Source organism: Micromesistius poutassou (genome assembly GCF_964030765.1).
Source record: "Micromesistius poutassou genome assembly, chromosome: 16".
NCBI lineage: Eukaryota > Metazoa > Chordata > Actinopteri > Gadiformes > Gadidae > Micromesistius > Micromesistius poutassou.
The window spans coordinates 2,092,997-2,164,336 of record NC_140286.1 but is presented as its reverse complement, the minus strand read 5'-3'; the positions used below and the strand labels follow the sequence as shown (position 1 = coordinate 2,164,336).

At 47.2% G+C, this 71,340-nt stretch overlaps 4 protein-coding genes across 6 annotated transcripts in view; 3 read left to right on the top strand and 1 right to left on the bottom strand.

Moving 5' to 3' along the window:
• The window catches only part of cables1 (Cdk5 and Abl enzyme substrate 1), a 17,560-nt gene extending 8,827 nt beyond the window's left edge, over window positions 1-8,733 (top strand). For both annotated transcript variants that reach the window (XM_084481179.1, XM_084481178.1), the window contains 6 exons: window positions 1,181-1,286; window positions 1,399-1,555; window positions 2,896-2,999; window positions 4,704-4,810; window positions 5,234-5,441; window positions 5,782-8,733. In XM_084481179.1, the coding sequence (XP_084337305.1) occupies window positions 1,181-1,286; window positions 1,399-1,555; window positions 2,896-2,999; window positions 4,704-4,810; window positions 5,234-5,441; window positions 5,782-5,922 (823 nt within the window). In that variant the 3' untranslated portion in view covers window positions 5,923-8,733. The remainder of the gene's footprint in view (window positions 1-1,180; window positions 1,287-1,398; window positions 1,556-2,895; window positions 3,000-4,703; window positions 4,811-5,233; window positions 5,442-5,781) is intronic.
• Window positions 8,734-30,598: 21,865 nt separating this feature from the next.
• Window positions 30,599-35,890, top strand: LOC311360413 (ras-related protein Rab-11B). Of its 2 annotated transcripts, none has more exons than XM_084480486.1 (5): window positions 30,599-30,742; window positions 32,516-32,711; window positions 33,243-33,436; window positions 34,135-34,215; window positions 34,951-35,890. In XM_084480486.1, exons 1-5 carry the CDS (start codon window positions 30,703-30,705, stop codon window positions 35,094-35,096), a joined length of 657 nt encoding a protein of 218 aa, XP_084336612.1. In that variant the 5' UTR covers window positions 30,599-30,702; the 3' UTR covers window positions 35,097-35,890. The 2 variants fall into 2 exon arrangements, with proteins under 2 accessions (XP_084336612.1, XP_084336613.1); XM_084480487.1 differs by having other exon boundaries at window positions 34,505-35,058.
• Window positions 35,891-37,449: 1,559 nt separating this feature from the next.
• LOC311360465 (E3 ubiquitin-protein ligase MARCHF2-like) lies at window positions 37,450-45,103 on the bottom strand. Its single transcript, XM_084480542.1, has 5 exons — window positions 44,810-45,103; window positions 43,125-43,340; window positions 42,011-42,206; window positions 39,839-40,048; window positions 37,450-38,812 (listed from the first exon to the last, which is right to left on the bottom strand). The coding sequence occupies exons 2-5, from the start codon at window positions 43,334-43,336 to the stop codon at window positions 38,657-38,659; spliced, it is 774 nt and encodes a 257-aa protein (XP_084336668.1). The 5' UTR covers window positions 43,337-43,340; window positions 44,810-45,103; the 3' UTR covers window positions 37,450-38,656.
• Window positions 45,104-48,685: 3,582 nt separating this feature from the next.
• Window positions 48,686-69,607, top strand: LOC311360890 (solute carrier family 25 member 36-A). The gene is made up of 7 exons (XM_084480987.1): window positions 48,686-49,147; window positions 50,852-51,016; window positions 54,862-54,939; window positions 58,274-58,374; window positions 63,711-63,777; window positions 65,139-65,428; window positions 66,395-69,607. Exons 1-7 carry the CDS (start codon window positions 49,107-49,109, stop codon window positions 66,586-66,588), a joined length of 936 nt encoding a protein of 311 aa, XP_084337113.1. The 5' UTR covers window positions 48,686-49,106; the 3' UTR covers window positions 66,589-69,607.
• Window positions 69,608-71,340: the final 1,733 nt, after the last annotated feature.

Genomic DNA, 71,340 nt, shown 5'->3' with positions numbered 1-71,340 from the left:
GACAATAAATATATATATATATAAATGTATACATAACATAATGATTTAAATACGATCTATATAATAAAACAGCAGAGCCTTTGAGCTCTTGGGTTGAACCGTCGGTGAATGAGCGCCGTTCTTGGACGGTAGCACTAAGACTAACACGGGAATGTGTGAAGCCAGCGGTTGTTTGTTCTGCATGCAGCCGGGCCTCCCCCCCCCCCCTCCCCCCTCCCCCCCCATCTCTCCGTCCCACAGGCTGATGGCTGAATGTTTATGTATGTTTCTGGCCGGACTTTAAAAGGGGTCGACCAAAAAAAAACGACGGAGCTTTTAGCCTCCCTTTCATTTCCTTTTTTTTTTTTTTTGTGGTTCCTTTTTTTAGATCTCCTCTTTCATGTCTCTGTCTTTCATGGACGGTGTTTTTTTTATGTGCTGATGGGTCTGCCGCCCGGGGATGTCCCCGTCTGTAGTGCGACCGCCAACAACGCGGGCCCCCGTGTCCCGGCTGAGGGCCCCCGTCTCACAGATAACACTGTTCCCATCGCAGAAGAACGGGGCCCGAATGCCACAACCACACACGCACATCGTTTTTTTTTGTTTTTTGTTTATGAATAAGCTTTAAAGAAATGTCAACACATAGAAGTAAAGTATTAAATAGACCAGTCGGCTGAACACAGAAGAGTAGTACACACAAGTCTGTGACAAAGCCCTGCTAACTCTAGGGGAAGATAAGGTCCTTGACCTCCGTTCCCTTACATCCCATGTCTGGCCCACAGAGACTTTACTCAAACAAGGCCCTGCCAGCTGTTGCTCCAGCAGCGCTGTTGATGCACTCAATGGTAACCGCGTGAAAACCTCCCATGCTAGCATGGCATTTCATGCACTGTCGTCAAGCTGCAGGAGAGCTCAGCCCGAAGCCATGATCTCCTCCTAGCATCTCCTCCACCCCCCCCCCCTTCCCTGCATGAACTGGGCCAAAGGAAGTGTGTGGGTGTGTGTGTGTGTGTGTGTGTGTGTGTGGTCTTCCATTTGGAGGGTGAGACGACTCGCAAAGCCTCGCAAAGGGACATGATCTGTAACACCCGAGGGTGCTGTGGGGTCCTGGGGAGCTCTAAAGGGTGCTGTGGGGTCCTGGGGAGCTCTAAAGGGTGCTGTGGGGTCCTGGGGGAGCTCTAAAGGGTGCTGTGCCCGACAGGGACGTGAAGCTGGAGGGCGGGCGGCAGCGGCACCCGTCGGGGGGGGTCAGCGCCAAGGAGATGGTGATCGGGCTGGAGGGGGTGGAGCTAGGAGCCGACGGGAAGGTGAGGAGCCCGCCATCAATCCGGCAATGACCTCGCCTCTTTAAATCTCCTCGGTGCCTCTAGTCCCCTCTGGCTCCCTTGTGACTCTAACTCCATGCCCCCCCGCCCACAGACGGTGTCCTACACGCAGTTCATGTACCCCACCAACGTCCTGGGCGGCCGCAGGAACACCATCGACTCCACCTCGTCCTTCTCCCAGTCCCGCAACGCCAGCCACCGCAGCCTGAGCCTGGCCCGCGCCAACAGCAACCAGAGCAGCCTGGACACGGGTGAGCTGCACGGGCTGGTCTGCGGGGGTTAGACTACAGGGGTTAGTCTATAGGGGTTGGTCTGGTGTATAGGGGTTGGTCTGGTGTATAGGGGTTGGTCTAGTCTATGGTGGTCTATGGGGGTTAGTCTTAACTCTAAGAGTTGGTCTACAGGGGGGTGAGTCTTCTCTATAGGGGGTAGTCTAACTCTAAGGGTTCTATAGGTGTAAGTCAGTAGATTCTACAGGGGCTAAGTCTAGTCCACAGGGAGTTAGTTGACTCTATAGGGGTTAGTGTCTAGGGTAGTATATTGGGATTAGTCTACAGGGTTAGCCCTCCGAAGGCTCTTCTTGGTCCTGTTTTTAATTTAACCCATTAATCTCCAGGAGTAGAATGTACTTTATCAAGACAAAATTAGAACAATTGGAACGTGCTCATTTTTTATTCCATTTTTTTTTTATTGTATTCACTGGGATGTTGATTTTTTTTGAGCCCACTGCTTATTCTCCAGACACATTTGAATATTGTTATTGCACAGCAGATGATCGCTCCAGTAAGGTTTTGTTTGTTTTTGACCTTGAATGTTTGGTTTGTGTTATGCAAGCTCTAAGCGAGGCTGGCTCACCAACTTTATTTTCCTCCTTGCTTCAAACACTTCGAGTTAGTTTTTCTTCAGCTGTTGAAATCATCAGAATTCAAGACTACATAAACATAACAAGATGGCCGTACATAAATGTTATCATGATGAAGGCTACAATATATATTTTGTCTTCATTTATATTGTCTGAATCATATTACAAATCATGCAATGCAACCTCAGGAGTCCATCAGTGCTTCAACCCAAAAGTCCCAGAATAGACTTAAATTGTTTTTCCAAAATAATATCCATAACAACGTAGCTAAAATAAACAAAGATGGCTTGGCACTGGGCTTGCCAGCATGTGACTATTACAAATAGCGGAACACACAGACGCAATGCTTACTGCGTTTATTCAACACAGTACTCCCATTTACACGGTAGGGATCCGTTTCAAAATGTTGATTCAATGTGTCACAGCCGCTTCAGTTTAGCTTTTTTCATCCTTTTTCATAAATATTCTTAGCCTTGCGCGGCACAACTGGTTCTGCTTTTCAAGAACATTGCAAGAGGGCCGTTTGACACCCAGCTTGGGGGGGGGGGGGGGGCAGCCAGGCTTAGAAATGTACACGCACTGTATTGGAGAAAAGTACCATACACAGTATTGACCGGCCTTTACTAGCTTTGTATAGAACAAATCGCGCCCGCTGAATGGGATCGTTGGTCTGATCTGTTGTGTTGTGCTGTGTTGTGTTGTGTTGTGTTGTGTGCGATCCCCATGCAGGCAACGACATGGGGGACCTCAGAGAGTACGACCCCAACCTGCTGGACGACCCCCAGTGGCCCTGTGGGAAGCACAAGCGAGTCCTCATCTTCCCCTCCTACATGGTGAGAACACTCTCGCCGCCAGCACACAAAACACCATCAGGACGAATAACAAAAACAGCCGCACACTGCAGCCACCCCCGCCGCCCCCGCCACCACCCCCGCCGCCCCCGCCCCTCCGGGAGGAGAACTGGAACGTTGTTTTGGTCGCAAACATTGTTTTTCAGCTCCAGATAAACGACCATATGTTGTGTGAATCCTAGTAGTTTTGGTTAGAGTTTTCCGCTGCTCCCATTCGGTCCCGACTGAATACAAGGTTGAGGAGGGAGGGGGTACCAACCCCCCCCCCCCCCCCCCCCCCCCTCTCTACACTGTGTGAAACGGCCTCCTGGGCCAGATCTACTGTTGGAGCACAGCCAGAACAGTCTGTCACACTACTTAAATCAATGAAGTCATTGGCCTCAGATATCTCTGTGTGTGTGTGTGTGTGTGTGTGTGTGTGTGTGTGTGTGTGTGTGTGTGTGTGTGTGTGTGTGTGTGTGTGTGTGTGTGTGTGTGTGTGTGTGTGTGTGTGTGTGTGTGTGTGTGTGTGTGTCACTCTCGCTGTCTGTCTGTCTGTCTCTGTCAGCTCCCACTTATTGTGCCATATGCCATGCATCACCTTGTTCCCTGACCTACCAGCTGCTGAGGCCTGTTAGCGGTGCCTCATTCTTCAGCCGTGACTGGAAGTATACTCCTTTTTTTCCGAGTTGAATAAATCTTTTTTTTTTTTCCGAAAAGAATGTTCGTTGTGGCTTTGTTTTGCTTTTGGTGAGCGGGAAGGGAGGTTTACAGACGACAGACTCATTCTTTGCCCGGCAGTGTTGTTCTTACGGAGACTGGCAGAGTACACACACAGAGAGGTACAGAGCAGGGCCGCGCTTGGCCCATTCAAGGCCAGACTGTGTTTTCCTTCCCTGCCCCCGTATGGAGTCCCAGCATCCACAGCGCTGCTGCCGGGACAATAGCTTTTGTGTTCCCGCTACAGGAATGCTACAAGTCCTTTTTTGAACGCTTCACTCCAGGGGAGCGATTCAAAACACAGAGTTGTTATTGAAACGCGTGTCGTGCCAAAGTTGTGCAAGCTAAATATTTGGCGTTTTCTCCCCTCCGCACTCTGCATGCCAGGCAGACAATAGACGGGGTCATCTGTTGACTCCATGTACGGCGCGGTTCCCTCTGAACGCCGGCCTCACAGTCTGTGTGCAGAAAGGGCGGCGCGTGTTACTTTTTATTAAATATTCGTTTGATGTTTTATAACGCATGCAAATACACGAGCAAATATTTGGGAGATGGTTTTCATCAGCTTATTTGTGGGATTTTGAAGCACCCATTGATACTAATAAGTCCTAGGTCATACTTTATGACCAAAAGCCTGTTGTGCAGAATAGACCCAAAGTCCCAATCAATTGATGTTAAATCCTCACAAACTCCCAATCCCAGATGTCCACCAAACTGAACAAAAACAATAGCCCAACAACACCGTGAGGCCCCATTCTCCGTAGACAGAACAACACCCGATCACAGCTATTGGGTGTCCCCGGGTACATTTCCAGCCTCCCAGTTTCCTCCTGCCTCCTATTGGTCAGTGTGAGGGCGGAACGTATCCCCGGAACGCAGCGTCCATCTTCTCACCCTATCACGAGTGGGGAGGGGTGAAAGAGGAGGGCCCCCCCCCCCTTGTGACCCCTGACCCCCCCGTGTCTCGTGTTCCCCTCTCTCCTCCAGACCACGGTGATCGAGTACGTGAAACCCTCGGACCTCAAGAAGGACATGAACGAGACCTTCAAGGAGAAGTTCCCTCACATCCGGCTGACGCTCAGCAAAATCCGGAGGTAAAGAAATAAACCCGGAGGCGTGGTGCGACCCGAGTGCTGTCGTACTACCTGTCGTACTACCTGTCGTACTACCCGCATGGCCCGCATCGCTGGCTGTTTGTTTGGTTGATTGGATGCATAAAGCACTGTTGCATAACCACCACCCCGCCACCCCCCCCCCCCCCGCCGCCCCCGTCCCCCGACATGCTAGTTGGGGACAGGTCGGTTGATTGGACATGTAAAGCCATGCTATTCGTCTCATATTGCCTGCTCCCAGCAAGCTGCAGCAGGTTCACTGGTTGTGAAGTGGAGTGGTTGTGTTGGCCTGCATGTGCAAGGCAATACCTGTCTTGCCAGTAGATAGAAAAATCAGTTATATGTCATTTATTCCTGAGAATGTCCACATCATCACGTGTCGTCTCCCCCCGCTCCTCCATGCAGTCTGAAGCGGGAGATCAGGAAGCTGGCGCAGGACGAGTGTGGCTACGGCGAGCCCACGGTGGCCATGGCGTTCGTCTACTTTGAGAAGCTGGTGCTGCAGGGGAAGCTCAACAAGCAGAACCGCAAGCTGTGCGCCGGCGCCTGCCTCCTGCTGGCCGCCAAGATCGGCGGCGACCTCAAGAAGCACGAGGTCAAGCACCTGATCGACGTGAGTCTCCCGTCCGCCGGAGGGCCTCTGTTCAGCGGGCCTCTGTTAAGCAGAAACGTTGTTCCTTGGTGGTATTTCCAAATCGAAATTCCGATTCCAATTCCAAATTGAAGGGGCCCTATTTAGGATGTTGATTATCCATTAGAATTCATTTTAAATCCTATGACATCACATGGTCCACTATTAGGGGGCGGAGTCTGAAATGTCTTGTACTGGCTGATCAACAGGATTATGCAGGCCCTTTAATGGTTATAGAGCGATCACAATGAATGTGTTGCTGCAACTCTTTGATGATGTTTAATTAATAATCATACTAATGATATGTTCCAACTTCTTTCAGAAACTGGAAGAGAAGTTCAGGGTGAACCGCCGGGAGCTGATAGCCTTTGAGTTCCCGGTGCTGGTGGCCCTGGAGTTCAACCTGCACCTGCCGGAGCACGAGGTCATGCCTCACTTCAGACGCCTCGTCCAGACGTCCTAACGCTGGCGTGCCGTCGGGACGGGGGGGGCGGGGCGGCCGGCTAGGCTCTCCTCCTCCTCCTGATCTCCACTCCAATCATCTCACATCATCTCAGATCATTCACGCCACGCTGGCCTTTCCTCTCCGAGACCTGAAATCTGCCAAAGTGACTCACTCTTAAATTGTTTTTCGGGGACGTCCTTTCGACATTTTATTCTGTGTTTCCTGCACGAGTCGTGCACAGTCCTCGAAGTTTGAAGGCTTCGACCGGTTGATTTTTTTTATTTTTCTTCATTGTGATTTTTTTTCTAGTTTGTGGTTTTTGGATCGCAGCTCTCACATTTTTCAGCCACTAAGAGGTCTCTTAGCGATGCTTTGGCAAAGGGTTGTCAAAGGAAAAACTTTCCGATGTAACATTTCTTCATATTTTTTCACTAGTGTCCTGTTCATGAATGTCATGATCATTGCCTTTTGACGAGCATGACTTTATGACCGCAGCAGCCTCTTTAGCAATTGGTTTTGGCTGGATTTGTACTATCTACTCTTGTACTATCTCTATAGAACATTCTCTATAGAAAATGTGTCGCTCAACCACACCCCCCCCTCCCCAATCACTACAAGTGCACTCCTGGAAGATTATGGGGACAGGGAAGAGGGGATACGTTTTCATCCTCTTATTTTTGGAACCAATCTGGAAAAAATGAGTCATGTGACCATACTTTGTATGATTTATTATTTTCTATCGCCCCCCCTTCTTTTTTCTTTACAGACCACTATCTGCATGGGATCTGACTTTTGAAAGTACTTGTGAACTTGATGGGTGGGGGGGGTGGGGAGATTGTTGTTGTATCTACAACATACAAAGTATTGGATTTGTTTTCTAATTGTAAAATGTTTTGCTTTGGAACTCTACTAACCAGAAAGTTGTACTTTAAGCGTGCTATTTCCCATGCTCTATGTTAGAGTGTATTCCCAGCACTGGAACAGTGCATCGTTGGGGGTCAGAACAGAAAAGTACGAAAGATGTATTAACCAATGATCACTAATTGGTTTTCGGTGTGACGTCGGTGGATTGGTGCCGCCGATCAAGGCTCTACCAACATGTCTCCGCTGCACGCGGGTGTGGTTCACACAAAGCACTCTGGCCCCACCTGTAGCAGGGGTGAAAGGGAACGAAGGCATCTCCCCACATTGTATGAATATAGTGTCATACTTTGGAACCTAACTTGAATTTGTTATTTCATACATAAAGCTCGGGAAGGCAACTTTTTTTTTTTTTTTTTTAAACCAGCCAGAGTACATACGATTTCTAAAGTATTCAAGCAAAAACATCCCAACCCTCCTTTCAGGCCTCAAGCCAAAGCCCCTCCCCCAAAACACAGAAGGTGTACTACCTACTATGACCAGTGGTCAGCTGGAGGACGGGTCTACGAGGGAGCGCTGGGGAGCGCAGAGCATCGTTGTCATCACTAACTATATTGCTAGCCGACTAGCTTGCTAGCTTTAGCAATAGGTCTGCCTAGCCTTGTGGAAGGCTCTGGTCATGAGCAATGAGTGCATGGGCAGAGTGTGCGCAGGTCGCTAAGTATTTACAGACTGACAGGTAGGCCGCCCAGTCATGTCATTTGGGACAAATTAAGTGATTGGACGGGCTTATTACAGACGTGTGACAGCCACACTTTTCTTTTTCTCTTAGTCAGAATTTGATTCATTGATTGAAAAAGAAAGAAATGTTTCTAAAATACATGGCCTACCCTTGCTTTAAAGGTCCCCTTGATTACCACCAGGTGTGATGTTGATTGGCCGATTAGTACGTCCACCCTTTTGTGACATCACCGGTGGTAAAATAGGGGTCATTTAAAGGTGCAGTGTGTTGAATTAAGTGGGATCTTACTGGATGGCCTTGGCAGAAATGGAATATAATGTTCATAAGTATGTCTTTATTAGTGTTTGAGCGTTTGAATTATGAATCAATTTGTCCTGACCTTAAAATGAGCCTAAATAGGGAGTGGGTCCTATTCCAATTCCATGTGGCACCGCCATGTTTCTACAGTGGCTCAGGACGGACAAACATGGTAAACGTTATCACTAAAGCCGTACCACAACGTGGACGGTTAACAATAATAATCAAATATTAAAATAACTATGCATACGATTTACAATTCTATCAAGGAATCTCATCACCTGACACTCAGCTACTTGATGCTATTGTAGATGACATCATTTTATAAGTCTCTACTGGCCCTTTTAAGACCAGTAATCCACGTTAGCCCCGCCCACGTCGTTATAAAGGGAGGGGTGGTGGGGGATTCAGTTGGTTGTACTCTGCTACCTCACCGCTGGGTGCCACTAAATCATTCTCACTGCACCTTTTAAGAGAAGGAAAGAAATGCAACGTGACCAAAAATAATATGATTGATTGATTAATTGTTGCCTTTTTGGGGCTCTTTTTGTGGCATGATTTGTGGATGACGGCAGCTTGATTGAAAATGCTATTTGGTCTGAATCATGTAGCGTCTCAGAGAGAACCACTGAGTATTATGAGGCCTCTAGATCAGGAAAGATGGCCTACTTGAAATTGAAAATGATAACGTATTCATGATGGTGTATTTAAACATGAGCCAATGGGCTTCACTAAATTCAGATTCAAATTAGAATAGATTGCCAAGATTAAGGAGAATTATGGATGGCAAACTCAAAGATAACACTAATCACACACACACACACACACTTAAATTCTTCACTAGACAGCTCATGGACAACAACTCATGAGCTCATGTGTACGTTTGTAAATAATCTGCATTGCTTGTTCAATTAAAACAAAAGAGTCTTACGAAATATATGTTCAGTGTCTGTATGAATACACACGCACAAATGACCTAACCGCCCTGGCAGCTGCAGCGGGCAGTACAGTACACTCCCTGCTCTGTTAGGCCCTCTTCCCTCCATCAGCTGGAGCCCTCCAGGCCTGGTCATGATGTAAATGAGCTCAGTGCACGTGGCTCTGATGCAATCCGATATGGGTTGTTTCTCTCTGGGAGAGAGAGCGAGAGGGGGGGGGGGGGGGGGGAGAGAGAGAGGGACCTCTGCCTGACACGTAGCCAATGTAAACAAGGCCCACAGTCACGCCAGTCTCGTGCTGCCATCAAAACAAACCAGGCTGGTATAAGCGCGGGTTTTTTTTTTAGAGGCATACGTGGATGCTGAGCCCCCCCTTCCATTGACAGCCTAATTCCCCCCCCTTGACGCCTCATAAAGGGGCTTATTGATAGCCGGCACGCCCATCGATTGGAGCCCTCATTGTGAAAGTATGTGTGGCCTACCGTCCTATCATGCATTTAAAACAACATTCAGCTGAGATGGCAGTTTGCCTCTTACACACACACACACACATTCCCTTGCCCGCATGATACAGTGACTAAGGGCTGGTCACGTGGTCTGACCCAGCCCTCTCCTCTCCCGCTGTCTCTAGTCTCTCCTTCCATGGGGGTGTGTAAACAAACTCAGTGGTATAAGGTGGCCTGTGTGGCGTTTTAACGGCCAGGGCCGACGGTTCACCGCCAGTGCGTTTAGCACCAACGCACACTGCAGTAATGAGACATAATAAAAGGGAGTGGACCGTGCTCGTAGTTTAATATCAGCAGGAGCACAGAGAGAAGCTCTAATATAAACAGGAGTGAGTCGGAATCTGATAGGCACTTTAGAGTTCAGCCATTAGCGCACACTGTGTGTGTGTGTGTGTGTGTGTGTGTGTGTGTGTGTGTGTGTGTGTGTGTGTGTGTGTGTGTGTGTGTGTGTGTGTGTGTGTGTGTGTGAGTGTGAGAGAGAGTGAATGTGCTCGTGTGTGTGCGTTTCCATGGAAACCTCAATCCGGTGAGTGTTACATGTAACACCAGTGTTGCTAGTGAGGAGTTGACCCTTCGGGTGAACTCCAAAAAAATCGGATCCGGGCGCCATGTTTTCAGATGGTTATCCAATCCCTTTGTTCCATGCTAAGAGGCGATTTTGGAAGACAACCGACCCCGATGTAACAGAAAGCCAGTGACGCAGGACCTGACATTAAATGCCCTGTTAGCTTATTCATTGAAGGATCCTGTTGAATGGAAAAACGTTTCTACAGCTAAAGTAGTTTAGCTGTGTTTGCATACAGCATAGGCCTACAGAATATACAGTCATTCATTTATAACCCTAACTCTGGAAAGTTTGAGTAGTGCGCCAACTTGCTTCTCACTTGATCTTTTTTTGTGCCATTTCTGTCATGTTTATCCGATTTCTGTAATACAAAACAGTGAGATCACCTTTATCTATTGATTTTCACCGCTTTGGTGAGGTTTATCGGTTTAACTCTTCCAAACGTGAATCCTGGCTTTGGCCCACTTGAACTAATACATGTTGGAAAAATATTGGGATACAAATTAAAAATATATATAGTTTAACGTATTTCTGTCAAGTTTCTCCCATATCTCCTGTCAGATGTATCCAATCTCTCCCAAACCTGTAATAGCTTTGGCACACTTGAACCAAGACAGGGTGAACATAATTTACGTTGGGGTCTCCCCCTTTACATTTCTTTAATTATTTCCATTTCTGGTTTCTGCCATCTCTCCTGCATGTTCAGCTGAGCCCAACTTGCCCTCCAGTATTGGCACGTAGGAAAAAGTGAAGGTTTGGAAGAATACATTTTTAGGGACACAAAATAAAAACGGTAAAAGGGTAAATAGTTCAAAAACATACGGAAAGAGTATTAACTTACAAATAATCATAAATAATATTTTATAAAACACACAGTCAATTATGGCTTTGCAGATCAGATGATGTGAGCGGGTGACAATTTGGCAGCCCTTTCGTAAGGTTACCTGTGAGGACTTCATTAATTTTAACACTACCTATAAATAGTCTACACTTTCAGCTTCACTTTTCTCGAAAAAAAATAAATAACTACCCCGCCGCCTGAAGCTCCGGTCCTCACATAAGGTAGAGGATCGCGACTGAATCATTGATGAGCTGAACTTGTCTGTGACAGAATGAGCAGATGGTGAGCCGAGGGCACACGCTGTGGGGAAATATTGAACAAATTGCAAACGGACGAGGCCTAACATTTGCCATAGTAAATTAACCAAGGTGAGGAGGTAGAACACAATGCTTGGAGGGAACACAATGCTTTGCGTTTGAAGACACGAATTTAATACATTTAATTTACTATAGGTTATATATGCATGGGCCGTTGCGCTCATGAAAAGCGAGTTGAAGCCCTATAAACGAGCTCTGGCGCCACCCACTGGTCTGATAGGAACATTACAACCCCTTTTGGGGTATTTTTTTGCTACAGGCTCAAGACGGGGGGGGGGGGGGGTCCCATCTCCCGATTGTTGCGCAATATCGATCAATTTTTTTCTCACACAGTAGGCCTATAGCATACTTAGCAGACGTAAGGCGCAAAGTCAAAGAGTACTTTGTGGGCGGTTCTATGGCGCTGTTGCTATTATGACGGCGAGATAAATGAGCTTTGATAAATTAGCTTTTTGAGAGAGGCATCTCCCATCCCCTTTAAGAGCCAGCGCATTTTGACTTGACGAGTTGCAGTCTCCGCTGAGACAGATGCATGACCACATGAATTTCAAATTTCAAATGGCTCAGTTTATGGCCAGATAATAGGCATAATTAACACATGGAATAGCGTTTTCTTCTCCAACTTCAGAAACACTGATTCGTCCTGTAAATTGCGGCAAAGACAACTTAAAACATATGCACACAATATATATAGTTTAATATATATTTTTTTATATAATCATTTTTTCTATTTTTTAAAAAAAATTTAACTTCTAAAATTAAGTGAAATATACATACACAGACTAAACTGTTGTGATATTAAACAACTTTATTTATCTTATAACCAAGTCTCATATAAAAAAGAAATATGGCCTTGCTTTTTCTTTGCAGAAAAATTAAAAATTGCAAAAACACCAATGATGATTCATAATGTTTGTCAATCAGATGCTTATTAGTTTTCTGGGGAACAGTCAGCCTCCTATCAACTGTATCAATCATTAAAACAAAGTCCTCATCTTTAATCATTGGGACTGCTAATCCTGTGTGTACAATGCATTTTGCTCTGGCGTCCTCCTTGGTCAGTTGTTCTGGGATGCACTAGCTTTATTTGCACTCAGTGGCCCATCCTTGTCGGAGGCCTTCTGTAGGCCTACCTGTGAGGTAGAATGGAGGGGGGTCAGATTTTTCTGTCTCTCATCCACTCCCGTCTTTCACTCAAACATACGCGCACACACAGCTCCAAGTTGTCTCTATACTATATTTCTGCTCATTTCTCCCGTCATAAGAACATTACTGTATGTAACCGTGGCTATCTGTTGCGTGGCTTTCCCACTAAGATAGCTTTCTTTATAAAACATTAGTAGGCCTATTCATTTTTAGTGTTTCTCATGTCACAGAAACCACAGTGAATCCTGTGTTTCTGTGCCCCACTGTGGTGTCGACAGCACAGAGCTTCGGTGCCGTTACAGGACAGCGGTGGTTTATTTCAGCTTGTATTTAATTTGTATTCCAATTTTAGCGAAAAACACACATAACATTAGCTTGAAAGAAAAAAACTGTTTAAGTATGCTTATCTTTGCGTGAATTTCGGGATGACTCGTCTGCCAATGACTTCAAGTTGGTTGTGTTTTAACCGGTGATTGTTGCGCCAAACTGTTTACAAAGGACACTTGCTTGCGACACAGCAAGCGCCTGCTAGTTGACCTGCCGGGCGGGATGATCAGTAGCCTACTTCCCCACATAAAGAGCTTAGTTCTGATTGGATCGCTTCCCAAATCGTCCCGCTTACATTTTCGTCTCGTTTTTATTCGTTAACGAAAGTGTCAAAAGATTTCGTCGTAGTTTTTGTCATCCTAATGATTTTTATTTAGTTATCGTCTCGTTTTCGTCAGACTGTAGACCCCCCCCCCCCACCCCCAATGTTTTCTCAATGGATCTCCACGAATCACACAAGTGGCCAATTTTGTTTAAAAAACGGCGAATTTCGCTGAAAGGTGACTAGTTTGCATGCCTGTGTGTATAGCCTACGTGTGTGTAAGCGTAGGCTATGTTGTAGTTCCGACCTGCCATGGCACGTCAAAATGGCAACAACAACTGTGCTATCCGCTATAGACCAGTATTTTTCGGTCAGTGGCGCAATTGCGTTGGCGCATTTTTTAGATCACTAAAATAGCACCAAGTATCATTTGCGCCGGAACACGCCCCTGCTTTTCGCCGACACGCCTCTCCAGGCGCAAGTGTAGTGGTGCCTGGTTTGCTGCGGGTGAAAATCAGCTTTGCGCCGGGTGCAAACTAGCAACGACACATGCGTCGGTGTACAATTGTATGGAGGTAGATTTGTGTCTTTATTATGCAATCAAACAGAATATGTTTGAGAGCAAAACTTTCCACACTGCAATCAAAAAATAGATTTGAAAGCAAAACTATCGACACTGCAATCAAAAAATGTTTTATTGCAAGTAAAATAAATGTGATTAAAAATGTATTAATGGGAATCCAAAAGTTTTGTCTGCAAATCCAAAAGTTTTGTTTGCGAATCCAAAAGTTTTGTTTGCGAATCCAAAAGTTTTGCTTGCGAATCCAAAAGTTTTGCTTGCTGTTGAGCTGAATCTCGTGGGCGGGACCTACGCCGAAAGATGTAAGACACGTCTCTATTGGCCAGTCTCGATCGGAGTGACAGCTTGGCAACATCCACAGTTAGTAACGAGAGAGGGAGTTTTGAAGTCCATGATGAGACCGAGCGGGACTCGGGAGCGGAGTTGCCAAGTTGTCAAAGGCTGCCCCACACTACACGATTTTTTTATCTTATGCGATTTTTGAGTCGGAGTACATCACACACATAACGAGAATCGCAGCCGATTTGTTGCTCTCCGATCCTACATAAGATTAGAACACAAGACGGAACACCACACACTATAGGATAATCTTATCCGATTCTCGGCCGTGTAGGCTACGTCATCCAGCACGAGACAAGAGACCGAGAGACAAGAGATTGTAGATCTAGAGCAGCGGTTCCCAAACTTTTCCTGCGCATCCCCTTTACGTCCCAACCGGGTTGGCGCACCCCCAATCCCCACTTCAAAAAGAAGGAAAAAAAACGCAACAAAGCTTTGTTTTATCGCCATATAAAGACTCATGTTTAATCATGCGCAAATAACCAGAACACGCATGACAATAACAACATCAACAAATATCCAACAAATAGGACAGCCAAGGGACACGACTGACGTTGTGTGCAAGATCTGCTCATGTGTGATACGCGTAATAGACGGGCCGACGACCGATCTACATGACCACTTTATGCGCCTCGCAGAAGTTAATAGAAATTATGATAAACAAAACATCACAGAGCATAGAGCAGGATTGTGAACGTTTACAATGTCTCATGTCAATTTACAATCTGCAAAATGTGTCTGTGTTGGCCGACTTACTTTTTTTAGTTAGGATATTGATGCTGCGCGCCTCCTATTTGCAACGGAATTTGTTTAAGATATAAAAACATTTAATTTAACACACATGCACTAAAACAGATATTTTCGTTTTTAAATAAATATTTGGAAACGAAAATTGAAAAGTGAGAATTGAATGCGCTTTGGCATTATGGAGCACCTTCGGGTCAGCGTGTGTTTGTGTGCGTGCGTCGCTATTATGTTGACTACACACTCAACATGCCGAAAATATCTAACATGTTGGATAACTCCGATTTTGAGATCGGGTGGTCTTAAGTTTATGTGATTCTATCTTAGAACACTACAGCAGACAGGATAATCTTGGCCGATTTTCGTCCAGATTCGGCTGCCATGGGAACGCCACCCCGATTCTCGTAAGGGGCAAATCGGCCACGATATCGGGACATTTATCTTGTAGTGTGGGGTCATGGAACGCAACTCCAGCTGAAAGAAGCCCGGCTAAGCGGAATAAGCCCGGCTTTGCGTTCAGCCTGGTTGGTGGAACACCCCTCGGGTTGCCTCCGCTGTGTTTGTAGCTGATCAGCTGGCAGGCTGAGCACATCACTGGATATTGTCGCTGAATGCAATCATGGCTTTAAAAAGCTCGGAAACAACGTGTGCCGTTTGAGGATGTACTTACAACCGGACAAAACTAAATAATTGGTTGAAATCGTAATGAATGAATGACTGACGGGCGATTGTTTACATTGATCTCGTAGTAACCGGTAAAGCCCACAATTCGCGCAAAGCATCACGGGGCGGTGGAAACTTGGAAACAAAGAAAGGAAATGAACTACGTGTTGACAGCTGAACACTGTAGGCCTATCACATCATGAGCTGGCTGTTCTCAATTCACAACATGCATCCATCCAATCTAAATCAGGCAATCTGACCAAAACTCATGTACTCCCCACCACAATTATTCCACTATCGTCATCTCCACTATACCCAACACTGTACGACCGCAAACCGTGGATAAGTCAGGCTACTTGGTGGCTATGGCTAACATCAATTACAAGAGTTAAAACAGCCGACCACTTGAGTGCAAAAAACACAAAAGACCTCCCCACTGCACCAGCAAATCTTAAGCAATAAATATCGCGTCTTACCTTTTTTTATGTGGCAGTGGTCTGCAGATGCATCCCGTGGTGTCGCCTGCCACATCCATTTAGTTCAACAGGTGATCGCTCTGTGTGTCCATGGTACTACCGACCTGCTCTGGTGCTTTTTACCTTCATGTATTCAGGCTAAAACGACTTGATTGTCTGATGCCTCATTATTGCATCCCAGCCAAAGAGTATCGGTATTAATACCTCTTTCGTTGTCCAAGCCAGGCTGGCAGCTCATACAAAAATAAGTAAGGGATAATGTATAGAACGCCGGTCATTATCGGGAAAATAAGCCCCGACAGGGCGAACCGGAAACCAACGCGAAGCGGAGGGGTCTTGCTTCGCTTGCTTTCCTTGACAGCGGTCATTATGTGCTTAGCAATGGTCAATTATCAAAAAATAATTCACCGCCGGAAGTCGGGAAGGCCCATGCAAGTGAACGGAGTGTTCCACAGCACTGAGAAGAGCCGTGTAATAATCCATAATATTTAAACTCAAGTTTTGTTGTCTTTTTAAGTGGTGGGTACAAAGTGAATCTTGACGAAAACTGGTGGGTAGGCCTACTCGACCCCAGCGTAAGACGCCTATATGGTTACGATGTCTTAAGCATGCAGTGAAAGTATCAGAGGCTCATTGATTTATATTGGAAAAATAATACATACATTATGTAACCCTTGTCCCATGTAGTTAAATAATAAATCTAGAGTGGTTAATACAATAGGACTGGGCCTGGGCTCGTTGTAGGAAACTACAACTTTGATTCATATGTTAGTTAGATAATTTTAATAAATGACCACCACAACTGTATTTTAAAGGTAAAAGTATTCATTCAAGTATTTATTCACAAAATGAAATACTAGTTTAATGTATTTTAGGAAAAGAAACAAATAAAATCAGATGCACGGGATTCTCCAATTTACAACAATGCAAACTCAATGTACCACACACAATCAAATTAACAACACACTTTAAATGAGGTTAACCCGTTGCAGGCCTGTTATTTGATGCTTGTGTGCGGTGGGGCCTAAAAACTGTACTGGCCGCTTCACTCAACGTTGAGCTCAAAATAAAAGCACGTGCATGTGTAGGTCAGTACTCACGAAATCCAGGGGGTAATTAGTAGGGGCAGAAAGGGATTGGGGGATGATATTCTCACGATGATAATGGCAATGGCGGTGGCAATCCAAACACACACGCGGGCAATGGAGGTGGCGAAGTCACAAAGAAGAAAACACAGAAACAGCAGGGCCATCTGCTGGAAACCCCTCTCTCTCCAACGTCCAGCTCCTTTTGCAGGTCACAAAGAAGTTTAAATCAGGCCCACGAGTAGTCGACCTCACGATAAAACTTAACTGCTTCCCACAGTACGATGCCTCCTCGCTCCCGCTCTCAGGTCAGGTTTCTTTTTCTACATGTGCTCACTACTCCCCACACTAACCTGCTGCACTAGTCCCGCCCGTTACACGGTGAGACTTTATTCGGATTGGCTTGTGAGATCTTAATACAACCAAAGACAAAACAGAAATTAAATGATTTACGTGTGACAGGTAACAGGTTAAATTAAACATAAACACGGCTTCTTCCTCTTTTATATCCTGAATTCACAAATATTTTACAGACTTGAATAACTTAAAGACCTTTATATTAATTTATATTTTAACTGTAAATAGTTTTATTAAACGTATTATATTTATGCTTTTAACTCGCACACATTTTAACCCATTTTATTATTATGAACTCTATTTATTTATGAACATTTAACACAGCATTTTATTATACTGTTAATTATTTTTTATGCTCTGTAACTTATGGTTTTTGTAACAGGGCTACACCTAGATATCTATATATCTTAGGGACTTATAGACTGTATCTCTGTTGCTGCAGCAGTGTTTATTCTGTTTTGACACTTTGTATTGATATTTTGTATTACATTCTTCCCTTAAATTATTATGTTTACAGTGATTGTTTTATATGTATTTTTTATGTATGTCGCTTTGGATAAAAGCGTCTGCCAAATACTTAAACATAAATAAACACCTGAAAGTTTTTATATCAGCTAAAACCACCAATCTGTTTCACTGGATTCAGAATAAAACCAAATTCTGTCTTGCCCAACAATGTTAGTATTTGAATATTGTTACTTGAACGACTTATTCATGGTGTGGCAACTCGCCTCGGGGAGTGAACCCGCCTTACTTAAAACCAGCACGCAGTTCGGTTGGGTGTTAGCCACAACGGCATGTTTAATTAAACAATGAGTCTTTCTTAAAAAAGAACTAAAAGATGATCGCGTGGCACAGCCATAACGGCTGGACTCTCCGTCCACCCAGCCACGAGAGAGCCCCGAACGAACGTGGAAGCCTGCCTTTTGTGCAGGTTTCCTCCCGGCTCCTCAGGTGCTCTGCATCAGGTTGATTGCGACGGGGCCGGGTTGCCACAATGGTTCCAATTATACTGTTAAGAAAGTATTGTCTTATACTTTGCCTAAAATTAGACAAAATAAAACATTTCCTTACAAAGACGAATGGGGCCGGGAACTAAGTTTAACTAACATTCAATTCAATTTTATTTATAGAGCGCCAAAACATTACACGTCTCACGGCGCTTTACAGAGTATTGAACATTCAGAGAGAGCCCATGAGTAACAGGGGCGAGGAAAAACTCCCTAGAATTGGAGATACATATAGGAAGAAACCTCGAGCAGATCCACGACTCCAGGGCCTGACCCATCTGCCTAGGGTCAGTTACAGGGCAGTAAGGTTTGTATACATGATAAATGAATAGGTTAGTTAGGTGTAGAGAATAGAACATGGTGTTTAGAGCCACCTGGGGTGTATGTTACAAAGAGGTGGGATGGTTACCTAACCAGTATGATAATGAATGAATCCCATTTAGTGTCAAAAAGTTCAAATAGTCTAGTGTAGGGATGAATTGTCATAGGGATTAGGAATTGTCATAGGGCAGTAGTGGATCGCTAGGCAGCGCAGGCCAGGAATCAAGGGGACAGCAACAGGCGATGGTAGGGCATGGGACTTCAGGTGCGATGAGGGCCAAATACAAGGATGGCTGATGACTGGTAATGGTTTACCTCACAAGTGAGGTAAGGGGGAAGATATATATATATATATATATATATATATATATATATATATATATATATATGAGTGGGTTAGTATTGCTATACGTTTCATGATTTAAATATATATATATATATATATATATATATATATATATATATATATATATATATATATATATATATATATAGAGTGGGTTAGTATTGCTATACGTTTCATGATTTAAATATATATATATATATATATATGGGGCCGGGGAACTATATATAGACTCATATATATATATATATATATATAGCCTATATATATATATGAGAGAGAGAGAGACTACTGTGCATTTAGAGTATCTTTAATTCATCTGTTTATACGAGATACTGTCATTTTTGTATTTTTTATAATATCGCACATTTTACTTTTTATAGTATAATATTTGATATGTATAGATATTTTGTATTTAACGTTTTATACTGATTATATATTATACTGACCTTTTAACTTTTTTTATTTTATTTTCTAACCCTTTTTATTTTAATGTTCAAACTGCTTTGGCAATGCAAATGTATATTTCTCATGCCAATAAAGCTTTTTTTAAATTGAATTTGAAATTGAATTGAGAGCAAGAGATCATGTGCTGCTTACTTTTATATTATTAGCCTCTATAGTTTCCCCCTCTATCAACGTGGAGAGGATGTGACGTAATGGCATCGCGTCGAAACATCGTCATCCAATCACAACTCTAGAGTTATGATTACATTGGCGATTGGCCCGCCCTCGATAAATGACCGGCAGTTCTTGGTCCCTTCCACTAGGGGGCAGCCCTACTCCTTCAGAATATCAAACTCACCCTTTTAGTCCATGGGCCAGAGGCCAAAATTGGACTTTTTGGTACCACTCAGAGTGGCAAAGTCTAGTAACATTTTTTGAAAAGGTACATGTCCATAGATGATATTTTGGTATGATAACCCATCCTAAGTGGTAGCTTTTTGACAGTTATCAGCTCATAAAGTTATCAACCCCCTGCAAAAAATAGGCCTCTAAACGCCGGGGGCATATTTTGTTTTGTGCTCATTTTCAGAACTTTACTCATATGTTATGAGGGCATGTTTGGTAGCATTTTAAAGTGTACAATCCTAGCTTTCATTTAGACCTAGTTTTGGGCCTATCTAAAAAATATAAAGGTCACATGGTCAAAGGTCAAACTGTCTCAACAACATTTTTTCCACTATTTCCGCCTAAACTGTAGTCTTTTTTATAGCACTGTGAAATGTAGGAACAGCACTGACACAAATAACAAAAACTGAAATACTCACAGGACTGTAACAATTCAGGAAATGTATAATCTTCCCATAATATCCTGCTATGAGGGAGGATATGGGTCTTTAAGTGGAACATGGGCCCAGGCGAGAATTGACAATAACTGCTAATTATTTGGTATTTGTCACAGAGTTTTTATTTAGATTTGCCCTAATCATCACATCCATCATCATCATAGTCCACAGTGAAGACACAACTTCTTAATCCTCCTCCACCCTCTGATTTGTGCATTTTTGAAAACATTGAACATCTGAAGTCAGCGTTAAGAGGGTGGGGTGGGGTGGGGTGGGGGTGGTGGGGCATGGTGGGGCGTCAGGTTTTAAATTCTCTTTAAATACTAAAAAAAGTGACAGTTGAATTTTTTTTTGCCAGAAAACAGTAATGAGAGATGCCACTCATGTAACTCTGACATTCATACATCAATGGTCAATGACCATTAACACTACAGTACACTGGAGCTACCAGTCTATCAAACTACAGGTCGTCAAATGGGTTTGCTAGACTGGTGGCTGGTTTAGGGTGGGGGCCCAATATTACATTCTTTCATAGGGCCCAAAATCTGTAGCAGCGCCCCTTGAATATCGTATACATTCTTGAGGCCCTCTTTCATATACAATACCCCGGGTATCTAGTCCACTCCCCAGGGTCCATGACCCCTAGGTCACCCTAATGACATCACTTCCAGTTACAGTGTATTATTTACTCATTTTAGTAAACCTTAATGCCCTGATTCATATAGAGGACAGACGTCTCTATCTCCCTCACAAGTCATTCTGTGCCCCCATGAATGGTGTGTTTGGGTCACTTACTGTATGTCTGTGATGGTAATAATATCAGTAGCTTTTAGAAGGCTTTGACTGCCTAGTACTTTGATTGCCTTCACGCTTAACAAAAAATTAAAGTGGCATTGATCTGTCGTGATTATCTTGTTCAACTAAATGTAGGCTATTATAAAAGGAAACTTTGCAATGGATTTTCAATGGAAAAACACACCGTCCTTATCCCTCCCAAAGAAGAAGAATGTCATCCCTGGGTCACTTGAAAAGTTTTATTTGAAAGAACACCACTTAATAAACCTTAACACAATAGCTCAGTTGATTACACAAAGCAAGACATAGATTACAACAACAAGCAAGCTGTGTGGTTTCAGCGGTAGCAGCGTTCATATGAATCACCATGGCAACGAAGAGACTCATGTTGGTGGTTTCTTGGTGGATCCGGTCAGAGTTGGATCCTCGCCTGTTGAACTTGTCTTTGAGTCGGCATTGACTGTGGAGGGACATTGACAATGTTAAAGTTATGTCCTCTGGCACTCGGACACTTTGACACACTGCTACGGCACCAGCGAAACGGTCAGAAGTGGCACAACATAACATATAGGCTGTAGACAAAAGGTGAAAGTGGAAACAATGCATTTATTCAATCATTGATGTTCAAACATAGCGTGATGGCATTAAATCAAATAAAGTAAATAGAACAAAATAGAAAGAAAACCCTAACCACAACTCCGGGGAATAGCGCTCTCTCTCTCTCTCTCTCTCTCTCTCTCTCTCTCTCTCTCTCTCTCTCTCTCTCTCTCTCTCTCTCTCTCTCTCTCTCTCTCTCTCTCTCTCTCTCTCTCTCTCTCTCTCTCTCTCTCTCTCTCTCTCTCTCTCTCTCTCTCTCTCTCTCTCTCTCTCTCTCTCTCTCTCTCTCTCTCTCTCTCTCTCTCTCTCTCTCTCTCTCTCTCTCTCGTTGAATTGACATTAAGAGCATGTGTAAGTTATCGCTCACAAAATAATGGGCAATGTTGCTTCTTGTTGACGCTCTTTATTTCTCCTCGCGTGTCACACACCAGCAGTAACTTACAACTAACCGGAACTACTTTCGCTGCCGTTATCAGTACACATGAGGAGCTTGTTTCACCTTGTTGAAAGCGTTGATTTGTGCTGCGTCCCAGGTCCATGCTGCGTCAGTTTTCAGCAGGTCGTTGAGGGGTTTTATTACATCTGACAGGTTGGGCAAGTATCTACCCAAATAATGAACCACACCCAGGAACCTCCGGAGGCCTGGCATGTCATCTGGTGGCTGTAGCTCTGTGATGGCACTTACTTTTGAGGGGTCAGGGCGGATGCCCTCTTCATCGATGAGGTGTCCCAGGTAGTTCAGCTGCTTTTGGCACAGGCGGCACTTTCTGTCATTGAGCTTCAAGCCTGCACTCTCCAGGATCTGCAGGACATTCTGGAGTCTCTCTTCGTGCTCTTTCTCATCCCTGCCGTGGACGAGAATATCATCCATGTACACCTCAACCCCTTCCTGGCCTCTGAACAACACCGACATCTCCCTCTGAAAAATCTCCGGTGCACTGGAGATCCCAAACGGGAGCCGCTTGAAGAAGTATCTCCCCATGGGAGTGATGAACGTGGTCAGCTTGGCTGTTTCCTCCTCCAGCAGGATTTGCCAGAAGCAGCTAACCGCATCGAGCAGGGAGAACACTCGGGACTCTGCCAGCCGTGGCAGTATGTCATCTACGGTAGGTAAGACGTACCTCTCCCTTTTAACTGCCATGTTCAGTTTCTTTAAGTCAACACAGATTCTCACATCAGCTGTTCGTTTGGGGACCGGGACCATCGGCGCGCACCACTCCGTTGGTTCTGTTACTTCCTCAATGACACCACACTTCACCATTCTCTCCAGTTCAGCTTTAACTTTGGGGAGCATGGGTGCAGATACTCTCCTCGCAGTGTTCACGCTGTACGGTACAGCATCATCTCGCTGTCCTCTGTTCTCGTCCACTCTTTTCACTAGTCCCATGGCCACTGCGACAGCTCGGCCCAAAAGGTTGCTGCAGCTGTTTGTTTTGACCATATGTATGATGAAGTTGTATTGCCGGCCTTTGTATTTTGTTAAAGCTGTGAACTGTCCTAGACCATCAAGTTTCCCCCCCGGGCTGTCAAAGTCCATGTCGTCGCTTGCTAACGGTAGGTATTTGAGCTTGTGGTAGGTTTCATCTGATATCACACTGGCATCAGCGCCCGTATCTATCTTGAAGGTCACAGGAGTGTCTCTGATGGCTAGTTTAACACTCCATGGTGTATTAGTGTCTGCTTGCTTGCTCGGCCTCCTTGCCGAGCGCATAGAGCAGCGTGCTAACCTGCATGTCCCCGTCTTCCAGGTTTAGCTTCGTAGCCATACGGTACCTTTGAAACCGCTGCCGCCACTCCGGCCACTGCTCCGGTCGAGTAAAGTCCAGTTTCTCGGGAGGATTAAACTTTGCCATGATCCACATCCGAGTCGCTTTACTTCTGACACCATGTGTAAGTTATCTCATTAAATAACGGGCAATGTTGCTTCTTGTTGACGCTCTTTATTTCTCCTCGCGTGTCACACACCAGCAGTAACTTACAACTAACCGGAACTACTTTCGCTGCCGTTATCAGTACACATGAACTCAGATCACTGCGCGGCTGCGCGTATACACAAAACAGTCCCCTGAATACCACTTCATATGACAGCATTGTAGTGCCGGAGGAAAAGGAGGACGTAGGCGACCTAACAACAACTTTAAGTTTTAATTGAAAAACTACAACATACCAATCATTCTCAGTGCATGGTAGAACAACGAGTGCAACAGCATAAAACGGTCCCCCTAGACCCCGTGTCTCGTAACCTGTTCCCTCCCACTAGATCACTCCCCAAGAGGGGAACACGAACCCATAATGTAGTCACTACACCAGCCCCCCCAGTGTTCACCTCAATATTCAAAATCCCCACGGCGAGGAGGGCGTATGGCCCGGCCTCTACGACTGTAGGCAAAGTCAGGAGGTGCGGGAGGAGGCGTGACATTGTCCATCACATCCCCCTGTTGAGCGGGGCGGGGGGCAGTGACGACCGGAGGGCCGCAAGCTGTGGGGGGGTCGTAGGGTTTGGAGGGGGGGACGGCCACGGTGTGGCAGGGGGGGCAGGACGGGGGGGCGGCCCCTGCGCGGTGGGATGGCCAAGTCTGGGGGCAGTTCAAGGTCCAAGTGAGCCGGTTTGAGGCGATCGACAGACACACACTCAGGCTTACCACCCACGTCAACCACGAAGTTCTTGGCTCCTGCCTCGACGAAACGGAAGGGTTCGTCATAGGGAGGTCGCAGCAGCGTCCTGTGGCCGTCGTGGCGGATGACTGCAGCTCCGGGGGCACCCGCGAAGCAGGGACGCCATGCTGCGTGGTCGGGACCGGGGGGGAAGGCCTTGGCGCCGTCCAGCTTGGGGATGAGGTCACCCGGGACGCTCAGCGGTTGTCCGAACACCAGCTCGGCCGACGATGACTGGAGGTCCTCCTTGGGCGCTGTCCTGAGCCCCAGCATGACCCACGGCAGCTTGTCGAGCCAGTTGCCGTCTGTGAGGCCGGCTCGAAGGGCGGCCTTCATGGAGCGATGAAAGCGCTCAACAAGTCCGTTAGCCTGCGGGTGGTAGGCGGTGGTGTGGTGTAGCTTGACCCCCAGATTCTCCGCCACCGCCGCCCACAGCTCAGAAGTAAACTGCGGGCCACGGTCAGAGGAGAGATCAGACTTCCCTGACACCAGCCGTGAGGACGGTTTCCTTCCCGGGTGCGATACACCGTGAACCGCGTCAAAGACAGGGCGTCTCCAGTTGGCGGGGACTACAGGTCTTGGCCGCCCTGTGGAAATGTCGCACAGGAGCGTGGCCCCCGCATCACTGAAGAGCACCTCCTCCAGGCTCAACCCAGTGTCCGATGACTTTAGAGCTTGGATGGAGGGGTCGGCGGCCTGATCCACAGCCATGCGGGAGTAGTCCAAGTCCAGCTGGACCGCACCGACCACCGCCCTGGAGAGACAATCCGCGACCACATTGGACTTCCCAGCCACGTGCTGGATGTCCGTGGTGAACTCGGAAATGTAGGCGAGTTGGCGCTGCTGGCGGTCGGACCACGGCTCCGCCGTCTTGGACATGACGTGTGTGAGCGGCTTGTGGTCCTCGTAGGCCGTAAACTCGCGGCCTTCCAGCAAAAACGGAAGTGTCTGACCGCGAGCCACAGCCCGAGGAGCTCCCTGTCGAAGGTGCTGTACCTGCGCTCTCTGGGAGACAGCTGGCGGCTGAAGAATGCGAGTGGCTGCCAGGCATCCCCAACCCACTGCTCGTACACCGCCCCCACGGCAAAGTCTGATGCGTCCGTGGTGAGAGCAGTGGGCGCAGAGGGCGAGGGGTGGGCCAACATGGCCTCGCGGGCCAGGGCCGCCTTGGTGTCCTGGAAGGCCTTGACATGTTCCGCCGTCCAGTCGACCGGTTGCTTCAGAGTCTTGCCCTTCTGAGCCTCGTACAGCGGTCGCAGGATGTGAGCTATGTGGTGGAAGAAGCGATAGTAGAAGGTCACCATCCCGATGAACCATCCCGTTGTCCACCGAAGCACACGTCCACCGTTCTAGTGCCATAGGCACGGATAGGCGTGCCGTCCGCACCCACCAACTGTGGACCGTGCTCTCCCTTCGCCACCTCCAATCTCCCTGACGGAATGATGCTCCACTGGGCACCTGTGTCACAAAGGAACCTGCGACCGGAGACGGTGTCTTGTATGAAGAGCAGCCTGTTGGTGACACCAGCGCTCAGGGCTACTGCCTGAGCTACTGGGCTACTACTCCTGCCGTTTCCCGTCGGGCCAAAGGTGCAGGGCGAGCGGCACCGTTTGGCCTTGGTGCCAAAAGTGGCGTGGTAGAAACAATGGCCCGCAGCGTTACCCTGCTGGCCAGAGGGTCCGGCGTCATCCTTCGCTCTCTTGCGACGGTCCGGAGGCGGGGCAGCCGCGGGAGCAAGCAGGTCGGGGGACTGTTGAGGCATGGCCAAGACGAATCGGTCCGCCTCCTTGGCCAGGGCGCGGGGTCCCACGATGGTGGTGTTGGCCAGCGCCATCCTGACCTGAGCTGGCAGTGTGCGCATGAACAGTTCTGTGAAGACGATCATGGGGTCTTCTGTACCGAGCAGGTTCAGCATCCTCTCCATACGTGCAGAGGGCCTCTCGTCCCCCAAGTCCGACATGTCAAACAAGCGGCGCACCCTCTCCGCGGTGGACAGCTCAAATGTCTCCAGGAGCAGGGCCTTGAGGTGCTCATATTTGTTTGTCGTCGGGGGGGCGGACAGAAACCCCACCACACGCGCTGCGGTGGAGCTGCCCAGCATAGCCACAGTATGGTTGTACCGGTCGTCGTCGTCGGTAACATTGCTCTTGTTGAAATGTGCCTCCACTATAGCGAACCATGCGGCAGGTGTCGAGTCCCAGAACTCTGGCAGCTTAAGAGTGGGGGTGCGCACGTCCCGCATCACCCTGACAGGAGACGGTGATGTCTGCCGCTGTGAACGTCTTCCTCGGCCGGACATGTCGCAGAATTGCAGTGTTCGCTCGCGCGGTTTTTGTAAACAATGAATAACAAAAACGAACATCGGGGTCACCAGTGTAGTGCCGGAGGAAAAGGAGGACGTAGGCGACGTAACAACAACTTTAAGTTTTAATTGAAAAACTACAACATACCAATCATTCTCAGTGCATGGTAGAACAACGAGTGCAACAGCATAAAACAGTCCCCCTAGACCCCGTGTCTTGTAACCCGTTCCCTCCCACTAGATCACTCCCCAAGAGGGGAACACGAACCCATAATGTAGTCACTACAGCATAATCATTATTTGCATGCAGTGCAGCTATTTAGTTTATTGTAGTTTCTTATAAAACCTGATTAGTTGTTGAAGTGCAGATACATACACTCAGCAGGCAGATCCATGCTTCTCCTCCATTGTAGTAACGGTCCACCTGCCAGCTGGTCCTCCTGGTCCAGTCGCTCTGGGACAGGAGACCCAGAACCTCTGGTCTCGTCGTGGGAGAGGAGAGCCATTCAGCCGCTGAGGAAACCTTTAATTAATCAAGCGCTGCTCAACGGGTCGTTCGGGCAGAACCGGACAGCAGCTTTGCTGTTTTTAACTTTTATTATCTTTATTATATATTCTCTGCTTCCGACACGAATGTAGGTATGTGGTTTATACAAACCGAGAAACTATAATGAATACAACAAAATCACTGGTTTACAAACAGAAAGTCAGCAAAAGCATTCTTGTTAAATAAAAGTCGGCTACTTACATGGTCCAGAACGCAGCGTTCAGTCAGCCAGCCCCACCAATAGCAGACTCGTGGAATCGCGTCAATTTCCGTTTATATAGCACCGTGCCCGAGTCACGGTGAGAAGAACAAGAGGAGGAAGTCATATAACTCCTCCCCCCACCCCACCCCCAGACGGGCTTTTGCTGACCAGATCTCTCCGCCGCATTTCTCGGCCGCTGCTCTCCGAATCTGTGTTGTTCTCTCTCTCTTCCTCAAACAGATGGAGTAAACCCTGACTGCAGCACGCAGATCGAGGAGTGGAGTAAACAAAGGCATAATAACAGGATTTGAATATCAACATTTAATGCATGGCCTTATTCTTTGCGTAGTGCATTCAATTTTGTTATTGGAATTCTGCGTTGTCACTGATCAAAATAAATGTAATGAAATACATTCCGTGTGTGTGTGTGTGTGTGTGTGTGTGTGTGTGTGTGTGTGTGTCCTTCAAACCTGTGCCTGTGTTGTTCTCTCAAAAAAGGTCAGGCGAGTAGAAGTTAGGAACTTGGTGCCAAACTCTCCCAGTGCCAGATGGCGATGCGCGCGTGCTCCAGAGGTTCACGCGACCGCAGTATACTCGCCGTTCCCAAGTTGTCGCGCGACAATGTGACGTCAAAATGACGTAGATCTCGCCGGCGCGACAGGATTTAAAGGCCGCAGTATACTCGCCGTTCCCAAGTTGTCGCGCGACAATGTGACGTCAAAATGACGTAGATCTCGCCGGCGCGACAGGATTTAAGCCCTGTCGCGTGGTGTCGCGCACCACTCTTTTTTTTTCAGTGGCGCGCGACAAAGCGGAAGCACAAGACGGAACATTTCGAAGGTGGACTTGATGGAGAGTGTGGATCCACAGGTGCATGACCAGCTGAAACAAAAGCTGTTAGAGACTATGTTAGAGCACACCCAGCAGCACCCACGAAGAATGTGTGAACGTTGATGCACATTTAAATGCGCAATATATTGTTAAGGTTTTAGTTTGTTTTATTGTTTCTTTCTTTATATTTTCAATTTTATTGTGTGGTGTGTGTATATATATTAGTGATGGGCTGTTATCGGCGTTAACGTGCTGCGTTAACGCGAGACTCTTATCGTGCGATAAAAAAATAATTGCCGTTAATCTATTCTCAAAGTTAAACTAACCAGAAGCTGAGTGTTTAATAAAAATATACTGTCCATAATCGCGCCATATGCTGGAGACAATGTAGCAATGATAATAGAAACAACTTGGTTGAGCGATGACACGTTTTGGGTTGATCGTGATATCAGAGCGTCAAAATAATTGGGTTGTTGTTGTAATAATCCAAATCTTCCTCCGAGCTGCCCGCCTTGGTACGGCGGTAGGCGGACGCGTACCAGCCGTCTGCCGTCAACCCACCGCCGCCACGACGCGCACCGGAGACGAGCGTTCCGTGGACCTGTAGCGAGAGCGCGTCCCGGCGCCGTTATATTTTCCCGCGTTTGAGTTTGTGATGCATTTTGGAAACAGGAGATGAGCCCCTGGTCTAATGCGCCACCTGGCTTGAGAAACCCGTTCTCAAAGACTTAGTTTTAGTCATTATTTAGGTAGGCTAGCACACACATATTATGAATGCCTTCGGCAGAATTCAAATGAGCCATTCTAGATTAATTCCAAGATTAATCTAGATTAAAAAAATATATGCCCACCACTAATATATATATATATATATATATATATATATATATAAACATCCATAGAAGATCAACAACAATGTTTTGTTGACTGTGTGACATAGTCTTTATTGTTATTTATTTATTATTATTTATTATTATTATTTGTGTTTACAGCCGGCTGGATGGCTTCAGGTCAGTGGTAGCCGCTCGTTCTGCCACCCGGAAGTGTTGTTACGGCTATTGTTTACTAACATTCTGAAATGCTGTATACTGCGGCCTTAGTCGGTGCTCGTGCCCATCGCGCGAGGTATACAGACCGAGGGACTTCCCCCCTAAAGTTTGCAAAAAAAAATTACATTAAATGCATTATGTAAAATATATTTCCATTATATTAAATAATAAATCCAAATAATGGTAGGGACAATCCTTTCTTTCCCAAAGTTGGTCGGGACATGTCTCTCCGTCCCTATGCAAAGTGACGCCCTTGCTCTGTAGCACATAGAAACATTAAATAAATGACATTTTAAAGGTAAGAGTCACAGGTTTTATTAAAACATGCTCCCTTAGCGCTAACATATTTTGGTAAAAATCCTCAAAATCAGATGGGGGAAAAATATATATATAAATAAATTGTGTAAAATATAACAAATAACATTTTAACCATGGCAAACATGTCAACACACAGACCAGGGTACCTTGAGAGAGAGGTGGGGAAGGACTGGGAGGAGTGGGAAGGACCTGAGGGGGAACTGGGAACAGTCTCAGTCTCTGAGCTCCACGGCTCACATCTCCCCTCTTTGGCTGTTGAACACACACACACACACACACACACACACACACACACACACACACAGGTTTTCGTTGTGACAGTGAAATCCCTGAACTAGGTTTTACCAGGTCTGACCCTCTGACCCAGGTTTCTCTCTCTCTCTCTCTCTCCCTCCCTCTCTCTCCCCCTCTTTCTCCCTCCATCTCTCTCCCTCTCTCTCCCTCCCTCTCTCTCCCCCTCTTTCTCCCTCCATCTCTCTCCCTCTCTCTCCCTCCACCTCTCTCTCTCTCCCTCCACCTCTTTCTCCCTCTCTCTCCCTCTCTCTCCCTCCATCTCTCTCCCCCTCTTTCTCCCTCCATCTCTCTCCCCCTCTTTCTCCCTCCATCTCTCTCCCTCAACCTCTCTCTCACCCTCTCTCTCCCTCCATCTCTCTCCCTCTCTCTCTCCCTCCAGCTCTCTCTCCCTCTCTCTCCCTCCACCTCTCTCTCCCTCTCTCCACCTCTCTCTCTCTCCCTCCATCTCTCTCTCTCCATCTCTCTCTCCATCTCTCTCTCTCCCATGTGCTCTATGAGAACACTTGGGTAAACATTACCTGATTTGATTTTTGACATCTGCAATGTGGGAGGAATCTTGACATCTGCAATGTGGGAGGATCTGAAACGGTATAAATACTGTTTCTGTCAAACTGTATTCTGACTCTCTCTGCTAGAGAGGAGTCTAACGTATGCATGCGTTAAACCGAGGTTATATATGTTCCTCAAGTGTTGTGTGCTTTTTGCATTTAGAAATCTCATCTGTCCTACATGCGAGAGAGAAAGAGAGAGATCATGTAGTTTCCCCCATAACTATACGGTCTGTCGGTCCCTAGGAGGAGGCTATTGGCACCGCAGGGGCTAGCGACCCCTAGAGGAAGGTATTGAACCTGCAGGGGCTATAGCGACCCCTAGAGGAAGGTATTGAACCTGCAGGGGCTATAGCGACCCCTAGAGGAAGGTATTGAACTTGCAGGGGCTATAGCGACCCCTAGAGGAAGGTATTGAACCTGCAGGGGCTATAGCGACCCCTAGAGGAAGGTATTGAACCTGCAGGGGCTCCTCCCCTTCTGCAGAGTTGAGGAGCTTTCCTTTCCTGCGGCCAGCTTGCTTTGACAGCCAACACTGGCGCAGAGTCTTGTCACAATTTCTAACCTTTTTATTGTATATAACGACAATTCATACACACACACTTCAAATATCCTCTTCCGACAAGAAGTGGAGGACCGGCCTCGTCCAGAATGGGGAACCGAGACGATGAATACGATTTCTTGTTCAAAGGTAAAAACAACATACAAAGATGACTGCATTCCCCCTATTTCCAGAATATCGACTATTGGTAACATCTATTATTGTTTCATTATCCCGAATACGTATGAATCTGAAATATGTATTAATTGTAACATTTATATCAAAGGTGTTGAGGGGTGTTTATGAGAGAGACAATGTATTCCCTGATCTTTTGGTGTGTTTTTTTTTTTTTTGCTACATAATGCTATCATTGTAACATTACAACGCCCGCAGCTATATTAAGAGACGAAGGATGCAACACACCATTTAAAACTTGATATGGCATACACTGACTGAATCTAATAGGTAACTCTGTAACAGATGTACTCCTTTTGTTTAGCATTTAAACAGTTTGGACATTTAAAAATGCACTCACGGTGTCAAACCTGTATCTGTTGAATGCATTGCCTTTCCAATAGATCAATATAATGAATCAGCCTCGGCATGACACGGGAATGCGAGCCATTGGCGATACTGTGATGACATTCCCCATAATATATCGATTTAAATCGAACACAAACAGAAGACGAGGGGAGCAACAACAACAACTATATTCAGATTCATCGTCACTTAGGCTACACTGCTGAATGAAAGGTTGCGTTTCATGTTTGTATCTACGGTTCTGATTTCATGTGTGTCGTGTTATTTATTATTTATTATTATTCTTTAGCCCATGCCATCACCTGTGGTGGCACATTCACATCCCAGGCCTGAGCGCCAAAAGGCCGTCTCAGATGTAACAAAGTATCCTCTGTGAGATGAATAGGACATCTGCCGGAGGCACCATCTCTCTCTCTCTCTCTCTCTCTTCCTCTCTCTCTCTTCCTCTCTCTCTCTCTTTCTCCCCCATCAACATCATTCTTGCACCCGGTGGCAGAACGCAGGAAGAGCCGAAACACAGAGCAGAAACTGCCGATTCAGGCTTTGGTTGGAACATGTTATCAGCTTCCTGCAGCGACCCCAGCGGCACGAGGCCGTCGGGGGGGGGGGGGGGAAGACAAACGTCGGGCTGCGTTTCCTTTTGGGAGCGCAGGAGAGCACGACGGGCCCTCGCCGCCAGCGCCGCGCCGGGCTGCTGCTCCTGAAGACTAGCCTTCAGAGTCTTCCATCTGCTGGGTTCACTACCCCAGTACTACCCCAGTTCTACCCCAGTACTACCCCAGTTCAACCCCAGTACTACCCCAGTACTACCCCAGTACCACCCCAGTTCAACCCCAGTACTACCCCAGTTCATCCCCAGTACTACCCCAGTTCAACCCCAGTACTACCCCAGTTCAACCCCAGTTCTACCCCAGTTCTACCCCAGTTCAACCCCAGTTCTACCCCAGTTCAACCCCAGTTCTACCCCAGTTCAACCCCAGTTCTGCATCAGCCGAGAGCGCCTACGTCCAACACAACCGAAACCAACGCGTGCACTGTACTCATGTAGCATGTGATAGAAAATATTATCATCTCGGTCATCATGTATCTGTTGTTGTCGCCGTTGAACACTGGAAATCGAGTCAAACTTTATTCATACAGTGCATTCAAACGTCACGCAGAGCTGCATTACAAAGTGCTTAAGAAGGGACAGTTCAGAGTAAAAAAAAAAAAATCAACGATATCTGAATCACAGGGTCACACTCGAGTTCACAGGAATGCAAAGCGTGCAGAACAAGCTAAACATCAGTTGAGTCAAAGGCACCACAGTGTGTATAACAGCTCTATTATAACATTTATCATAACTCTATTGTCCTCCTCCCCTCGTGTGTCGCCCCTCTGCAGTTGTGCTGATCGGGGACTCGGGCGTAGGGAAGAGCAACCTCCTCTCCAGGTTCACACGCAACGAGTTCAACCTGGAGAGCAAGAGCACCATCGGCGTGGAGTTCGCCACGCGCAGCATCCAGGTGGACGGCAAGACGATAAAGGCCCAGATCTGGGACACGGCCGGCCAGGAGCGCTACAGGGCCATCACCTCCGCGTGAGCTCAGGGAACGGAGATGGGGGTTGGAAAAAAAAAAAAGTGAATCGGACCGGACCGGTCTGAGGGCGCACTCACACTGAGGCCGTCTGTACCGTTGCCGTTGAGTACGTCTGTCTGCCCCCCTAAAGTCTAGATGGTTTGGCGTTAGTGTGAGCACGCCGTCCTGTACTCCAGTACAGTTCAACTCCGTGGCCTCAGTACACTTTCGGAGAGGTGTGCTCAGGTCCACGGTACAGATGCTAATGAGCCGACACACGCAGCACACACGCACGGATACGCAGCCTGTATATGTACAAGAGGCCACCGTACTCAGGCCCAGTTGAGATTGCTCTAGTGTGAGCACAGGCCAGCGGCACTGTGGGGGGGGGAATCCTACTGGAGTACGGTACAGGGACACTTTGCTTAGTGTGAGTGCGCCCCCCCCAATCTCTCTCCTCTCATTGGCCGGTCCTCTCACCCTCACCTGACCTGCGGTCCCCCTCCTCCCTCCCCTCCCTCCCTCCTCCTCCTCCCCCCTCCCTCCCCCAGGTACTACCGGGGGGCGGTGGGGGCCCTGCTGGTGTATGACATCGCCAAGCACCTGACCTACGAGAACGTGGAGCGCTGGCTGAAGGAGCTGCGCGACCACGCCGACAACAACATTGTCATCATGCTGGTGGGCAACAAGAGCGACCTGCGGCACCTGCGCGCCGTGCCTACCGACGAGGCCCGCGCCTTCGCAGGTACCCGGGGGGGGGGGGGATCAGAGCCGGATCTCTCTCTCTCTCTCTCTCTCTCTCTCTCTCTCTCTCTCTCTCTCTCTCTCTTAATGTGTTCTCTATTGTTGTCTATTGTTGTTTATTTGCCTTTTGTTTGAGTGTCTGTACTGTCTGTATGTATTCCTTTTTTTGTAAAGCGTCTTTGGGTGTAGTCATAGCCAAACACACTATTTTGTTAAAACATGTAATAGGTGTGTATGTGTTTGTGTTTACAGATATAGACTGTGGCAACCCGCCTCGGGGAGTGAACCACCTCGCTTGAATCAGCGCGCAAATCGATTGGGTGTTACGCCACAAAAGCTCGTTTAATCAAACATAAAGTCTCTTTTATAAAAGAACTAAAAGATGATCGCGTGGAGCAGCCACAACGGCTGGACTCTGCGTCCACCCCAGCCACGAGAGAGCCCCGAATGGACGTGGAAGCCTGCCTTTTAAGCAGGCTTCCTCAGGTGCTCTGCATCACGTTGATTGGGACCGGGCCGGGTTGCCACAAGACACACACACACACACACACACACACACATATACAGTAGGAGTAGTGTAAATGCTAAAATTATAGACCGTCAGAGTCACACTATTGACCGCTCTGACATCCGTCGAGCAGCACAGGCTTACTGAGGCTTGATGGTTTTTTGTCTTTCGTTTTGTTTTTTGTTCCACAGAAAAGAACAATCTGTCATTCATAGAAACGTCTGCCTTGGACTCTACAAATGTTGAGGAAGCTTTCAAGAATATCCTAACAGGTAAGCTCAAGAGAAACTGAAAATAGACGATGGCTTTAAATAAATAAATCAAAAAGCTGAACTGGTATCTGGTATTTAAAGTAGAAGACAGACATCGTGGTCTGGATGTAAGGCTTATTGTTCTATAAGTCTGTATGTCATCAAACATCAAAATAAACAATAATCTGGTCATTTGTGGGACAATTTCCAAAATAATCTTTAGGGATATCGTTTCTAAAAAAGAATGTTCTTTAACTTAAAATGTTTTTTTTTTTTTTTACAATTTCTGTATATTACACATAACCTGTAGCCTGGACATCCAGAGCCACATCTAGAAAGCTGTAGGGGTCTCGAGGGGCGGCCCCAAGCATGCATTCGAAAATATCACTGCAAGCAATTGGATAACACTACGACCAATCAGAAGAACACAAGGGGGTGACGTATCCAGACCAGCGGAGCTAACCAATAGATAAGACTCTTGCTGTATCCGGTCGGTAAAACAGCAACGCTTTTGGCCCCGCCTATATCAGATACACCGATGCGATTGGTTAATGTTCTGGGCCAGGGGAAACAGGGAGTGAGTATATAGCTCGTTCCCTCTGGATTTCCAGGGTACATAACCTCCATAACCAGTACCATATTTAATTTGTCGTTGTGAAACATGTGAAACAATTCCTTCTCTGTGTAACAACACAGTGATGCCATTACTTTCACCCCACCCCTTTGCACTGCGTGTCTTTTTTTTTTTTGGAACAGAAATCTATCGCATCGTATCACAGAAGCAGATAGCCGAGCGGTCCGCCCACGACGAGTCCCCTGGAAACAACGTGGTGGACATCAGTGTCCCCCCCCCCACCGACGGCCAGCGGGGGGGCAAACTGCAGTGCTGCCAGAACCTGTAACCCACGGCGACTGGCCTACCATACCACCACCACCACCACCACCGCCACACCACCACACCCTGCTGGGGGGAGAGATTACATCATTCAAAAAAAAAAAAAAATCGTTTTTTTTTCTTTCTTCAGTTTAATGTCGAGCGTTCACTTTCTCTGTGGGCAGCTCCAGTGTTCACTGCGAGAAGGGGATCGGAAGGGAAGGAAACGTGCACTTAACGACGCACACACACGACGACGACACGCACACCGTGCTGCCGGACCTCTACACAGAGCCGTCAATCTCTCGTCAAGAAAGTATGAATCATTGAATTCGATCTTCAACGGTAATCTCACCCAGATTGGCCGCGTGCTATTTCCCCCCCCCCCCCCGAAACGCGACTGGTGGTACTGCGCTGGGCTGCCACGCTGTATAAGCTGTGATAGCCTCTAGCGGTGTGGTAGTAGTGTCGCCTGAGCCCCCTCTTCACCCACAGCGCTACCCCCCCGCCCCGCCCCGCCCCTCCCTGCCCCGCCCCGGGCGGCCTGGCGTGGCTGCTCCCTACCGCTCGGGGGTCAGGGGCCGGCATGTGATGTCATGCGTGAATGAGCTTGGGTCCTGTTTCGGTGGTACCAGCAGACCTGTTTTCGCCACCACACCCCCCCCCCCCCCACCTCCCTCCTTTCTCGTCCAGTCCATCATCTCAAAATTGGTCGTTACGCTGCTAAAGCTTTACTTCAATTAGTGTAAAATATATTCTTGTTTTCTTTTTTCTTGTTTTTTTTTTTAAATGATAGCTTATCTGCTCACATACATTATATTAATGCCATGAAATTAAATTTTACAATATTAAGATGCTGACTTAGCCTGACGTGTTTTCTAACAACAACCCAGCTGTTTCTGACGAGTACTGACAAGATAGAGAACATGGACAAAATACGATGTGCATTTACGAGTCTATCCTTTGGAAAGGGGCTGCAGAGAGAGATGAAGACCACTAGATGGCAGCATGTCTCGATAACACAGGCAATGGACGGCTGTGGCAAGTGAGGGGTTAGGAGATGAAGTGGTATGTACTACTACTGCCGTTATTCTGCTCCATGAACCTCTCAGACACAACACAGAATACAACACTCCTAGCTATACACGTTCTACACAGAAATACCAGTCCAAACCAGAAACCCATTCAAATGCACAAACATTAATTTGAAAATATCCAAAAATGTATCTGCACACTTTAGTATTGATGAGCCAGCAATCGTGTTCTACCCCTGGATGCCTACGCCAGCCATGGTTGTAGTGCTATTGTGTAGATCTATAATATTGATTGTTGAATTAGCACCAACTCATAGGCACTTAAATATTATTAAGTAATACAAGAACTACTAACCTATCAATTTCCTATAGTGAATCTGCAGTCTTCACTGCTGTGAATTCAATAGAGGAGTGTGCTTTACTTGTCCTCACCTGGAATTGGCTTCAGATGAAAGCATCTCCATCTAAAGCGTTAAGGCCCTGACACACCGACCAGATTACCGGCCGTCGGACAGTCTGGCGAGGTCGGTGACCTGAGTCTGTTCTGAGTCTGTTGGGTGTGTGCTGTGACCTGAGTCTGTTGGGTGTGTGCTGTGATCTGAGTCTGTTGGGTGTGTGCTGTGACCTGAGTCTGTCCGGTTTTTGTGCTGTGACCTGAGTCTGTCCGGTGTGTGCTGTGACCTGAGTCTGTTCGGTGTGTGCTGTGACCTGAGTCTGTCCGGTGTGTGCTGTGACCTGAGTCTGTTGGGTGTGTGCTGTGCCGTCTGTGTTCTTTTCAGCCGACGGCCACACGTTGAACCGGCCGTGACCAAATCGGTCCGACCGCCTTTTCTTCCGACGACGATGGGCGGTCTGAACGGTGTGTCGGGGCCTTAATGAAGCATCTAATGAAGACGAGAGGGGTGCTGTCCATGGTTCTGATCCCGCAGACCCATGGGAACACACTCCGGGGGTACCGAGGCTGGACGCCGGTAGCTGGAGGGTGGTCCACGGGCGATAGACTGCACACCACCTCGTCAGCAGTGAAATTACGCCAAAACCAAATTTTTCTTTGTCTTCTGCACTAAAATGGACGAACATTGTAGTGACACCCCGACGATAAGGAACGGCTGACCTGGCCTGTGCATGCATACCTGGGAGCATTAGAGCCTTGTCAGACCCAAGTACAGTCAAATCATACTTTAGCAAAAAACAGATGAAGCGACCGTTACAATAAAAAATAAGCAAGAAATCGAGAATGAATGATAAACACGCCGGGATATGGATGGAAGGACCATGGAGGAGGAGGAGGTTATGAAGACACAAGATACCACTCCTGTGAGAACCATACGACAAGTCCGGGAATCCTTTACATTTTATTGCACGATCACCCAACACATGTTCCCTCGAGGGAGTGCAGCAGGAAGACTAAACTTAAATAGCATTTGAATTAGCATACGCCGCACTGTGACAGACATCTCAAAAAAAAACTGGATACATTTGTCCCCCTGGTCGTCCCAGCAAGGGGCAGCGGTGCCCCCGTGTCCGGGCGCAGTGGGACCAGTGGTACTGTAGAGGGTTAGGGGGTTTCCACGTCGCTGCAGTCACACACACACTAAGTTCTCTTATGTTTGAAACTGTACACCGTCACCTTGTACAGTTGTGTGTTTGTTTCGCCACGCTGTCCCAGTGGTGGCGCACATACAAGTGGGTCGAGAGACGGTACCTAGTGTCCTTCTTCATGAGACAACACAGAAACTCCAGCCAATCTGAATACTTCTGAGACTTCAATTAAATACCACGATACAGTTCTTAACAGATATATAGATTATACTATAAGCAACCTTTGTTTTCTGAGCTTCAATGACTTGTTTGAATGGTCTGGGTAGGGGATAGGAGACCCCTCCTACAGTGCTGCTCTGCCCAGACCATTAAAAACAGTTCTACGATTATAGACAACGATTGTAATCAGAGGACCATATTTCTTTAGAAAGAATATTCACAGATAGCATGAATTGACTCAAGTCAATTGTCGTGTGTTTGTTCAACAATTAGTCTTCAGGCAGGCCATTGGCTGCTGGTTGTTGGGAGCTCTAGTAAATACATAGTGAGGGAGTCGAGGGGATACGTAGGTGGTGAGTATGCTTTAGGTATACTGTAGTAGCATGCTAAATCCATTATATCCCGCTACGTTAGCTTGTGTGTCCTATAATAGTTGTTGCGCTCTGGTCAAAGCCAAGCCATACGGTCGGCCTGGTTCCTCCTCCGCCGTCCGTCCCCCCCCTCCCACTCAGGGGGTCTCCGGGGTGATGCCTGTAGCGTGTGACAATCGTTCCCCCTCCGCAGCGGGGGGGGGGGGGGGGGAGGGGGTCCTCCCGTGTCCGTCGTTGTTGAGGAACATCAAGTGCTTCACAGAAAAACGAGAGTCAGGAGAGAGTCGCTCCAGTCCGTCGGCGTCCCGCCGAGATAAGTGCAAACGTTTATTCATGTTTTGACGCTTTCAAAATGTTTTAGAGGGTGCCATTTTGTTCCCCCTCCACCGCCCCCCCTGGTCCTTGGGGCGGCTCTGCTGGGCTCATACGATGGTCTCGTCCGTGGTTTTCTTGGTGGACTTGGTGGGCAATGAATGCTGCGTGGCGTGCGCACCTTTCATTTCGGGCATGAGCAGACGCACCTTCTGGTTGGTGCGTCTCCACTCAGAGTACAGCTGACAGTGATAGCGGAACGACACCTGGAGCGGAGAAAAAAAGACTTTGAGACGGCCCGACTCAAGCATGCGTTTGAAAATATCACTGCACGCAATAATCGGATAACACTACGACCAAATCAGAAGAACACAAGGGGGGTGACGTATCCAGACCAGTGGAGCTAACCAATAGATACGACTCTTGCCGTATCCGATCGGTAAAACAGCAACGCTGTTGAGATAATACACAACCAGGGCTGCACCATTCATCGCTTATGAATAGAAATCCAGATCTTGGCTTCTGTAATTCGCTAATTGTGCAAGGTCGCATTTCACGTTTTCAAAGAAATATGAGAAAAGGATGCATAAAATGATGAGTAAATCTGATGACTTTTAAATCAAATGACCAACGATTACAACGCTAATAAATAGTGTTTTAATAAAAAATGATTATTTAAAAATAGTGCAGTGAATAATCTAAATCACGTTATTGGGTAAACCAATGGCCAAGTGTCAAGTACCAAGTATCATTTTTGTCGTAATCGTGAAGCCCACGCAGTGCTAGTGCTAGGGTTATGGTTAGGGTTAGGGTACGGCTAGTGCTACGGCTAGTGCTACAGCTAGTGCTATGGCTAGTGCTAGGGTACGGCTAGTGCTACGGCTAGTGCTACAGCTAGTGCTACAGCTAGTGCTACGGCTAGTGCTACAGCTAGTGCTACAGCTAGTGCTATGGCTAGTGCTACGGCTAGTGCTACAGCTAGTGCTACGGCTAGTGCTACAGCTAGTGCTACGGCTAGTGCTACAGCTAGTGCTACGGCTATTGCTACGGCTAGTGCTACGGCTAGCGTTACAGCTACGGCTAGTGCTACAGCTAGTGCTACGGCTAGTGCTACAGCTAGTACTACGGCCAGTGCTACGGCTAGTGCTACAGCTAGTACTACGGCTAGTGCTACAGCTAGTACTACGGCCAGTGCTACGGCTAGTGCTACAGCTAGTGCTACGGCCAGTGCTACAGCTAGTGCTACGGCCAGTGCTACAGCCAGCGCTACGGCGCCTTGCTACGCCACCTACCAGGGTCCAGAGGATGTAGATGGTGAAGAGAGCGATGGTTAAGGCGATGAGCCCCACGGCCTCCAGCCGGCTCTTCAGCTGCAGGTGGTCCTGGGCCCCGCGGAGACACAGCCAGCCGGAGATGGCGGCCAGGGGCGTGATGAGCAGGAAGCAGGCCATGTCGCACAGCAGTGTGCGCTTCTCGCTGCGAGGGCCCGGGTCCTTCAGCCACTGAGGAGGAGGAGGAGCAGCAGGCGGGGGCACAGAGAGGACGGAAGCCATTTCTCAATACCAAGTACGCGGACTACGTTCTCGCGGACTTGGAAGTACGTACTTGGCAAGTCCGGACTTTCAAGTACAGACTTCCGAGAACGCGAGTACGCACCTGCAATTGGAACAGCAGCGGACTCGATGATGCATTCTGGGATATTTAACGGTCCCAAGTCCACACGAGTCACCTCCGATGCATCCTCAGTAGAACAGCCTCATCGAGAACGCATCGAGAACACTTCCGGGTTTTACGACAGTACTCGCGTACTTGGAATTGGAACAGTGCTTGGGCTACCACTGATGACGTTTATCGAGAACGCAAGTACACGAGAACACACAAGAACGCGAATTGAGAAACGGCTTTTGTGACACCGCTGTGGGTGGGTCTTTGGTGAGTACACACTAATGCCCCCCTTTTTCGACCGACAGTACCAGCTCGACCCTCGACTTGGCCCGCCTTCTTTTGCGTTCCAATCACCAAAATGTGGTACCTGGTACTTTTTTTTTTTTTTTAAATCAGGATCAGCGCGCATAGAACACGCTGTGGGCCGTGACAGAGGTGGAGACGCTCCTGTGTGTCTTGTTTATGTGTTGCGTGGTCGCGCGTGTGTTGCAGTTTCGCGCACGTGTGCTCGTGACGACCCGCCCACATTGAAGAGGTGCTTCATTCTAGAGGGAAACACACGACGCGCCTGGAACCAAACCAAGTGGTGCCGCGCTAAGTCGTGGCGGCGAGTTGAGCTGGTACTGTTGGTGGAAGAGAGGCATTCGTACGTTGTGATCATTTCCCTACTGCAGCGAGCGAGGAGTCCACATGAACCGGCCTGATCGTTCAGTTCCGCTATCAAGTCAAGTCAAGTCAAATTTTATTTGTATAGCACATTTACATGCGGCTGAGCCGCAACCAAAGTGCTTCACAGAAAGTGCAGATACACATTGAAAAAGACCTAAGGCAAAAAAAAACGGAAGAAGAAGAAGAAGAAAAGGAAGGGTTAAAAGACAATGACTCTAGGAGTTAAAATAAGATAAAATAGAAGAGAATTTAAAGGTAACTAGGGGACACTATTTGCTAGCACTTGAAAAAAGGAAACACTAATCGAAGGCCAGTGAAAAAAGGTGGGTCTTTAACTGGGATTTAAAATTATTAAGCGACTGGGCTGCCCGGATGTGTAGGGGGAGGCAGTTCCAGAGTCTGGGAGCTGCTACAGCAAAGGCTCTGTCCCCCCTGGTCTTTTGCCTGGTCCTGGGCACTTCCAACAATAGTTGGTCAGCTGACCGTAGTGCTCTAGATGGGATGTGGTGGTGGAGAATATCAGAGAGGTAGGTGGGGGCCAGACCATGGAGGGATTTGTAGACAGTCAGAAGAAGTTTGAAATCAATGCGGTAGCGGATGGGGAGCCAGTGGAGCGATGCGAGGACCGGGGTGATGTGATCGTGCTTTTTTGTACAGATATATACATAAAACAACTACGTCAGCTCAAGATATTATCATAGGAAGCTGAGGGAATATTATTACCACTTTACCGTCTTCATAAGTTTATTTATTATAGTTTATTTAGGCTTAGCTCTGTTACTTGTGTTTCTTTTATACCTTTACTTTTCTTTATATCGCCCTGTTGAAGGAGCCTGAGACTTAAGAACTTCATGGCGAGCGACTGGGTCTGTAATTGTTGTGCATATGACAAATAAAACCTCTTGAATCTTGAATCTTGATTCTGTTTCCCCCTCTCCACAGCGACCTGGGGATGTGCCGCAATTCAACCAATGGCAAAACGCCCTATTCTACGCTCACAAAACATTAAAACGTTATTACGTTACAATAATATAAGGTCATTAATTCGATCCTGGTCCATATGAATTTCCATCGGTCGTTGACTCAAAGCGGTGGACTACAAACGACGGCGCCGCGGGGCGGGGGCTGACCTGCGTGAGGGGCTGCGGCCGCCGCTCGGTGGTGAACTCGGTGTGGCAGAGCTCGCAGTAGCTGGTGTTGGAGGAGGACAGCCACCTCTCCAGGCAGCTCTTGTGCACTTTGCCCAGCGTCCCCGTGCAGTCGCAGGGGGAGAGCAGCGTCTCGCCGCCCGCGCCCTCGTGGCAAATGCGGCACATCCCCAGGTCACTGCGGAGAGGGGGAAACAAGAATCAAGAGGTTTTATTTGTCATGTGCACAACAATTACAGACCCAGTCGCTCGCCATGAAATTCTTAGGTCTCAGGCTCCTTCAACAGGGCGATATAAAGAAAAGTAAAGGTATAAAAGAAACACAAGTAAGACAGCTAAGCCTAAGCCTGCTAAATCTTAAATCTACATTGCTTCTATTTTTAATTTTATTAGTAACTTTGCCTTTATTTTCTCATTTTCTAAAATGCATTTTTTAACTTTGCCTTTCTAAAATGTTTTTTTTTTTAAACTTTGCCTTTATTTTCTATCTATTTTATCTATTATTTTCTTTTATTGTATGACAATGTTTATATGTGAAGCACTTTGAGTCTGCCTTGTGTATGAAAAGTGCTATATAAATAAAGTTGCCTTGCCTTGCCATGCCTAAATAAACTAATAAATAAGTAAACTACAATACTGGGCATGAATGATTAGAATAAAATAAAAATATAATAATAACTGTAATATATAATAATAACTAAGGTACAAATAGATGCAGCGTAGAGAGAAATGTTAACAGACATCTGTATCCAGATGTGGACTGTTATGAAGTGGCTTAATGGTGAGCTAGGTAGCTCAGGAGTTCAGCTGTCTTATGGCCTGACCGGTATGAAACTGTCCCCGACAGCGCACAACAACACATTAGAACGCATTGACCGACGACAACGCAACACACACACACACACACACACACACACACACACACACACACACACACACACACACACACACACACACACACACACACACACACACACACACACACACACACACGTTCCCTCCGGAACAATGCAGGCACCGATTGCACAAGCGCCACGGGATTCCAACGCCGGCGGAACATTCCATTCCGGACACACCGTCTTACGAGCGTCTTTACCTCTGCAGGCTGACGGCTTTGACGATGGTCGAGAGCGGTCGGCCGTTTTTGGCCGTAACCTTGGCGACGTACTGGGCCTGCGAGGAGGAGGAGGAGGAGGAGGAGGAGTCGGACTGCTCCGTCGGGTCCTTGGGGGAGTCAGCCTCGCCGCCGCCGCCGCCAGAGTAGTCGCACAGGGAGCCCGGGAGGGGGCAGCAGCCAGAGGAGGACATGGCTCTGGTGTGGAGGGGGGGGGGGGAGGAACCACAGCGGGACAGTATGAGCTCCACGGGTAGAGTTCAAAGTCCACTACAGCTCAGTCACACTTTCTTTTTGCACTACTGGCACTTGACTGTAATTAGAACTATTGTCATGAACTATTTGCTGCAGGGATATTATACTGTATATATATATATATATATATATATATATATATATATATAGATGCATGTTGCTCAAACTGATGTTTGCACTCTGGTGAGAGCCACCTACATTTCGTTGCATTGTAACCTGTTACTGTGTGGTGACAATAAAGTGAATCTAATCTAATCTAAAAGAGGTTACAATACTGGTCTGGGTGATCAAACCATCGTCACCGTCTACTCTGTTTACGCTATACACATCCGTCAACAATATCATCCACCTTTGTAAACAACAGCAATATAGAACTCTGGAAATGAATGTGCATCGGAGTTTGTGGACAAAATAATGAATCGTCATACATTTTGTGAAGTAGTTCACAAAATGTCTCCTCACAAAAGACGAAAGTGCTATACTGCCGTTGTTTACATTCACGGCAGGCAAGCGTTTGAGCAGATTGTGCAGAAAATCGTTACAAGGAAGTAATCATGACCAACGATATTGGTAAATGATGTTTTGGTGAAGCCAGGAGAGACAGGTTACGCCTAGCTTCACCAGGCTGGTATTGTGCTTCAACTCAGATGACACAAAGAAGGCCTTAGTCAACATTTTTTATCCACTGAAAGGCTGCTTTGTTTTGCTCAACATTTGACTTCTAAATGAGATGTCAATATGATGTTATACGAGTTACGGTATTTGTTAAAAAAAAAAAACTAAAACTAAAACGATCAACAAAGCTTACTATGTGTGACCAAGCAGGGTTGTAGTGTAGGGTTACATACAGCCAGGTCTAGACCAGCTGGGACAGCTGTCTGAGAAACTAAAGAAGCAAACTCTCAGGTGGTGATGCTGCATCATGGATCATACATGTTTTAATGTGTTGGCGCTAGGGTGAGGATCCATACCTGTATCTACACATCCAGATCGTGAACTACTATCATGCTATAACTCTATAACTATACAGTAACAAGTAAGCGCAGAATAATGGATGTTGTTATGAGTGACAGCCGATGAGGGTGTCCATTGTAACGCCCCTCCCCAGTAGCCTCGCGTTGCAGGAGTAATAAAAGGTGCATCCTGCCAGTCAAGTGAGACAGGCAGGTCTTACTCAAAGGTGTAAGAGTGACCGCAGATCATTTAAAGGAGTGACCAGCGGTCACTCCTTTAAAGGAAGCTTTAGCCATTCAGGTCTCCTGCTGCTTGGGGATTGAGATTGACAACAACGGTACCTTTCTGGGGGGGGGAAGCAGACGTCCACAAACAATGGCATCTGACAAAACACATGAGTTGCGGTTTAATTGGGGGGGGGAAGCTGGTCCCGCGTTAGAAGAGCAGCAGACACTCACCCCGACGGCCCCGCGTCGCCTCGCCCGGCCTCGGCCCTCGGAGCCCCGCTACCGTCTTATCAACAGCCCGGCTAGCGCTAGCCTAGCTACTGGGTATGACATGGACGTCTGGCGAAAAATGCGTTTCTGTCGCTGGAACTCGTGTGTTGTGTCCTCCCCATGGCTTACGGTATATGACTCGCTGGTTGTTGTTTTTTTTGTTTTCCGTGTGTCTGTGGTGAATGTCGGATGATCTGTGTGTCCGGGGGATGTTGGGAGGACTAGCTAGCCTAGCTCGCTGGTTAGCAACGGGCAAGGCTCGCGCAACATCCCTCAGCTGTGCGCGGTCACGTGACCGTAATCTTTGCAGGTGTTAAAAAAAAAAAAACACGCAGCCCGCATTCTGGCTCACACTGTATCCTGCAGGGTTTAAAGATACATTACGAGACACGAGGGAACGCCATCAAACTGCAGAACAATAAACCATAATGGAATATGGCTAATATTATCATGATGATTATTATTATTATTTGAGTTAGGGTATATCGATTTGTATTTTTTGAGATAATTACTAATTACTTGTATATAGGCCTATATATATATATATATTTTTTTTTTTTATTTTTTTTTTTTATTATTATTATTTTTCACTTAACTTCTGCAGTGAAGATTGAGAACCTCAATCTGCGTGTGTGTGTGTGTGTGTGTGTGTGTGTGTGTGTGTGTGTGTGTGTGTGTGTGCATGTGTGCGTATGTTTGTGTGCGCGCTCTTCCCCTGCAAAGATGAGAAAACGTGTTCCTCGTTCCTCTTTACACATCCCACGATTCTACTCGGTCGAAGTCCAGTGGAAGTCACGAGATCATGGGACCGTGCTGGAGAAAATCATGAGATAGCTGTTAGTGGACTTCAACAAACGCCAACGGAAATATACCAGCAGAAGAAGAATATAGGTTTATATATATATATATATTCACATATATATACCTTTATATATGATGATATATAATGACGTCATTCTAACCCTCGTTTGAGTTGGGATTTGAGCATATTGGTAAATGCTTGACCTGTGTGGTGTCTTTGGATTCAGTCCTTCGTTTTGTGTTAATGCTGAAAAGTTAATGCTTAAAAAGTTGGGAACACTATGTTTTTTGTTCTTACTTGTTTTCAAATAATAAAAAAAAAAGACACAGTTGCATAAAGTTATTATATTTTGTCCACTCCCGAGTAATACAAACTTGAAAAATAGTGAATAGTGAAAGTGATTTTTATTTACCACAAACCACCAGAACTGCACATTCTCGCCTGGATACATATGCAGTACAACAGCAATAATGGCTGATAATAGTAGGCCTATTTTAAACTTGACGATGATTGTTCATCTTTGTTAATCAATAATTTTTGACCTTGTTTCTACTTGTTAAATCTGCGTGACTCAGCCTGCCTCTCAAGTAAATGCATTCATTCAAATATAGATATAATAAACGGGCCCCTGTGTGAGTATTGAAATGAGGTGATGATGTGGCAGCGTTCGGCATACATGAAATACAGAAATACCCAAATGAGGTCAAATGCGACAGTGATCTTATCATGATGGTTATGTGCAGTACAAAAGGCAGTTGAACACTATGATACGACAGTAAACTACATGAGCGCACACACACACACACACACACCCACTCAGACTCACCCACACCCACTCACACTCACACTCACCCACACACACACACGCACACACACATATTATACACATAGGTTATTTTATAGGGTCAACGAGAATGGGAACAAAGGCCGAGGCCATATAGGATAGCAGGCCATCCCGAGGGAGAGGGAACGCAGCGGTACGCGGGTTATTCAGAACGTTTGGCGTTCCATCAGAGTGTAATTCCTGCTCTGCAGTGGCTTCTCGTGACTCCTTTAACTTGAAGAGTGAGTCCTCATGTGCGGTTGGCCGGGCAATGCAGCGGAGCACAGCACAGCCCGGTGAATTATTCAATTTGACTTAAGTAATCCATGCCCTTGACCCTTGTGCAATTGGAGGACTTTCTCACAGTTTTCCCTTCCCACAAAACGTTTAATGAGCACTTTAGAATCCATAAATTCATCTCTGAATTCATCCATCGTATTTCAGACCATTATTTCACTCAAACCATAATTACACTCTTCCATTTTTTTCCAAGCTTCTTCCAGCTGCCCCTGTTGGCTCCCTGGGGACCCCCTGGCAGGTTGGTGTGGTATAACCCCCTCCAGCACAGCCTGGTTCTTCAGCCCAGGGTTCTTCTGACAGCTGGTTGAGCTCCTCACAACGAGTACCTGGGTACTGCTGGAACCGCTGTATCTGAAAGGGCTTGCTTTTCGTTTCCTACCTAATGACTCACGGCCATGGGTGAGCTCCGGAATGCAGTCAGACTGGCACATCAAGTGCTTTATATCCACAACTATCTTTAACCTCAGTAACTTGGGACGCCAACGAAAGCAGTATAAAACTGACAGTGATTTCATATCCCCCCCCCCCCCCCCCCAAAAAAAAGAGATTTCTCGTTTGGGATTAATAACATTTACTTGATAGTATTAATATTTGGCCAATAAGATAACATGACGGCTGCGCCGACCCTCCCTGTGATGTCGTGCCCCCCCCCCCCCCCAGGAGCATAGCACTGGGACCTGGTCTGGTTGCATACCAACTGTTGAACACGACTGGGCCCTTCAGCGGGTGGTAGTGGAGGGAGGCCCCACGAGGTCTGACAGATACTGAATTTCAACTGGGCCAATTGAGGACAGCGGAATTCCGGTGGGTCTCTCGTGATGGACTGATATTGTAATGAGTGTGTCCTACTACTGGTATTCTTCCCATAGTAATCTGGGACAGAATGCAGCAGCAGCTGCCCAACTGGTTAAAGAGGGGAGGATGACATGATCTATAGGGCCTTGACCAAACCTGACACGCAATCGCTAAATAAACTCATAAAGCCGATACTGAACTCCAACTAGATTGACTAGCACATGTGCATTGTATCATATGACTACAGTAATCGGTTGACTTGCTTATCTGATTTGGATTTGCAAAAGGGTGGTCAGTCATAAGCGGCTTGTCAAACTGGAGTCCCCCAATTACAAAAAATGCTGCACATTTATTCAGCTTGTTATCAAATCACCAAAACCAGAAGTTTCTACATACCAACTTTTGCTAACGTGATCAGCTAATGTCAATGTTACGGCACTCAAATAGAATTATGAACGCTAGTACTCTCGTGCTCTCTCTAGCTGACCAAGTGGGTTAAGGTGTATGCGGGTTGGGGTTAATACGCAACTAGCTGCAAATAATACACAACTAGTGCATTGAACGATGACCATTTCCCGATGAAGCCTCGACATGGTAACATTATTTGAATAAAGGCATAGTTATGTGTCTATGACTTGTTTATAACACACTTGAAAGCAAGCTCGGCAGGTGTGGATAATTTTATTTGACTGAAATCTAAAAACGGCTTTAGTTCTCCTTTAATTTTAATAGCCTCCATATTTGGAGCCATGATGCAATTGTCTGTCCGATTCTGACGAGCTGGGGTTAGCTCACAAAACCTGCCAACAACTTCGATACCATTCCATATCATCCTGACCAAACAATAAATAATAACGTCAACGACTTGTAAAAAAAAATTGGTGACGAATTGATTTGGAGGTCCTCTGTTTTACGCTTCAGTGTTCATTCAAATTGTGTGTAACTGTGCGTGCTGTGCTGTGCACGCCACCGCTGCGTGCTCGGGCGGGGACGGCGTGACGTCTGCAGGCCGACCGGCCAATGGCAGCGCGTGTTATACGGCCTATGGTTGTACAGTAATACTATAGCCCCTCCCACTTATCCCACTGCAGCAATAAGATAGCCGAGGTTCCAAGATCACTGATGACAAATCGCGCCGTTCGCAAGGAGCGGGGCCGTTTTACAATCCAGGAAGATATCCCGCACCCGCCGTGCGTCATTATTATTATTACTATTACCACCTTCTAGTCCTCATCCGATCGAAGAAACCAGATCCGCGGTGCACCAGAGAGAGGGGGTGTGTGCTCGAAGCCCGAGAGAGGAGGCATGTCGGCCTGTGAAGAATAATAATAATAATAATAATAATACTGCTTCTTCCACACTGTGCCTGCATCCGAATCACCCGAGACCCCGAAGCTCTGGATTCATCGTCGATTCATCTGCCGTTGTTTCCACCCCAGGGGCGCTCCTCGTCTCCGTCGGCCCGGACTCGGTCCCCGGCCCCCCCACCCCCCCACCCCGCCTGGGTTAGCTGGTCGCCCCGCGGAGCATGCTAAAGAATGAGCCAAAGGGATACACTGGTTCATCTGTTTGCCGGAGGGTAAGTAACAGCAACGTTACGTTTCGTCCCGAAATAAGTCGACTTTTGTTATCTGCGTTGTGTCGAAAAACGGGTCGATATATCCGTGGGAATGGATCGTGAGTTATTACAGACTACTACACGTTAACCTACATGGTAACGTAGCGCACTGGGGGTCGAATCCCCTGCTGGTCGTTGCTCTACACAGCGATCATAAAGATATTCCCCAGCATCACTTCAGATCTGTTGCTAGAATATTTACTTAAAGCAAGAGATTGTCCTTGGATCAGGTTTATACTCTTTTTATAATGGCCTTACAAGTGAGCAGTTAACATTTAAAGGTGGCATTTAGTAGATCTAATTCACATAATCGCATGTAGTTGTCTATAAAAAATAGACTTAACTAGACTAAAAGAGTGACGATTAGCCTTTATCAAACCAAATTGCAGAGCAGACACAGTTTGTGTATTTGACAGACATGATGGCCACACGGTAATCAAAGGGTTAAGGGTCAATGCCGGCCCTTTATATTGATTGTGTTCGATTACCAGGCGATTCTCTAGTTCCCCCCCCCCCCCCCCCTCGCCATACTTTTATTTAGTGTTGTCGCAAGGTCTCTCGGGATGAAAATACCGCGGTAAAGAAACATACTTTATTTAAACGTTCAAACACACACAAGGCGTCCCCTCGAAGCGTCACTCACGTCACCCATGTCGCTCAACACACACACACACATACACACAGCCCCCGAAAGTAGGCTAAAGGTCGGCCTGCCTCCAGTGCCTGCGTACATGTGTGTTGCCCCTTTGGAAAGGCGAGAGTATATATATAGCTGGAGCTATTGAAAAGGAGACGAGCGTATTAGATGAGAACGCAGAACAACACAACAAAGATACAGCTCAGTTTCACCGAGGGGATCACTAATAGTCCGTTTGTCTTGCTGGAGGCGCGTTGAGCATAGCATTCCAGCTGGTTGGCCATATGACAACAATGTCTGGTCGAGTCCGACCATGCAGCCCTCATGGTCACCGTGGGGAATCTAGGGCCGTAGAAAGTTCTGGCTTTTGGGCAATGGTTATCGTAACCGATATTGTTACGTTATGAATATTCTGTTCGGCTACAGTTGTTGCCATTGCAGTACACCTAACTGAAAACAACATATAGGCTATGCTGTTTTTTTTGGAAGAGTACAATCTGGTCAAATACTGGCACCAGAAGAAAGGTTATTTTCTTCTGTGTCGTATTGTGTGTGTGTGTGTGTGTGTTGCCAGTCATAACAAGCACAGCCAGACTAAGCCATGACTGGACACGTATCACTCACCACTCACCACTTCACAGACCCATGTCACCATCCCCAGTTGTTGGATTTGGTTTTACCGTGAACGTGGGGTGGAGACACGTTCTGCATTGGCTTCCTCTTATCCTTCTCGTCTGTAAACAAAGCATTGAACGTGCAAAGGAATCAAATGCATGCGTCTCAGTGGCTTGTCACACTTTAATCACAATATTTCTTTACCATCACAATAGCGGGTCATCATGACCCTGGCCTTTCTAGATAAGTTGAGTCCATTTTATAGTGACTGTCGTCACTATAAAATGGAAAAGAAGAAGTGCATATTTCTCAATTCACAATTCTTCTTTGTGCCTCTCCCATGTCCCCATCCCCCGTCCCCGATTTCCCTTCCCTGTTTCTGGGCTGTCTGTTCCCTTCCTGCTCTCTGCTAGATGCGGGGGCACGGTGGGCGCCATCCTGACCTGTCCTCTGGAGGTGGTGAAGACGAGGCTCCAGTCCTCCCACGTCACCTTCTACATCTCCGAGGTGCAGCTCAGCACCGTCAACGGAGCCAGCGTGGCCCGCATGTCGCCGCCCGGGCCCATACACTGTCTCAAGTGAGTCTGACCAACCAACCAACATGTGATCGGATTGGGTTTCGGGTTAACGAAACATACAATCAACAAGCTCCTAATGATTCATTAGTACTACTGTATGACTGCATATTGTTGTCCACACTCGATTCCAACGTGGACCTTCATGTGGAATCAAGTAAATAATGAATACAAATGTTTTACAATACTTTGTACCTGTACCTATTGGGTGTTCACTCAAGAAAAAAAAAAAGCGCCATTTTAGAGAACTTCAACGTTATTCTACGCCGTAAACGTCACTATTTTTCAGTATAAACCGGGGGGGAATGAATGAATGAAAAAGTGATACAAATGGGTCGAACGTGATACGGATCAGAATCTGACAATTCAAGAGATGCCATGTCATGTCACAGACGTGACCTTTGGAACGACGAGGTCCCATGACTCTAGAGTGACTTGTGTTAAGACCGGCAAGCCAAGCGTTATTGGGGACTGACGCTCTCCCATTAGCCGACATTACGCCCTCCATTGAGGCGACGTAGTGACTGTCTATTGTGCCGGAGGTAGGGTGAGTTTGGTAACCACGGCCAGACAACGCGTTCCTGTAGCTACAGTATGGACCGGCTGACCTGCACTCCTCGGAAACGTTGAAGTGAGGAGCTGATAAACTTGGTGGTGGACTTTGGATTGATGGGAATTTGCCAGGACAGGGCGATAAACTACATTACCCCTTTGAACGGCGGTTTCTTTGTTTTTCTCCAGGTCGGGGTTAAGAGAAAAGTGATGGTGTGTCTGTTGCGTCTGTGCTGAAGAAACAAGTCCAACTTCTTGTCTTCAAACTGAGAAAGCAAACTCCCAAAGTTTAAACATTTGAATGAATATTCATATTTCAAACATTATTGGCTCGTAAAATTAGCTTGTAAAACATTTTTTTTAAGCCATTGTTGACCCTCTGTGCTGATTGGACAATATTGATGGTAATGGGGATTCCAGCTTCAGTCTGTTGCACTTGTCTTGGTAATTACTTAAACTGTGGAGTCAAAATCCCCGGATTGAACATGAAGTCACGATGATTCAAGACGGATCTATATGGGTTAGCCTGGCATCGCTAGACAAATTGAAAACGGCAATTAGTCTGGAAGTCTGATCATTTTTTCGATTTCCAAGACGCGTCTCCAATGGGCAAACTGAGCAACTAAAAAAAAAAGAAGACATCTTTCTTCTCAACAAAAGCTTTAAGTTCAATCGTTGGTTCTTCTTTTAGTGGAAATATACCTTCCAGTTGGTTTAATATGAGTCTCGATAGTGGAATCAACAGACCGCTCCGCATCAGCGGCAGCCATCTTTGTTGTTGTTGTTGTTGAAAACGCCTCTACGGCGCGCCTCTGCACCGTATTCATCCTGCCTCAAATCAGATAAAAGTTTATGATTGGTTCGGTCTATTTCGCACCGGGCGGAAATCTTTTTTGCATGGGAGTGAAGCTACACCTTATCTGCAGAACAAATGAAACATGCGTGTGAGATTAGGTCTGGTTCCCGGGCTAGGTATGTATGTATGTGTGGGTGTGTGTGTGATCGTCTTTGAATCACACAGTGAGAGATGGTGTTTGTCTTCTGGGAATCCCCTCACTAGCTCCACCTACATCCTATCTTGCGTTGTCCCGTACGGGCCAACCAGCACACAGCGTGCAGGTCATTTTTGATTGCTACCACATGGCAATGGACGATCAACAGTCCACATTGACATTACACATGCTATTAGGGGATCAGGAGGCTGAGATAAGAACCAAGAACCTTGTTCATTGTCAGACCTCCCACTGTAAAAAAAAAAAGGCCTCTTGATGGTCAATATGTCGATTTGGATCCAGCACGCGTGCTCTAAAGGTGGACATGGTGCAGATATTCGGGACTGTTGGTTTATATTTCAATTGTCCATCCTAAGCTTGGTCAATAAATGTCGCACAACACAAATATGTGTCTTCCAGTGGCTCATAATGCGGCCATAGCAGCCTTTAAATCTCAGTGTAGTATTTTACAATGGCTTCTCCGATTGGAATTGACGGTCAATGATATACCGACAAACTTTCATTTCATAGTACCACTATAAGTCTTAGTCGTAATGCAATACGGGTCAAGCCCTTGGGTTGTTAAAATATTGTTATAATATTTACATTGGACCAGCGCCAGGTGATCAACTTTGGCATTTAGTTGTAGTGATAGGACAAGACTCTCTCACACACTGACACACAGACAGACACATAGACGGGCACACACACACACACACACACACACACACACTCACACTCCACATACCAGAATTGAGGAGCATGAGTAAGAAGTAGCAAACGGATAACTAGGTCAAAATGGAGGCTGGTGAAACCAGCCCTGTAGGCAAACAGAGGAATGTTTATTCAAACGTCGCTACAGGACAGAATGCAGAATGCAGCCCAAGGTTGTCCGCATAGGCTCTGTGTGTTTCATAACTTTCTAATGAAATCTTTTTAAAGGTAAATAAATGGTTAAATATCTTATAGATGGATAAATGGTCATGAAGGAAAGCTCCTGGAACCGGCTGCCATCATTTTAATATTAAACTGTGATGGATTTTAAGTCTTCTGAGGTAGATTTCTCTTATCTGTTAAAGCCCATGCACGGTGATTAAACCCTTTGCTGAATGTTGTGATGTTTATCCCCCCCCCCCCCCCCCCGCCACCACTCCGAAAGGCTTACTAAATATAGGTTCACCGCGGTGGTCGAAATAATCACCATCAGCTCTGCAGCTGCACACCGCGAAAGTAAACAGGTCGGGTGATTGCTGATTCAGAACTGGAGCAGACGACGTTGATGAAGATGATGACGATGACACACACAAGCTCAACATTTTATCTCGAACATCGTGAGGCCCAGCCACGGCGGCAGCTACAGCTGCCGTGCAGCTTGTGTCTTGTGCCGTGCACAAGCACCGCTCTTGGCCTCTGGAACCCGGGGCGGACGGCCCTCCAGCCCCTGTAGGAGCAGGGCAGGCTTACAGGGGCTTAGGGCTGGAATTCTTATCTTGAGCTCTGAAAAGTCCAGTAAGATTGTGTGGAAGAGTTGTGCAAATAAGCAGAGTTATTTTTCAACCAGACTGGTCTGTGGTGTGGGGATGTATTGAGGAGAAGCGACGTGTTATCTGAGCCCCCACGTGAGGGAAAACCTGTTACTGCAACTCTGTTAATGGGAGGTATTGATCACGTTTCGCTTATCGTCCGTGAACCAAAGTTCAATGGACTCGTTTGGAGTCGGTGGGTGAACTGTATTGGGAATCTGGATGCATTTTCCCTGAGGCCTCGCTTTAATCGCGGTGTGTAAGTAGCGCTGTTGTATTTGTATCCACCCAAAGCCGTTGCTTTAATCCAGTAAACATGACATACTGATGACGATTAGAGGGCTGATGGGTGGAAATAACTAATGTTTGGTTTACAAATAAAATGTTGGTCCTTTTTGTGATACAACAAAGACATGACTGATAAGAAAGTACATAACAAAGATTTCCCATCGTGTAAATTCAGAAAGTTTTCAGGGTCATTTCATCTCTTCATCATATTTCAAACTGTGAACCTTTTTCATCCTTTACTTTTGGATACAATATCAGCTATGGTGCTGTTGCTATTCTTAGACTTGGACTTTTCTTGATTGTCATTCAATAAACACACCGTCAGTGCACAAATTAAACATAATGTTTAATGTTTCTGTCAGGTGCCTTATGGTTTCTTGATGATCGATTTGAAGCATTGATTTTCGGATCATGTTTTTCACTTTGATAGTAATGGATCTGAAAGCGTTCAGGGTTAAACTCTTGTTTTCCCTTCCCCCCTCCTCGTGTCTAGGTTGATCCTGGAGAGAGAAGGACCGCGCTCGCTGTTCCGCGGCCTGGGACCTAACCTTGTGGGCGTGGCACCGTCCAGGTATGTATTGCGTCAAGGTCCAAAGTCCTCCTCTGATTGGACTTTATAGCTTTGCGTCATCACAGCTGCCTTAACCATGTAGGATACACACACGCACACGCGAACACACACACACACACACACACACACACACACACACACACACACACACACACACACACACACACACACACACACACACACACACCCCTTTGTGACGCTAGGGAATCAAGCATTGTTATCGTTATCGTTATCACATGGGAAACCTTCCTCTTGGACTGATTAAATGGGGGGCAGAAAGCCACATTTGCGTCAGCAGCAATGCCTCAAACAGCAGGTTTTTAAAACCATGCGTAGGACTCGAAAATATTAATATGTGAACCATTTTGACCATGGTTTATGTATTTATCTGTTTCACTCTGTGGGTCGGCTTAACGTTAAAGTAGGAAAACCCAGAGAGCAAACAGAGCGATGACGGCGTCAAAGCCGGAGAGTCCTCATGGAGGCTGCTAGCAGGCTGGCCTTCTTCTTATCCAGGCGGAGGAGATGAATGATTCCAGTGGGTTAGCTTCTGTTGGCTCCGGGGCTGTTCCTCGTTGCATAAGAGGCTTTACACTCAGCAGCAGCAGCAGCAGCAGCAGCAGCAGCAGCAGCAGCATCAGGAGCTGGTCAGCTGTGATGCAGCGGTCGGCTGGTCATGTGACCTGTAATGTCGTCGCGCAGCATCCCGATGCAGATGTTTTATAATAGGCTGGGTCTGTTGTTGTGGATGTCGTCCACTGTTGGGCATGCGAGTTTTGTCTTAGCGCTGGCTGGCTGGTTCTCCCTAGAGACCAGACGCCGGGCCGTACCAAAGCGCTGACTGGCTGGTTCTCCCTAGAGACCAGAAGCGCTGGCCTTCCCTGTCGTTGTCACATATCTCTCTGCTGTGGTCTATATCAGCGTTATTACCTAATGCTCCTCTCAACCACATTGCTATTTGGATCAGTGTTACTCAGCGCTCATTTTGAACAAAAGTGTGTGTGTGTGTGTGTGTGTGTGTGTGTGTGTGTGTGTGTGTGTGTGTGTGTGTGTGTGTGTGTGTGTGTGTGTGTGTGTGTGTGTGTGTGTGTGTGTGTGTGTGTGTGTGCTTTCTGTCCAGCTGTGAAGGTGGAACAGAACATTTGACCATGCCAGCATGAAACTAAACTGTAGGAAACTATTATTGCATAAGGAGTGAGCCCAATAAAACAATATCAGATTATTTATTTTCCCTATAAAATATTGGATGGGCTCATTCAACTGCTGGACCACAGACTTCCACTACACTGCTGTATGTGATGGATGGCATTTGTTTTTAGTGCCTCTTTCCATCAGCAAGCTTGTACACTTTATTTTGGTTGTGCTAAGACACATAGGTCGACATGACCTGGCAAACGCACCAGGTCGACCGAATGGAGTAGCCTTTCTATTGTTTGCATGACGCACAAAAAAATTCCCAACATTGTTTATTCCTTCATAGTGAGGGAGGAGGGAGGGGGGAGGAGGGGGAAGGGGGGGGGTGATATTGAAGCATCATGGCTTGTTGTCGAATGCCAGAAATGGGAGAGAGAATTTCCAAGCAGCAAGCAGCTCCTGCCAACAATATCACAGAGACGTGGTTGTTATATAATAAAAAAACAACAGATGAGTTACACACTGCGCCACACACAGACACACACAGACCCACAGACCCACACACACAGACCCACACACACACACACCCACACACACACACCCACACACAGACACACACACAGACACACACAGACCCACACACACACACACACACAGACACACACAGACCCACACACACACACACACACACACAGACACACACAGACCCACACACAGATGCTACAGGGGCCCCACCAGGGGTCCAGCGTGACGTGTAGGAGGAGGCTCTCTCAGCGCTCTGGGTTTAGTCTGCGTACAGACTCTGGCTTCACTTAACCCTCGTCCTAGAGCGGGCTGTTTGGAACCAACACGTCAGAGCCTCTGCACAGCGAGAACAAGGCTGTCAGGGGGACCGGGCTGCGCTGTGCACACACGTACACACGTGCCCACACACGCGTGCAGACCCACGTGCACTCTCGTACGCAAACAGGGTGCGAGATAAGCTCTCCGCGGTGGTGTCTGGCCCCTCCGCATGTATTCTAGTCTCCTGCTCGCCTGCACACCGTTTGTTTGAGCGGGACACTTCTACGTCTGTTAGTAATTCATATCCTGCTCTATTTTTTTTCACTCCCCCGGTGGTGTTGTGACCTTGACCTTGCCCTTCACCTACATAACCATTGTTATAACGCTTGTTATCCCGCGGTGCTGGTGCTGTTTGTGTAGGGCGGGAGACAGTGGCTCAGGAGGCGGAGCCGGTTGGCTGGTGGTGACCTGAAGGTCGCTGGTTCGATCCCCGGCTCCTCCTCCTAGTCGAGTGCCGAGTGTGTCCCTGAGCGAGACGCCCTCACCCTGACTGGCTGTCGTACTGACCCGCCTTGCATTTACATTCAGGGCATTTAACAGACGTTTTTATCCAAAGCGACTCACAATGGTAACTACGGCTGGGCGATTAATCAAATTTTGATCGCGATTTCGATTTCAGAGTGAAACAATCACCAAACTAATATAATCGAGTTGAAACTATTAAAAATGTTTTTTATTTTTTTTAATAGAAATTGCTGGATTCATATCTCTTATTTTCTATTTGACCATTTTGTGTATATTTTTAAGGGGAAATTTCGAAGTTCTCATTTACAAAGTGTTTTTTTTGGAGAGAAATTATGAATAAATGCATCGTGTTTTCAAACTCAAAAATAAATAATCGTTTGAATAATCGAGATTTCAATATTGACCAAAATAATCGTGATTATGATTTTTTTCCATAATCAAGGAGCCCTAACGGTAACCATGCAAGGCGACCGCCAGCTCGTCAGGAGCAGTTAGGGGTTTAGTGTCTCGCATCAGGGACACCTCGACACTAGCAGGAGCCGGGGGATCGAACTATCAACCTTCCAGGTTACATGTCGACCTGCTCTACCTCCTGAGCTAAGCCGACCCCAGCCTTGCGTGGCCGACTCCGCCGCCACCGTCTGTGTGTGTGTGTGTGTGTGTGTGTGTGTGTGTGTGTGTGTGTGTGTGTGTGTGTGTGTGTGTGTGTGTGTGTGTGTGTGTGTGTGTGTGTGTGTGTGTGTGTGTGTGTGTGCGTGTGTGCGTGTGCATGTGTGAATGAATGGTTGTTAGTCGCTTTCGGATAAAAGCGTCAGCGACATCACCCGCCGTGTCTGAACGCGTCCCCTCACCGTTGTGTCTGTGTGTTGTCTCGTTGTCTCTGGCGATGCAGGGCCATCTACTTTGCCGCCTACTCTTACGCCAAGGAGAAGCTGAACGGAGTGATGGAGCCCGACTCCACCCAGGTGCACATGGTGTCGGCCGGACTCGCAGGTAACCCCTCCTCCTAGACCCCCCCCTCCCCCCCTCCCCTCCACTCCAGCCCCCCCGCCCCCCCCCACCCCCCCCTACCTGTCTACCTGTCTACCTGTCTGTTGTCGGTCTGTCCCTGTCTGTTTGTTTATGTGTGTCAGTCAGTCTGTCTGACAGCAGCTGGACGGTGTAGCTCACTGTCAAGCTTCTTAATGCAAACTTACTCCAGTTTGTATCTTTATTGTAGGTGCATCGAAAATACTTTTTTTTATATATATATATCTACGTTTCACATTCCCCCATATAGAAATGGTTTGTGTAAGAAGATTGTTTTAGAATGTGTGGTTCATTTTGGTTCATTCTTTTCTGTTTCTTTAGCGATGTATGCTAAAGCAGAATGCTAGTTTTGTTTATGGTTCATATCTCTAGCCCCCTCCAATATGAGAATAATACGAAAGCACAATTTAAGACTCTCAGGATCAAAGGAGTTACATAACACATAACTAACTAACACTAACTATAAAACGTAATTACTCGACCTAGACAATGGACTTGCTTTGATGAACTGTTCTCATAACCAACGCGGTGAATACTTATCACCGGCGTCAGCTCGTAAACTAAAATTAATCTCCACTCAAGTTTACTACCGAGAGATTTCATCTCTGCCGCAGGTACTCTGTAACACACACACTTTATCAGGTCATCTCCAGACGGGACCGTATCCCGCACACGCTCCACTGTGGTAAAACCGGTTACGGCTGCTGGATGTCGAAATCCAAATCAGCCCTTTTTGACAAGAAACCCTGACGAGGTCCTTAAAGTTTGGGTTGTGCTTTCCTCCAACACATGGCCACCCACTGTCACCCCCCCGCCTCCTCCATCTTGTCCTGTCCTTGTCCCGCTCTTTTTATTTTATATTTTTTGAATCTCCATCCCCCTCCCCGCCCCCCCTTGTTTTAAAACGTCTTCTTCACGGCCCACCCCCCCCCCCCCCCCCCCCCTACCACCACCACCCATGATATGGTTTAACATCCCAGTTGTTACTTGAACAGTGTTGCCTGGGCCCCCCTCCTTTGCTCTGTGTGTGTGTTTAGAGGAGAAAGCACGGCCACAGCTGGGGCCCAGCTGGGCCCCCCTCCCCCCCTCCCCCCCCGGCACTCGGGCGGACGAGTTAAGGTAGCACCCCATTTCCTTTACACTGGTATGATGATAACCATGGTGCATTTGTCTACTGCGTTGTCTAGTCTCTGCAATGTTTACAGTGATTAACGGGGGGCTCTGGGTGGTCGTCGTAGTCGCTTCCACGGCCTCGTGACGACCGGGCGCCGCTGTCCGTCTCTAGACCCGGCGGCGGCGGCGGCGGGGGCGGCGGCGGTGCTGGCGTGCTGGCCGTGCCACCGCCGCTCACAACACAATGAAGACCAACAAAAGTTTGAATCCGATAAGGGACTCGAGGGAGATTCCTGAGCCGAATTCTTTTTAGTTCTCGTCGGCGCGCGAGAAATGCTAACCTTGTCAGGGTGTGTGTGAGAGAGAGCTGCGTCCGCCGCGGTCGTCATTTTTCCGTTCATCATCCTCCATTAGAAAGATGTTCCGTCATTTCATCGGGGGGGGGGGGGGGGGGGTGGGGGAGAGAATCCCATTCTTTTCGTATACTTTTTTTTTTTTTTTTTCACTAATTCTTTTAACCACATCTTAGCCTAGTTTTGTTAACTTGACACAATGACTTTGTAGAAGGAGGCCGGGCTTTTTTCCCCTGCGTAGAGATACGTTTCTGTTGCTATTCCAGCTGCCAATATTTATACACCAGCGTGAAGTAGAACTGCTGCTGCTGCTGGTGACCTTGAGCCTAACTGACCCAAATAGCTATAATCATGGAAGTGTTTAATAGAATACTTGGAAAAAAAAAGGACGTACTAGATTATGGATTAGTGAGGTGATTAGTCTTCTAAGTACCTTTGTATTGGCTTACAGGGCTTTTCAAGGTCACAATGCTAACAGACAATCTATCATAGACGACATTTTGTGATTCATGCCAATTCTTGTCGTTAGTCCTCCTATTGCAAGTTCCCATCTCTTGCCAGTTGCTATTCTGGAGGATGTGTGGTGTCTATGAATGTAGGCCAAAGTCGTATGGAGAAAGACGCACTGTTCCCCGTGGTATTCCTGGAGTTGCACCAGGGCTTAGACCCACATATAGGCCCTCTTTTAATATTGTGTGTGTTTTAATATAAGTGTGCAAACAGCTGCAGTGGTCTATTGCAACATGGCTTCTAAAAACAACCCAAACGCTGATACGTAGGTCACGATGTTAAGAACATCTTGGTTTTAAATTTAGATTCTTCTCGTTCCTGTAGTTGCATACGATCCTCTTTCTGTGCGTTCTCTCAGTCAGAGTCAGAACTGGTAATGTCAATATTGGACTATTGTGTTAGCAGCTCCAAGGGTTATAGTTTAATATTGGGTAAGCAAAAGCAAATGGCCTTTAGCAGGACTGACACTTTGCCCCTCTTCATATTGTTTGAATCCAGTTCTTTCTAGATCAATGTAAGCCTGGAAAAAAGAATGTTGTGTTGTTTTTCCCAATATTTTTTTTGTATCAAGTTTTCCTCCGTTCTATTTTGCGGTGCATTCATCCATACTTTATAACCCTGCCAGTGACATCCCCTTCTCTGTATTTCATCACCATCCACGGAAACATTTTAAAATGCAGAATGACAAGGTTAGCATTTCCACCTGTGTCCCCGTCACTCACCACGTCCTGTAAGACCGTCGGCTTTAAGACCGACGGTCCAACAGAGTCTCCCCGCGATTTAGTTTCAGGATTTAATTTCCCCAGGAACACGTCCGGTACACTCTCTCTCTCTCTCCCTAGTGCCTCATTCTCTCTTCATCAATTCACGATTGATCGGAGTCCGCTCTGTTGTGGCCGTGGATTGTGAGGCGATGGTAACTAACATCCAAACACATCAATCTATTTTCTGACTGGGTTAGGGGGGCGTACATATCAAGTATCAGGGCTTCATCTTGCGTGAGTTGGATTTACTTTATTTATTATCCAGCCAACCTTTGACCCAGTGTTTCCCCTAAATGCACTATATGCAAAAAAAAAAATATATATATTTTTTTTGTTGCAAATTTTTTTTTTGCAGTGGCGGTGCGCTGCTGCTGGATCTTTTTTTCTAAGGCTTATGATAAATATCAAAGAAATAGCTAAAAATAGCTAAAATGAACATCAAAGATGAACTTAGTTTCTGCCAAGTTCAAGGCACATTTGCACAATGATCTGGTCTCAGCAGATACCTTGACTCTGTCATATTTGGAAGCTCAATCTGTAAAAAATTTCCCCAAAAAATCTCACCAGAAGTAACCATTTAAAGGGTTCTTTTTCAAAATTTTCTTATGGGGGGGGGGCATGCCCCCGGACCCCCCTAGCGTTGCTAGGTTAGCGTTGCACAGCACCGCTGCTACAAAAAAATCTAGGGGAAACACTGATCTGACCATCTTTATTCTAAGAAACCTTTATATATAATTCATCAGTAGGTGAGAGGGCGGGGCGGGACCTAAAGGGACATCTGAGTCGTCAGGGGAAAGATGAGTGGAGGAGTGACCTGCCACTCATCTCCTCTCGATTTAATATGAATGAGGTGGGGGCGGGGGCTGGTCTGTTCTGACTGCTGCGTGTGTGTTGACGGTGGTACAGAAAAGCCTGTGTCTATATTAGGGCTTTCCTGTGAAGCTTTCACCTCTGTGTGACTGGGTGGGTTACCCCCCCCCCCCCCCCCCCCCCCCCCCACCATCTGAACCCCCCCCCCCCCCCCCCCCCCTAATATCTGCAGGAGGAGGAAGCTGGAGGAGCTTTGCCCCTCCCTCGTGAGTACCTGCCATAGACGTTACCTCCATCCACCCCCATGCCTCTTCTCTCTCTCTCTCTCTTTCTCTCTCTCTCTGTCTCTCTGTCTCTCTCTCTCTCTCCCTCTCTCTCCGTCTGTCGGTGTTGCCTCCTATGCTCCCTCTACCTCAGACTCTCGTCATCCTCTCTCTAGTGTCGTAGTGCGTTGCTTGTCACACTAGTCGCCAACAGACTCGCCCCCCCCGCCCCGCCCCCTGCTAGGCTCAGCGTGGAACTGCACTTGTGACACAGCGGAGCGCAGACAGCGTCTTTTAAAGTCGTTTGTTTTGTTTTGTTTTGTTTTTGCCGAGTAGCACCTTATTTTATTGTTTCATTCGATCACCTCTTGTTGAAGTGTTTTTTTTACTTTACTTGTCAGACTACACACACCCCACTGCGGTGGGTCGGTCAGACCCGCATCCCCCACGTTTTGAGATGTACTCTCATTTTTCCGAGCCCGACTGTTGGGCGACAGGCGGTGCAGTGAGTGCATCATCGGGGTTGGACGGCGGCTCAGCTCAGCTCGTGTTTCCCCCCCTCGCTACTTCGGCATCGGAAACTTCCCAGTTTAGCACACTTGAATAATTGACGAGCCTGCCGCCATTTTGTCTTTTCTACCCTCTTGCTACCCAATGCCTTTTTATTTATTTTTTTTGGGCATATGGCCAAAATTTCACTCCCTCTATGAGCGAAGAAATGCCAACGTGCATAATTTAATTTCTTCTATCATGAAAGATTAATTTGCCATGATTGGGCTATAGCTACTGCAGGGCCAAGACTAATATTGATGCATGATGTATGATCTGACATGTAAATGGCGTTCTGGTACACTATTTATAAAGCCGTAATGAAAGGTTACGGGTGCATAATGGATACATCACAAGCAGCCTCTTGCAGCGACCATAACTGCCGAATTATACTTGTACTTGATGAATGAAGACCATATTTTACACGGGGCAGTTAAAGCAGCTAATTATATAGCAATAAACCCAATTCAGTTTTTCCAACTCAAGAACCATTTCGATTTAATACTCTGTGAAAGTGGTGGTTTAAGTTACAGCACATTAGCTCGGTTTGGAATAGACCTGGGGTAGTCTTTCACCCAAAGAGGATCAATAGGCTCATAACTAATTTAGAAAAGCATTAAGAGATAAGGCGTCCATTGACTTCATCCCCCGCCCCGCCCCATTCCTTATCTGCCCTCGCCCGTGAGGTCTAGACTCTCTCTCTCTCCCTCATGCACTAAAACGTACGCAAACACCTTTCCACGTATCCCGTTCCACTCTGATGCCGCCCGATTGATCCTGTTTGGTGAAGTGCTTCCACCGCCCGGCTCCTAGTCTAGAAGCGTAGAGTGTTCTAGAGTTGTTGCCAGCTCCGCTGTGTGCTCTGGTGTGTGTGTAGTAGTACTACTGTGTGGTGGTCGTCCCTGCCGCTGTCTGAACCTCTGAACTCCGTTTCCCAGGGTTCACCGCCATCACTGCCACCAATCCCATCTGGTTGATCAAGACACGCCTCCAGCTGGACGCCAGGTGACTAGCGCTCTGTTCTCTGCTCCCGTTGTCTTAAGTGAAGGCCTTACTAGGGGTCGACCCATATGGAATTTTTTTTAGTGCCGATACCGATTTTATTTATTTTTTGTTCATCAGCCTCCTTAGCCGATGGCAGATACACCGATAGCGATTTTTCTTGAGCCGATATTTGGAGCCGATACTGATTTTGATCCCTCAGTTTACATCATAAAAATGACACAATGATGATAACAAATGTTACAAGTCTCAATTTAAAAAAAGGAACATTTATTGAACTGTCTGTAAATCATGCCAAATAAAAATAAGAATCAGCGGAAAAAATCAGCCGATACACATAAAAACGCAAATATCGGTCGATAATATCGGCATATATGGGTCGATCTCTAGGCCTTACTACTGCTGCTGTCTCTGCTGGGGTAGCGTTGTCTGTGGTGTTTTGGTTTTTATTTCACTCGGTTTGTTGACGGTCAACAAAAGCACCTCTCATGCTCGCAGTGTGTTGCCTTAAAGAGCCAGTGGACCAGTGGCGTTTCTGCTGGGATTTCAACTTAATGCGATTAAAAAATAAAAGAAATTGTGTTGTGTGTTCCCACGGCAACTTGATGCTACTTTTTTTAGTACCGTCGTTGTGTATGAGCGTAATAATAAGAGATGTTGATGTTGTATATGAAAGTCGCCACACACACCGTGACGTTACACTATAACGGTACGGTGTGTGGCGGCTTTCATATGCAACAAGCTTAAGCCTTAAGCCTCACTCGGATGTGGACATTAAATACATCGCTGCTCAGACGGAGCTGCACCCCCCCACACACACACCGTAGCATTATACAAGTGTCCGGGTGCAGGGTGTATAGTATATACACTCTATATATATATAGTATATATAGAGTGTATACGGTCACATGAATTCACAATTGATGTGAGTCTACTCTGATGGTGACAAACATCCAGAAAGAGAATGAGCAAAAACATAGGATTTGACCCCATCTTTCTCTGAATGAGGGACCTATTTCAGCCACAGTGATGAATGCCATTCTAGCATTCCAAGTTGACGGTCAAAGTATAAGACAAATGACGTCACGTTCTAAACAAAGACAAACTGGTTTTGGGTGCGCTGGCTCTTGATGTGTTGTGAGGGTCGGGGGTTACCGCACGTCACCACAGGCTTCAGCGCACAAAACATAACACAGACCCACAGCGTGACCACGTCCACCACGCCCTGACATTCTCTCTCTCTCTCTCTCTCTCTCTCTCTCTCTCTCTCTCTCTCTCTCTCTCTCTCTGCCTCTGCCTCTGCCTCTCTCTCTCTCTCTCTCTCTGCCTCTCTCTCTCTCTCTCTCTCTCGGCCTCACCCACAGGAATCGGGGCGAGCGACGCATGAACGCCTTTGAGTGCGTGCGGCGGGTGTACCGGGCGGACGGCCTGCAGGGCTTCTACCGCGGCATGTCGGCGTCCTACGCCGGCATCTCGGAGACGGTCATCCACTTCGTCATCTACGAGAGCATCAAGCGGCGGCTCTCGCAGGCCAAGGCGCAGGCGCACATGGACGAGGAGGAGGAGACGGTGAAGGACGCCTCCGACTTTGTGGGCATGATGCTGGCGGCCGCCACGTCCAAGACCTGCGCCACGTCGCTGGCGTACCCGCACGGTGAGGAGGGGGAGAGACAGACACGGGCACGCATACGCACACACGCAGACACACAGGCGCAGGCGCAGACGCACACACGCAGACGCATACGCACACAGGAGCAGATGCACACACGCACACACACATAGGCACACACACACACACACACATTGGCGCACGCATGTACGTAGGTATGTACGCACACACACACACACACACAGGTACACACAGGTACACACATAGGCACACGCACGTACGTACGTACGTACATACGTAGATACGTACGCACACACACACATAGGCACACACACATAGGCACACACACACATAGGTACACGCACGCACGTACGTAGGTACGTACGCACACACACACATAGGCACACACACACATAGGTACACACACACATAGGCACACGTACGCACACACACACACACACACACACACACAGGTACACACACACACATAGGTACACACACACACATAGGCACACGCACGCACGTACGTACGTAAGTAGGTACGTACGCACACACACACACACACACATACACACATAGGTACACACACATAGGCACACGCACGGACTATGAGACTGAGAGACGGGCGGTGTGTTCTTGACTGGTGAGCGTCCCGGTCGTGATCCCGTTGGAAGCCGACGGCTCAGTGGGTCGTTGGTGGTCATGTGACGGTTCGACGCCTGGTCCACGTTCACACAACCCCCCGAACAACGCCCTTCACTTCCATTTGGTTAATGTACGATTATTTAGATTTCCGCTCTCTCCTTTATCTCCTTTTTTATTTTCTATTTAGATTTTTTTCCTCTAGCTTTCTCTCTGCTTCTTTTTGTTTTCGTCTTTTTTTTCTGTATGTGTGTTTTTATTTATCTCTCTCTCTCTCTCTCTCTCTCTCTCTCTCTCTCTCTCTCTCTCTCTCTCTCTCTCTCTCTCTCTCTCTCTCTCTCTCTCGCCCCCCCCCCCCCCCCCCGTCAGAGGTGATCCGGACGCGGCTACGAGAGGAGGGCACCAAGTACCGCTCCTTCTTCCAGACCCTGGTCCAGGTGCCCCGGGAGGAGGGCTACCGGGCGCTGTACCGCGGCCTCACCACCCACCTGGTCCGACAGATCCCCAACACGGCCATCATGATGGCCACCTACGAACTGGTCGTCTACCTGCTGCACAGTTAGCTGCTTTCCCCCCCCCCCACCCCACCACCCCCCCCCCCCCCCCTCCACGGTCGGCCGGCTGCTCTCTGTGACACGGGGGAAGTGGTCGACAACTGTTCTCTGGCCAGACGTAGAAGACAAAGAAAAGAAAGGAAGGAAAAGTTGGTTAAAGGAGAAGATGGTGATGGTGGTGGTGGTGGAGGAGGAGGAGGAGGCGGCGTTCCCAACAGCGTTCGGAATGTCCACCAAGGCTCTCCTGGGCCTCCTCCTTCCGTCGGAAGGAGCACTAAGTCTGTTGTCTTCGCTCTGTGACGGAGGTGATAATGTGAAGCGGGAATGCTTGGTTACAGTCTGGATTTTTACACAGCGGTGGTCGATGTCGCAAAAAACCAAAACGTTTACGTTGCAAATTTTTTTTTTGTTGAGAAAAAATCTCTTGAAAGTTTTTTTGTTTTTAACTTTTGTCACATTTCCCGCCTCCTCCTCCTCCTCCTCCCGAGTGTGAAGAAGACGCCTTTTCCCACTGTGGAAGAGTCATCTCCCCCTGGCCTCATTCATCTAATAAGCCTACTGAGCCGGCGAAATGAGGGCAGAGGATGCAGGATGCGGTGGGATCGGGGAGAATGTAAAAGAAAAAAACTAACAAACACAAAAGCGTTTTTTCCGCCGCTACTGCTATATACACGCTTATTAACACGGCGACGGTCAGCTGGTACAGAAACGCGGCTCCCGGCTCTTCCGGTGCACTACAGAGAGATTGTCTCCAAGCATTCCCTGACGCTCCCGGCATGCGGCCCCCCCCGGCCCCGCCCCGCCACGCGGGCTCTGAGGGGTTCACACCCCGACAAGTACCTCCTCCCAAGTAAGAGCTCAAAAAAAAAAGAAAAGAGAACCCGCTCGTCACCTGAAAAGATGCCTCAGACACGAACCAGTGTTATCGTCCATTTAATCTCAAGGCTCGCTCGTTGATCACGCTCGCGTGGGTCGGCCACGCGAGCGTGTTGCGTGTTGCGTAGCGCCCGGTGCCTGGCGCCTGGCGCTCCGTGTGTGTGGAAGTAGGCGGTGCTCAGTCACTAGATGACCGGTCGGTCCCGCTCTCATTGAACCTGAACTGTTTGCACGGGGGTTGGGGGGGGTTGGAGGGGGGAGACGGACATAACTGAAGCTGCTGTGTCTTCTGTGTTGAGTACGTGGTGGGTGCCTTGTACAGGGTGTTAACCAGTGGAGATATTTGTCAAAAGAACTACAAGCATAGGAGTGACTGTAGGTCCCTGTTTCCAAATATGGTGTGCGTGTGTGTGCGTGTGCATGTGCGTTCGCCCGCTTGAGAGTGTCGTGGGACGTGTGTGTGTTGGGACTGTGTGTAACACTTTTGTGTGTGTGTGTGTGTGTGTGTGTGTGTGAGCGAGTGTGCGCGAACATCCGTGAATGCACGGTGTTTGACTGGGATCGAGTGATCTCCGTGAGTGTATTCCTTTTACCCCGAGGTCGGTTCACCCTGCTGTGTTTCCTTCATGTCGTGACACACGAGGTCTGGAGTGACGGCTCTCTCTCCACAGTGTTAGCGGCGTCGCCCATGCGGGGGCTGCGTCTCTTCCTCCAGTGGCTTCCCACCTGATGTTATGTTATGTTATGTTATATGATGCACTTTCGTGGCCTTTGAGGGCTTGTGCTTCGCATTTTACTGTGTGACAAATCTGAACCTTGTACATTGTAAAGAAAAACCACAAAATCCGGTGTTCATGTATATTGAAAAGGTATTTTGCTCAACATTTCTGATAATATATATATATATTGTACAGTTTGGACAGTGGGTATTCCACACTTGTGTGTAGGATATTCATTTGTGTGTACGTGTGTGTGTGTGTGTGTGTGCGCGCGCGTGCGTGTGTGTATTATTGGCCTACATATCTGTGCATCACGTTTTCTTTTTTCACGTTTGGCTTTGGATCCACTGAACCACTAAAGCTGGTCGAGGTGGGTTCATGGTTTGCCGATTTAACCTTCTTGCAACACGGTGTTGTGTGTTTATTTTTTTGTTTGTTTTTTAGTTCGGTTTTACTTTTGTTCAAAGACGCACACGTTTTCTCTGCGCGTCGGCTTTACTGCGTCGCACTGTGCTACCTGTCCGTGCGACAGGTAGGTCAGGCATCGGTCACTCGTTGGTCTCTAGGTAAATAGAAGTGAAAACGTCTTCGTTGCACGTTTTCCATGCATTCTTTCAATCGATTGATATCTGATATCGTCATCCAACGCACGTTCCCCCCCCCCCCCCCCCCCACCCCCCTGGGTCTGGGAGACGTTCATTACGGGATTGACCTGCTTTCCTTTTGTAGATAAGGCAATGCAAATACGCCTCACCCCTTGAACTGTACTTTGGACACGGTTTCTACGTTATATAGACAGTGTGGTGTGTAGAAAGCGATCCTTGATTTAACTCTTAACTCTATTTAACGTCCTTGTCGTATGTTGATGTTTTCTTAGAGAGGCCCAAAAAGCAGAATAATTTAGTCCTTTCTGTGGTTGATGTTGAAGGACAAGACAGTGATGCTGCTTTCAAAGACCTCATCTTGATTTAAATTCAACTTTGCCTTGTGTAACAGTCTGGAAATGTCCCAAGCGGAGCCCTCGATAGAGTTTTAACGGTACGATCTCACCGGTCCGTCCCAGCTGAATTAGCCCACGGCTATATTCTCAAATGATCGTGCGGATAAAATTCCAGTGGGCTAGACTTCCACGAGGTTGATAAATTTGAGGTTGAGGAAGCATTTGCTGATATACCTCCGAAAGCATCGACGCCTGATGTGAAATTACCAAAATGTGACAAAGACGGCCCGTGCTATGCAAGTGCTCGAGTGAGCACTTTCAAAATGAACTCTTTTTGACATTTTATTTTGTATGATTTAACTGTATTTATGCCAATACTACAATTCTACAGACATGTCCGTGGTGCATTATCTAGCAAAACAAAATGTTTATGACGGCTCCATTGTTGTTTTTGATTTTTGGATAAAAGGTCAATAAAACTATTTGCAGCTGAGATGTCTGTGTTGTTTGATTTGAGGGCGCAACACTCTGCATGTACATGTAGGCCTTCTCGATGACTGTACATGTAGGCCTACTCGATGACTGTACATGTAGGCCTTCTCGATGACTGTACATGTAGGCCTACTCGATGACTGATGACTACATGTAGGCCTTCACTCAATGACTACATGTAGGCCTACTCAATGACTACATGTAGGCCTACTCAATGACTGATGACTACATGTAGGCCTTCACTCAATGACTACATGTAGGCCTACTCGATAACTACATGTAGGCCTACTCAATGACTGATGACTACATGTAGGCCTTCACTCAATGACTACATGTAGGCCTACTCAATGACTACATGTAGGCCTACTCAATGACTGATGACTGTACATGTAGACCTCGATAACTACATGTAGGCCTACTCAATGACTGATGACTGTACATGTAGGCCTACTCAATGACTGATGACTGTACATGTAGGCCTTCTCAATGACTACATGTAGGCCTACTCAATGACTGATCTGCAGCTTAAAGGTTTCTTTCAATCCAAGGTTCAATCTTCCTTCTCTGACCCAGGCAAAAACGTTTTTCTAACTTCTCCAACCTCCTGGATTCCCTCACTTCCCTCCCTCCCAATTATGTTCACTACTTTGTAAAAAGGAATCGATTTTGACATACACAAATTCCTCCATGCACCTGCTGACTACACCTGTCCTATATCATCCTCTTCATCTCACTTCAACATACTACACCACCAGGTGTGTGGGTGTGATAAGCCGTTTTTGAAAATGTGCCGCTTCTGACATCACAGGTGGGCGTGTCCACCGAGATGTGTGACAGATGATAGACGAGCAACGTTTGCCACAGTCCCACTGGGTAGGCTGGGTAGGCTAGACTGATCTATCCAGCACACAAATCTAGGTGGACACGCCCACCTGTGATGTCAGAAGCGGCACATTTTCAAAACGGCTAATCACACTCCCGCCTGGTGGTGTAATATGTCACCTTTAACATACTATCCAACGGGGTGAGATACGTGGTCACCTCACACCCAGCTGCTCTCCCGACCTGTGCCCCTCTAACCTTCAGTCTGTTGCCCCCGACCCTCCTCTCTCCGTCTAATTAAGACCTCTTTGGCTGGTTATTTTCCCAACACTCAACCCCCTCATTTAAGCAAACCTCTCGCTGTAAAGAATTACAGACCTGTCTCTGTCCTACCAATTATTTCCAAAACACTCACAGAGAAACCTGTCACCACTAGAACCACCTCCCTTGTCTCCCGTGGTGAGGCTGCTGCCATACAGTGAACAACCAGATCTCCTCTGCAGCCCTCAGGCGCTGCCTCTCGCTGTCCATATTTTACCTCAAGGATCGCACATACAGGGTCCTCTGGAAAATAGCAGTGTCTGAACCTTGTGGTCCTACTACTGGGGTCCCTCAGGGTTCTGTTCTGGAGTCCCTCAGGGTTCTGTTCTGGGGTCCCTCAGGGTTCTGTTCTGGGGTCCCTCAGGGTTCTGTTCTGGAGTGCCTCAGGGTTCTGTTCTGGGGTCCCTCAGGGTTCTGTTCTGGGGCCTCTTCTCTACACACCGAGCCAATGGGCCGGGTCATCACTCACATGGCTGTTCCGACCACAGCCAATGAGGATGACACACAGCTACTTCTGCATTTTTCAGGGTCTTAAACCCAGGTTGCTACCTGGGTTAATTATAAAAAGTATATTTTCGAGATGGATACATT

Coding starts and splice junctions, on each gene's coding strand:
- LOC311360413 (XM_084480486.1), top strand. CDS start 30,703: ATGGGGAACCGAGACGATGAATACGATTTCTTGTTCAAAG. Junction 33,437..34,134: donor CGAGGCCCGCGCCTTCGCAG/GTACCCGGGGGG, acceptor TTTGTTCCACAG/AAAAGAACAATCTGTCATTC. Junction 34,216..34,950: donor TTTCAAGAATATCCTAACAG/GTAAGCTCAAGA, acceptor TTTTTGGAACAG/AAATCTATCGCATCGTATCA.
- LOC311360465 (XM_084480542.1), bottom strand. CDS start 43,336: ATGTCCTCCTCTGGCTGCTGCCCCCTCCCGGGCTCCCTGTGCGACTAC. Junction 42,207..43,124: donor AAAGCCGTCAGCCTGCAGAG/GTAAAGACGCTC, acceptor CCCTCTCCGCAG/TGACCTGGGGATGTGCCGCA. Junction 38,813..39,838: donor TCTACATCCTCTGGACCCTG/GTAGGTGGCGTA, acceptor TCTCCGCTCCAG/GTGTCGTTCCGCTATCACTG.
- LOC311360890 (XM_084480987.1), top strand. CDS start 49,107: ATGAGCCAAAGGGATACACTGGTTCATCTGTTTGCCGGAGG. Junction 54,940..58,273: donor GTGGGCGTGGCACCGTCCAG/GTATGTATTGCG, acceptor CTGGCGATGCAG/GGCCATCTACTTTGCCGCCT. Junction 58,375..63,710: donor GGTGTCGGCCGGACTCGCAG/GTAACCCCTCCT, acceptor TCCGTTTCCCAG/GGTTCACCGCCATCACTGCC.